The 60,948-nt window shown below is 46.1% G+C and overlaps 1 protein-coding gene across 1 annotated transcript; it reads right to left on the reverse strand.

Moving 5' to 3' along the window:
• Nucleotides 1-28,065: 28,065 nt before the first annotated feature.
• Nucleotides 28,066-53,008, reverse strand: ATP6V1B2 (ATPase H+ transporting V1 subunit B2). The gene is made up of 14 exons (XM_008156342.3): nucleotides 52,831-53,008; nucleotides 46,391-46,446; nucleotides 43,205-43,303; nucleotides 42,410-42,503; nucleotides 42,208-42,285; nucleotides 41,619-41,758; nucleotides 40,393-40,494; nucleotides 39,938-40,035; nucleotides 39,180-39,303; nucleotides 37,551-37,701; nucleotides 34,133-34,215; nucleotides 32,407-32,511; nucleotides 31,166-31,295; nucleotides 28,066-29,448 (listed from the first exon to the last, which is right to left on the reverse strand). The coding sequence occupies exons 1-14, from the start codon at nucleotides 52,970-52,972 to the stop codon at nucleotides 29,309-29,311; spliced, it is 1,542 nt and encodes a 513-aa protein (XP_008154564.2). The 5' UTR covers nucleotides 52,973-53,008; the 3' UTR covers nucleotides 28,066-29,308.
• Between the last annotated feature and the right edge of the window lie 7,940 nt (nucleotides 53,009-60,948).

Genomic DNA, 60,948 nt, shown 5'->3' on the forward strand with positions numbered 1-60,948 from the left:
GCGAGCCTGTGCATTAAGCATCACTCTTCCACGTGTGCAAGTGAAAAACAACACTTTGTGAAATGGCACGATCCTTGTGTGGATGCTCAAGTTTCCATGTAACTTGCTTAGAAATGCTCAATTAATTTATCCATCTACACATATTTTTAAACGTCTGTTTGTTGGGGCGGGAGGGTCTGCTTTGCTGGGGCCTCCACAGACATTTATCCAGCTCACTGCATAACTGGAACCGTCCCCAGGATTGCTTTATTCCTCCCATCTCAGTCTCGTCTTGTAGTGGGAGCCAACCTGGGCCCTGCTTTTCCTTGATCCTCTCTTTCCAATCAGAGCCTAGATCCTGTGGCGTCTACTTCTTAAAGCCCTCGCCTCCCTCCTCTTTCCTTCCTACATCCACTGGCCCGGCTGAGGTCGGTACAGAACCACAGAATGCCCAAGACATCTTAGGCATCTAATTCCACCCACCTCACTGACAGACGTGCTAAAGAGAGACCGGAAAGGACGTCCCCAAGGTCACACAGCTAGTGCATGACAGACCCAGTCACCGTGATGACCCTGCTGACCCTGCCGGTTCCTTTGCCCCGAGCTGGTCCATCAAACACACCGGCTCACAGAGGCGGGTGTATCCCCCGCGCTGCTCCCACCACGCCCTCCTCTGCTCACACCCTTCGGGGGCTCCCCGCTGACCTCCGAATCGGGTTCAATGCCTTCAAGCCTCTCCAGTTTGTGGTTCCAACACCTACCTCGGCAAACCTGAACCTACCCGCTGATCAAAGTCTATTCACTGAAACGTCACATCTACCATCAATATGGGCTCAATAACACCAAGACAGTCCTCTTGTCGGTCATGATCTTTGTGGGAAAACCCTCTCTGCTGCCCCGTCCTGTTCCACCTGAGGCCCAGGTGCCTGGATGGGAGGCCCAGGTGCCTGGATGGGAGGCCCAGGTGTCTGGATGGAAGGCCCAGGTGTCTGGATGGGAGGCCCAGGTGTCTGGATGGGAGGCCCAGGTGCCTGGATGGGAGGCCCAGGTGCCTGGATGGAAGGCCCAGGTGTCTGGATGGGAGGCCCAGGTGCCTGGATGGGAGGCCCAGGTGCCTGGATGGGAGGCCCAGGTGCCTGGATGGGAGGCCCAGGTGTCTGGATGGAAGGCCCAGGTGTCTGGATGGGAGGCCCAGGTGCCTGGATGGGAGGCCCAGGTGCCTGGATGGGAGGCCCAGGTGTCTGGATGGGAGGCCCAGGTGCCTGGATGGGAGGCCCAGGTGCCTGGATGGGAGGCCCAGGTGCCTGGATGGGAGGCCCAGGTGCCTGGATGGGAGGCCCAGGTGTCTGGATGGGAGGCCCAGGTGTCTGGATGGGAGGCCCAGGTGCCTGGATGGGAGGCCCAGGTGTCTGGATGGGAGGCCCAGGTGCCTGCATGGGAGGCCCAGGTGTCTGGATGGGAGGCCCAGGTGTCTGGATGGGAGGCCCAGGTGCCTGGCTGGGAGGCCCAGGTGCCTGGATGGGAGGCCCAGGTGTCTGGATGGGGGCCCAGGTGCCTGGATGGGAGGCCCAGGTGCCAGGATGGGAGGCCCAGGTGCCAGGATGGGAGGCCCAGGTGTCTGGATGGGAGGCCCAGGTGCCTGGATGGCAGGCCCAGGTGTCTGGATGGGAGGCCCAGGTGCCTGGATGGCAGGCCCAGGTGCCTGGCTGGGAGGCCCAGGTGCCTGGAAGGGAGGCCCAGGTGCCTGGATGGGAGGCCCAGGTGCCTGGCTGGGAGGCCCAGGTGTCTGGATGGGAGGCCCAGGTGTCTGGATGGGGGCCCAGGTGTCTGGATGGGAGGCCCAGGTGTCTGGATGGGAGGCCCAGGTGCCTGGATGGGAGGCCCAGGTGCCTGGATGGGAGGCCCAGGTGCCTGGATGGGGGCCCAGGTGTCTGGATGGGAGGCCCAGGTGCCTGGATGAGAGGCCCAGGTGCCTGGATGGGAGGCCCAGGTGTCTGGATGGGGGCCCAGGTGTCTGCATGGGAAGCAGCATGGCCAGGGGTCACGGGCTCCATCTGCGGATTCTGAGCTGGCTGCACCGCCGCTGCCCCGTGACCTTGGATAAGTTACGTAACCCTGTGCTTCAGAAGGTTGTTTGGACGATCAAATGAGATAATGCCCAATAAAATAAGCTGGTGTTGCCACTATTATTACTACCGTCATTTGTCCACCATGCTTATTATTGTTTGTGAGTGCAATGCCACGGCTTCGATCTGTGGTGAACTACAGCGGCAGCCAGGCTCCAGCCGCCCCAGCAAAGCTGCAGCCCTGGGGGTGCAGCTGACTGATTCTGATCAGCTGTCTCCCCCACCCTTCTGCCCCGTCTCAACTCCAGAAGGCTGGCTTGTGGGGAAAGCCCTGGGGGAGAGGGCGCAGCTGGGGAAGAAAGGAACAAAGAGGAGTTTGCGAGGGGGTGTGCGCGGAACAGGCCTGGGCCTGAGCCAGCCTGTGACCCACCAAAACCCCAGCCAAAGGGAGCAGTTAGCACCCCGCTCCCCACCCCAGTGCAGCCTCTCCTCGCACAGGGCCCCTCCCCCGCTCAGCCCTGCCTCTCAGCGCCAGGCTGAGCGCACACACTCACAACCACACAGGCACACGCACATGCTCACACGTGCACACACAGGCACACGCACATGCTCACACGTGCACACACAGGCACAGATTGCCCCCTCCCTTCTCCCTCCTGCTCCCCGCCCCCACTGCCTCAATTAGGGCTAATTGAACAGTAAGTAGCTCCAGACAGCGTTTATGGTCAGTGGCAGGTGAGGCAAATGAAATCCTTTCCCCAGAAGTAACAGGCCGGTTTGCCTGCCGTGATCCATCACCGGTGGCGCCTTCTTGGGCTTTGGGCCCCGCGAGGCCCGTGCTCACAGCCTGTGGGTGCAAAGCCAAGGCTCCCTTTGCTCGGCTGGTTTTTCCAGGCAGGAAGCTGGGGCGCAGCAGAGCAGGCCGGGGGGGGGGGGGGGGGGGGTGCTGGCCAGGCCCAGGGAAGGGAAATTGGGGGCACTGGCTGGGCTGCATGACTTCCCAAACCTGCACTTGCACCCACCCCCATAGGCCCTGCATTTCACACGGGAAGACGCTGTGACTCGGGGAGCCTAGGTCCCTGGCCACGAGGCCTGGCGGAGGCCATCACACGGACACCAGGCTGCCTCTCCTTCCACCCTGGCTACAGCCCAGGTCCCCTGTCCCTGGCAGGCCACAGAGTTGTGTCCGAGCTCCTCTTGCCCACCTGCCCACAGACAAAGGGAGCCCCGACCCCCCCCCCCCAACCACACACACACACACAACTCACCATGGCCCTTCCCATCCCAGAATCCTGAAATTTCATGTTAGAAAGGCGTGTCTTTGGGTGAACGTTCAGAAGTATGAATATCCCAGGAGAGATGACCCCCCGATAAGTGAATGGGGTTCTGAAGCATTTCCCAATCTAGAGGAGAAGGGGGTCGGGGAGATTGCGGGGCTCCAGGCGGGGAGCTGGGCACAGGCACAGCAAGGGGGCAGTGGTGAGTGGCCAGTGTCAGCCGGTCCAAGGTCACCGAGCTTTTCCCCTCCGCTGCCCATCAGAGCGGCCCCAGCCCTCCAGCGCCACTCTTCCTCCAGCCCCTGAAAACGCCAGACTGAGCTTGGTCTGCCCTGGCTCCAGCTTTGCCCGCGATCAGACCGGGGGGCGAGGACCACCCTCTCAGGCCTCAGGCCCATCTGTACAGACAGGGACCCCAGCGAACCAGGCCCTCCAGGCGGCTGAGCACCTTGGCCCACCCTCCAGCCCGCCAGCCTCCTGCCCAGCTTCCCGCCAGGCCCCTGTGAAAGCAAATGCTTTCCAGGGAAATTCTGGCTCCGGCTCCCAGCTGGCTGGGCCTCAGAGGCTATACTTAGAAAGCAGGAGGGGCCCCGACGAGGCCCGTTGGCAGCTCCAAGGCAGAGCTGGCATCCCAGAAAGGCACAGCCAGGAGCAAACCGAAGGACCCCAGCCCAAAGCCCGGCTTTCCCAGTCGGTTACCAGCTCCTCCTGCTTCCAGCGCCCGAGAAAAGCAGGCCGTCGCAGGCTCCCTTTCACTTTCTGCCATCTTGCAATACCTTCCTTTAGCAGGCATGTTCCTCCTGACGATTCCCAGAGGGCACGCACACACATGCCCTCAGGGTAAACCAGCAAAAAGACAATGCTGCTTTCCTCTGGACCACATGTTTTTAAGTGGATGTTGAAAATTAGGGCTTGCAATGTGTGTGTGTGTGTCTGTGTGAGTGTCTGTCTGTGTGTGGGAGTGTGTGTGTGGGAGTGTATAGTGGGTGTGAGTGTAGTGGGTGTATGTGTGTGTGTGTGTGTGGTGGGTGTGAGTGTGTGGTGGGTGTGAGTGTGTAGTGGGTGTGAGCATGTGTGTCTGTGTGTGGTGTGTGTGAGAGTGTGTGTGTGAGTGTGTAGTGGGTGTGAGCATGTGTGTCTGTGTGTGGTGTGTGTGAGAGTGTGTGTGTGAGTGTGTAGTGGGTGTGAGTGTGTGTGTCTGTATGTGTGAGTGTGTGTGGGTGTGAGTATGTGGTGTGTGTGTGGGTGTGAGTGTGTGGTGGGTGTGTGTGTGGTGGGTGTGAGTGTGTGGTGGGTGTGAGTGTGTGGTGTGTGTGTGTGAATGTGTGGTGTGTGTGTGTGGTGTGTGTGTGGGTATGAGTGTGTGGTGGGTGTGAGTGTGTGGTGGGTGTGAATGTGTAGTGTGTATGAGTGTGTGGTGGGTGTGAGTGTGTGGTGGGTGTGAATGTGTAGTGTGTATGAGTGTGTGGTAGGTGTGAATGTGTGGTAGGTGTGAGTGTGTGTGTGGGTGTGAGTGTGTGTGTGTGTGTGTGTGTGTGGGTGTGAGTGTGTGGTGGGTGTGAGTGTGTGGTGGGTGTGAGTGTGTGGTAGGTGTGAGTGTGTGGTGTGTGTGTGTGTGGTGTGTGTGTGGGTGTGAGTGTGTGGTGGGTGTGTGGGTGTGAGTGTGTGGTGGGTGTGAATGTGTAGTGTGTGTGAGTGTGTGGTAGGTGTGAGTGTGTGGTGTGTGTGTGTGTGGTGTGTGTGTGGGTGTGAGTGTGTGGTGGGTGTGAGTGTGTGGTAGGTGTGAGTGTGTGGTGGGTGTGAATGTGTAGTGTGTGTGAGTGTGTGGTAGGTGTGAGTGTGTGGGGTGTGTGGGGGGTGTGTGTGGGTGTGAGTGTGTGGTGGGTGTGAGTGTGTGGTGGGTGTGAGTGTGTGGTGGGTGTGAATGTGTAGTGTGTGTGAGTGTGTGGTAGGTGTGAGTGTGTGGTGTGTGTGTGTGGTGTGTGTGTGGGTGTGAGTGTGTGGTGGGTGTGAGTGTGTGGTAGGTGTGAATGTGTGGTGGGTGTGAATGTGTAGTGTGTGTGAGTGTGTGGTAGGTGTGTGTGGTAGGTGTGAGTGTGTGGTAGGTGTGAGTGTGTGTGTGTGTGGTGTGTGTGGGTGTGAGTGTGTGGTGGGTGTGAGTGTGTGGTGGGTGTGAGTGTGTGGTAGGTGTGAGTGTGTGGTGGGTGTGAGTGTGTGGTAGGTGTGAGTGTGTGTGTGTGGTGTGTGTGTGGGTGTGAGTGTGTGGTGGGTGTGAATGTGTGGTAGGTGTGAATGTGTAGTGTGTGTGAGTGTGTGGTGGGTGTGAGTGTGTGGTAGGTGTGAGTGTGTGGTAGGTGTGAGTGTGTGTGTGTGTGTGTGTGTGTGTGTGTGGTGTGTGTGGGTGTGAGTGTGTGGTGGGTGTGAGTGTGTGGTGGGTGTGAGTGTGTGGTAGGTGTGAGTGTGTGGTAGGTGTGAGTGTGTGTGTGTGGTGTGTGTGTGGGTGTGAGTGTGTGGTGGCTGTGAGTGTGTGGTGGGTGTGAGTGTGTGGTGGGTGTGAATGTGTGGCGGGTGTGAATGTGTAGTGTGTGTGAGTGTGTGGTAGGTGTGAGTGTGTGGTGTGTGTGTGTGTGGTGTGTGTGTGGGTGTGAGTGTGTGGTGGGTGTGAGTGTGTGGTAGGTGTGAGTGTGTGGTGGGTGTGAATGTGTAGTGTGTGTGAGTGTGTGGTAGGTGTGAGTGTGTGGTAGGTGTGAGTGTGTGGTAGGTGTGAGTGTGTGTGTGTGGTGTGTGTGGGTGTGAGTGTGTGGTGGGTGTGAGTGTGTGGTGGGTGTGAGTGTGTGGTAGGTGTGAGTGTGTGGTGGGTGTGAGTGTGTGGTAGGTGTGAGTGTGTGGTAGGTATGAGTGTGTGTGTGTGTGTGTGTGTGTGGTGTGTGTGGGTGTGAGTGTGTGGTGGGTGTGAGTGTGTGGTGGGTGTGAGTGTGTGGTGGGTGTGAGTGTGTGGTAGGTGTGAGTGTGTGGTGGGTGTGAGTGTGTGGTAGGTGTGTGTGTGTGTGTGTGTGGTGTGTGTGTGTGTGTGTGTGGTGGGTGTGAATGTGTGGTAGGTGTGAATGTGTAGTGTGTGTGAGTGTGTGGTAGGTGTGAGTGTGTGGTGGGTGTGAGTGTGTGGTAGGTGTGAGTGTGTGTGTGTGTGGTGTGTGTGTGGGTGTGAGTGTGTGGTGGCTGTGAGTGTGTGGTGGGTGTGAGTGTGTGGTGGGTGTGAATGTGTGGTAGGTGTGAATGTGTAGTGTGTGTGAGTGTGTGGTAGGTGTGAATGTGTGGTGGGTGTGAGCATGTGTGTACGTGGGTGTGGGTGGGAAGGGGCTGGGAGGCGCTCCCATGTGGGGAAGGGCACTACCTTTCTTTATTTCATCCCTGCCCCTCTCCAGGGAACAGGTCAACCTCAGAAAGTGCCTCTGACATTGGGAGGCTCCCCAGGAGGCAGGTCTAGGACGGATGCAGCGCACAGCCTCCTGGGAAACCTGTCCTGGCATCCCCTCAGGGACAGGAAGCCGGGGAACTGCTTAGAGGGGAGACGCACCCTGAGTGCCCAGCTGATCCTCACACAGCTGGGTGAGAGCGAGGACCTCTCCACCCTCCCTGTCCCCACACCCTTCGTGTGGCCCCCTGAGGAGAGGTGTGGCTGTTGGGCTCAGGGTGAGTCTCAGGGAACCTCAGCTGAGAGCTGCAGCCACTACTCTCCCTCAGCTAGGGAATGAGTCTCCTCCAGGAGGGGCCCATCCCCCCCCCCACCCATCTCCCCTCCCCACTCCTCTCTACACCCTCATTGTCGCCTGCCCCCACCTCTGAACCATGCACCACAAACCAAAGCCGAATGGGTGGGGTCTCCATCCTAGCCCTCACCTCCCACCTCCAAGCCCTCACAGGATGGCACCCAGACCAACCAAGAGTCCTGGCAAAGCTGAAGTCCTGGACCCCGCCCCATGCTAGTCTCCTCCCAGCCTCCGCCCGGGAGGCTGAAGCAGCTAATGATCTCCTCTGGCCTCCTTAGGCAGCTGAATGCCGAGCCCTCTGCCCTCCCAGGCCACCTCCCCATCCTGCAGCCTGCTCTCTCTCCTCTTTGTAGAGCACAGTAGCCTGGAAATGGATTATGGAAGTGTCCCGTCACTTACTGTATTTTTCTGTGTATAAGACGCTGTTTTTTCCTAAAATCATTAGACTGAAAAATCGATGGGCGTCTTATACATGGAAGTCAGCAGAGGAGGGAGCTGCGTGGGTGCCTAGCTGCCCATACCTTGTCAAACAGGCTTCCTCCAATCACGAGCCTTATTGTTACTGACCTCAGCTGATGCCGTAATTGGAGGTGGAGGTGGAGAGTGCTCAGATGCAACAGGGATTGGAGCGTTCTGAGCCCATAAAGATGTCAAAAAATAAAAAGATACTAAATACTGGTAAGCGATTGTCTTACTCTGCAAAATTCAAACTGAATGTAATCAGCTATGCAAAAGAGCATAGAAATAGGGCTGCAGAGAGACAATTTGGACCTCCTCCCACTGCGTGTATGATCAGACAGTGGAGAAAACAGGAAGAACAACTCCTTAAGATGCTAAAAAAGAAGAAGGCCTTAAGAGGAAAACTAGAAAAATGGACAAACTTGGAGCAGAGGCTTAAGACTTGGGTTATGGAGCAGCGCCAGAGTGGCTTATGTGTGTCAACCAAGCTTATTCAATGTCAGGCAAGAATGTTTGCAAGTGAAATGAACATTGTTGATTTTACAGGAAAGGCAAAATGGTGCTTCAATTTCATGAGGATAGAAGGGTTGGCCATGAGAACATGAACAAAGTTAGCTCAGAAAATGCCACCAGTTTACGAGGATGATCTCACATGTATAGACAGTGACTCAGAAGACAGCAGTGATACAATAGAAGTTGTAGAAATTGATATGTCTGGAACTGATGGTGATGAAGAACAGGGCAGTGATGCAACAGAGGCTGAATAAAGTGATATGCTGCATAATGTCATAGTACTGGTGTGCGAACATTACCTGTGGTAATCCTATATAATAGAAGGCTAATATGCAAATTGACCAAATGGCGGAACCACCAGTCGCTATGGTGCACACTGACCACCAGGGGGCAGACGCTCAATGCAGGAGCTGCCCCCAGCCTGCAGGCCCTGATTGCCTGATCGAGGCCTGCAAGCCAACCTCTCGGTCCCTTCCCCCAGCAGGCAGGCGTCAATCACCCAATGGGGAGTGGGGAACCGGGGGTGGGTGGTGGCAGATGGCAGATGTGGGCAGTTCCAGGCCAAGGCCCCTGCCCCACCAGTTGCCCCCCACATAGAGGGTGATTGGCGGCAGGGAGCGGTGCCGGCAAGCGGGTGGGAACAGCCAACCTCTCAGTCCCTCCCCCAAGCTGAAAGGCTCCGATGGCCTGATGGCAAACGGGGAAACCGGGGTGGGTGGTGGCGGAGGGTGGGGCCGGCTGCCGGCAGCCAGGGAAGATGGCCCTGATCCCAGGCCAGGCCTAGGGACCATACCCGTGCATGAATTTCTGTGCCGGGCCTCTAGTTACTAAATAAAAATGTGTTCTGTTTTATGCTTAAAATATTGATCTCTTAATTTTGGGTTGGAAAAGTGGGGGGCATCTTATACATGGGGGTGTCTTACACACGGAAAAATACGGTACAGCCTGATATGGCCTCGCCAGCACCTGGAGGGGAGGAGCCTTCACCAGGGACCCTCAGACGTGGATTAGAGAAGCTGGACCTCAGAGGTTTGGGGTTTGCTCGAGGTCACTTGGGGGAACTGGCAGTGAGCCTGTGGGAAGTCACACTCAGAGACCTCTCCAAGGACCGAGCACCCACTGTGGCCAAGGATGAGCTGGGCTGGCTTCTGGCCGCTGCTCGGGGGTTACAACAGCTGAACCAGTGGGCTGGCTTTTGGGTGACTCACAGATCTGCACCACACAGCACAGCAGCCCCAGGCCCCTTTCCTTGCCAGCCCAGGTCTGGGGGAGCCAGCTGCCCTGCACATGCGTGGGTGGGGTCTCCCCATGGGAGATTTGCTGGGGCATCGGAGAAGTCCTTAACAGTGCCTGTCACCTAGCACGTAGAAGAGGTTCAATGAATTCAATGAATGTCCCTTCTCTCTCTGCAACTTGCCCAAGTTCATAATGCGCTTGGTTCCTGGTGTGAGAATAAACAAGTCATCTTTTCTGTCAAAGAACAGTTTAGACAGCTGCCATTTTGGACCACGTGACTTGGCAGCCGCCATGTTGGCCTCATGGCTTGCAGCTCCCCTGGAGGCTGCCATCTTGAAACAGCAAAGGCCAACCCCTCCCTTTGAATTAGCCAATGGCAAAAGACTGTGCACCTGAGCTCCAATCAAGAGCAAGGGACAGGTCACGTGCGTAAGGGATTATAAACCCAAGCAGCCCACCTGCTTGGTGTGCATGTGCTTCCAGACCATGTGTGTGCACCCTTCTACGTAGAAGTAAATATGTTTGCCTTGCTGTCTGGCTCCCGAGTGTTTTGTATTCTACCAGAACCCCTGACTTGGGGGGCTCACCTTATTTCTAACACTGGCAGTGAGCAGTGCTGAGCATCTGCACAGTAGTCTTGGGGACAGGAAGAGCGTCTGTGCTCGGGGCCAGGCCGGGCCTTGGTACCTGCTGCCCCCCAGGAGGGCTGCCGGCTGCCCCACAGCACTGTCTTGGAAGGATTTGAAACACCTATCTTCCGGTTTCCTCCAGCCGATGAGCTCCATGAGGGTGCTCATTTCTTTCAAATCCCCACCCGGTACGCAGAGCCAGAGGCATCTGGTTCCATCAACACGTGCTGAGTAGAGTGGGGGAGTGGGGAGAGGGCTGAACCCCAGCTGCGCTCAGGACTGGCTTTCTGGTCCTGGAGACACAAGCATGAGTAAATGACAGGGTGCACTGTGCAAACAGCGGGGGAGCCCGGGTCTGGGTGGAGGAGGGTGCTCAGTCTTCCACCCATTTCATTCGGAGCTTTAGGCCCCCGCTGGTCACACCTGATTACGTGGGGTGGGGGGTGGGAAGTACTAGGGCTGGCCCCCGCTGGTCACACCTGATTACATGGGGTGGGGGTGGGAAGTACTAGGGCTGGCCCCCGCTGGTCACACCTGATTACGTGGGGTGGGGGGTGGGAAGTACTAGGGCTGGCCCCCGCTGGTCACACCTGATTACATGGGGTGGGGGTGGGAAGTACTAGGGCTGGCCTCCCCAACCGTAGGCACCACAAGCCACCTGGTGTCAGAGCCAGGAGGGTGGCCGAGGACAGAGGGCCCCCCCCCCCCCACCTTTAGCCTCCTGCCCTGGGAGTGGGGAGCGCTCAGTCTGCTCCCCGTCCTCCTCTTTGAGTAAATTGGGATACCACCTCCTACCTTCCAGGGCTCTGTTAGTGCCCTAGGGCTGCCTAGCAAGTGCCAGACGGGGTGGCCTGAAACAACCGAAATTTATCGCCTCCCATTCTGGGGACCAGGAGCCAGACAGCACGGTGTGGGCAGGGCCCGGCCCCCCCTGCAGGCTCTGGGAGGTCCTTGGTTTCTCCCAGCTCCTGGTGGCCTGGGCGTCCCTGGCTTAACCTCAGCAGCGTCCTCCCAGCCTCCGCCCCAGCTCCCCGCTGCCTGCGCGCTGTCTGCACTCGGCCTCACTCTCTCGGTCTCTCCCCTTTGGGTAAGGACACCAGTCATATTGGATTAGGGGCCACCTCATCTTAACTAATGTTGTCTGCAAGGATCCCATCTCCAAATAAGGACCTGGGGGTTCGGACGTTAGCACAACGGGGCCCATCGCCAGCGTTGAGAGGCCTGAGCCTGAAAGGCCACCGCTCAGTCCGGTGCCCGCGCTGACCGGGCAGGCCCCGGGGAGAGGAGCTGCAGACGGGGCAGCGGCCTGGGCGGGGCTGCAGGCCGGCTTTAACTCCCGGGTTGTTTAAAGCCGCCCCCTGTTAAGAAGGGGGTGGATAACTCACTCTAGGCAACTTGATTTTCCTTAGAATAGACCCAGGTCCCCAGAGTGGGGAACTGGGGCCCGACCCCTTTGAAGTGCAAATGCCGGCCCCGGCGCAGCCCTCCCTGAATAATCTGGCCTGGCATCTGCCGCCGCCGCCGGGAAGTGCGCCCGCCAGCTGCTCCCGCTCTCCGCCACCGGCTGCGGTCAGGTGGCTGGGGGGTCAGGCCCGGGGGTCCCCAGCCCCGCAATCAGCACTTGGCGGAGGAGGATTAAGGGAATGAGTGTGCACTGCGCGGCGCAGCTGCCCTGCCTTCCCATCCCGCAGGCTGGGTGATGACGGAGGGGCGGGCAAGAGGCGCTTTGTTCAGCAGGCAGCCCTGGGGGCATGGGGCTCGGTCACACCGGGCAATGATAAGGTGGCATTAGTGGTTTAATAAGAATCAGTGATGAACTTGGGGAGGAGGAGGTAAGAGGGCCTCTGTGGCAGAGGGTCCCAGCTGGCTGCTCCATGACCCTGGCTTCCCTCAAACCCAGGGCCCGGCCAGCCCCCAGACCCCGGGTGCTCTGCTCCAAAAGCCAGCGGGGCTGGCGACTCAGGGTGTGGGGCCGGCTCCGGGCTCTCGGCCTCTGTGGGGGAGTTGGCTACAGGAGCCTCCTCCCTTTTCTTATCTGCAAAGTAGGGACCAGGATGCCTACTCATCAGTCACCTGGAGCAGCAGGAGAAAGCCAAGGTCAAGCGCCATCAACCCCGCCCCAGGTGGGCTAGGTGAGGGTGAGGAACACTGCAGCATCCTCTCAGGTGAGCCATGGTGCTGAACTGAGCCCCGGCGGAGAAACCATTGTTCCTCTTCCTCCCGCCACCCCATGTAGCTGCTCCTTCTCGGCCCTGGTCACTTCACCCCTGCACAGGGTCACTTGCCTGTTTCAGGGCCCCTTAGGGAGACAGGCCAGGCCACCCCCTGTTTCTGGGCTGAGGTTAACAGACCCTGGTCCTCACACAGCTCCCGGGTCGACAGGCATCAGCTGAAATGCAGGGCCCACCCAACACGATCATCAGTGGCCGAGCCAGGGGTGGTGGCCGCTGAGCTGAGGCTCTAAGGACCCTCTTGGGCATGCACTGCTGCTGCCTGGAAGTGGGCCAAGGCTCCTCCCCCTTCCCAGAGCCTCTCTTTGGGGAAGGGCACCCTCTCTTAGAGGGGACAGGGCAGTGCCACTGAGACTCTGAGCCTGTGGGGTAAAGGAGCTGACGCCTGACTGTGCCTTCCTAGGCCCCACAGCAGCCGAAGGCCTGACCCACAGCAGACGGAAGGGAGGGTATTGGAATTGGGTCTGTATCTTGTTCTGTGGCTGCCGTAACAACGTTCCACTGGCCGAGTGTCTTATTAAACAACAGAAATGTGTTGCCTCATAATTCTGGGGGTCCAAAAACTGAGATGTCAAATCCGGCCCCAAATCAAGGTATGGGCAGGGTTGGTTCCCTCTGAGGGGTCGGGGAGAACCAGGTCTCTCCAAGCATCCGGTGCTCGGCTGCTCAGCTGGCTCGGCCTGTCGCTGCCCCATCTCACATGGCACTCTCCCGGGGTCGCCAGGTTCACGCAGCCCCTTTAAAGGGACACCAGTCCTATGGGATGGGACACCAGTCATATAGGGCCCCACTCCAGTATGACCTCATCTTAATCTCACTAATTATTTCTGTAACAACCCTGTCTCCAAATATGGTCACATTCTGAGGTACTGGGGGCTAGGACTTCAGTATAGGAGTCTGGGGTACACCATCCGTCCCGTAACAGGACTTGAGGGTAGAAGATTTTGAGCAGAGAAGGAGCACCCCCTTGTAGGATACCAGAGCCAAGATGAGAGCTGGAGGGGTGACACATGTAGGACAAGGCCGAGACCCCAGTGGGCCTGGGCGCCAGGACTTGGAGGCGGGGAGGAGGCTGCTGTTGCAGAATGACCACTGAGGCGCACCTGTCTGCCTGCCACCCGGGAGACAGGACAGGCCAGCCCCAGTCCCGGCTTTTCCACCTGGTGACGGGGAGTCTGCCGTGAGTGGCCTGAGAGGACAGGGAGGGAGAGGTGGCTCAGCAGGCGGCTGGGCTCTGCCTCGGGGGAACCACCAGGTAAAGCCCTGGCTGGGGTTTTGATCCAGGTTGCTGTTACCCTCTATTCCTCCACTCCCTCGTCTGTCAAACAGGTATCCAGTAGTGCCCGCATCTAGTGTTGTTTCAGTAATTAAATCAAGGGGTTCTGTGTTTCCGTCTCAGCCTGGCACGTAGTACATCCCAGCCATCGGTGTGCAGTGGGGAGTGATGTCCTGAAGAGCTGAAGAGGACACAGGCCTCTTTGGGTGTAGATGCACTGGGACCACAGAGAGAGCCCAGGGGGAGGAGGGCCAGCGGGGAAAGGAGGCGCTCGGACCACTCCCACTCGGGCTTCTGACAGGACTTCAGAAGTAGGGCCCCTCGTCCTGGGCCCTGGGTTGGCACACCGGGACTCAAGTGCCATCTGCTCATAGGAACACCCTCTTCTCCCATGCAGTCCACTGACACCTTGTGGCGAATAGTGGAAGCGCAGTGAGAATCCTGATTTTTGTGAGGGAGAGAAAGAGTTCAAAGCACTGCCACCTGCAGACAGACACAGAGGGCCCTGCTAATAGCATATGGCCCTTCGCTGAATGACCAACAGGGATCCCCAACTGATGAGGTGTTCAAGCCAGGGTTTGTGATGGCTTTGCCGCCGGGGGCGCCTGTCCTCCTTCCTGAGGGCCAGGCTGACCCTGACCGCAGAGCAGGCGGCAGCACAGTCAGTCCTCTCTGTGCCCTTAACAATTCCCTCATGTGGAATTCCCTTGTGCGGAGGCCTGCCTGGAGGGACCCTCCCCACCCACAGCCTTCAGCTGGTAAAAGCAACCCTGGGTGAACCTGCGTCCCCAGGGCTGCGGCGTGGGTAACCAGGCCAGCTTGACTGAGAAAGTGAGTCTGTGAATTGAGGAGAAGGAGCAAGAGGGGAATTGAAAATAGCTTGAGAAGGCCACATCTGACCCTTTCTAGAAATCCATGAACCAATTAGTATTCCCTGGAGATGCATGATGTCAGTCACTCATCTAGGAATTAAGATCCAGGCCCTTGTTTGGCCGAGGTGGCACAGTGGATGAGCATCGACCTATGAACCAAGAGATCACTGGTTCGATTCCTGGTCAGGGCTCGATCCCTAGTACGGGACATACAGGAGGCAGCCGATCAATGATTCTCTCTCACCAATGTTTTTATTCTTCTTTCCCTCTCCTTTCGTCTCTCAAATCAGTAACACACACACACACACACACACACACACACACACACATATATATATATCTTACCTTATAATAGAGAAACATGCAAATTGACCGCACCTCCGCTATGCCCATGATTGGGCCTGCCAGAGGCTGGGGGCGGGACTACGGGTGGCCCATCCGGCCGTTGGGAAGACCAAGATGGCTGTGCGCAATCCTGTAAGTTCCGGGGGTCCGCAGGGCGATGGCCACCAGGGGGGGCGTGTCCGGGCGAGCCTGGCGCTCTGCGGGTGTCCCGGGGGCCATCGCCGCCCGGGGGGCGTGTCCGGGCAGAGCCCGGCGCTCCGCGGGTGTCCCGGGGGCCATCGCCACCTGGGGGGGCGTGTCCGGGCGGAGCCCGGCGCTCCCCGGGTGTCCGCGTGGCGATCGCCACCCGGGGGGGCGGGTCCGGGCCGAGCCCGGCGCTCCGCGGGTGTCCCGGGGGCCATCGCCACCGGGGAGGGGGCGTGTCCGGGCCAAGCCCGGCGCTCCGCAGGTGTCCCGGGGGCGATCACCACCCTGGCCTAAATGGCTGGTGCTGAGAGGGATCAATGGGGCCCGTGGAAGGATCCGGAGGTAGTTGACCAATGAGGGCATCTGCAGCAGCTGGATGCAGAGCTCCGGTCTGAGTTCTCCAGGTTGGCCTCCGTGGGGTCCGCGTTGCACCCATAGTGGCCGAGTGGGGATGCTGCATGAGGCCAGTTTCCCAAGCCAGGCTGCCGAGGGAGGGAGGGCCTCTGGGCTAGGAGCACTCCCCCACTCCAGTGGACAGGACACAGAGAGCGAGCAGCAGAGAGCTACTAGGGGTGGTGGGTGTGGTGGCCTGGCTTCCAAGAGGCTAGCTTCAGCTGCTGTGGCCTGCGCTGAGGTGGCTGGTGGTGGGGGCAACTGCGGGGGCGCATCCGAGGCTGGGGCACTGGGAGACATGGGACTGCAGTCCAGAAAGCGAGGCTCCGGAGGATCTGGTCACCGACCCCCGGCATTGAAGCCGCCTCCTACAAGATGTATCCTAGCCTAGGTGTGTGGGAAGCAGGTTCAGGAACCTCTCCCTTTGCGGCGCCAGAGCCCAGGCCTGCCAGCGCCCCAGAGGAGACCCCCGCCAGGATCGGGGGCTTGACCAGTCTCTAAACCAGGGCGGCCATTAGCCCAGGCCTACCAGCACCCCAGAGGAGACCACCAACAGGATCGGGGGCGTGACCAGCCTCCAAACCGCCCCCAGACCTAGCCCAGGCCTGCCAGCACCCCAGAGGAGACCCCTGCCAGGATTGGGGTCATGGCCAGCCTTCAAACTGTGGCGGCCCCTAGCCCAAGGAGGCCTCCTGGCCGAGGACGCCGGAGTCTGTTCTTGACCTAGGGCCGGGCTCTCCCCGCAAGGGACTCAGAAGCCACCAGAGTCTAACTGCCAGTCTCTGGGAGTGCATCCACTGTCCACCAAAAAGTAGGGCCATCAAACCATTCAGTCTCAGTGCAGACACAGGTCCGTGGCTGACGGGGTGGAGGCCAGACCAAAACAAAAGAGCAGAAACACCCTGCCCACCTAGGCGGGTACTGCTGTAGTCCACGTGGCCTGGGCAGTGTAGAAAGCGCTACCTTCTCCCAGGTCCTGTGCTGGCACCACCGCCTCGCTCACCCTCAAGCCCCCCTGAGTCCTGACAGCAAAGTGTGTGGGGCATTCTGCAGGAGTTGTGCCGTTCTGGGTGCTTTTGCCCAAAGACACACTTTGGGATGAATTCAGAGCCACATCTCATTTCCCATGAGACTGGAAGAACCATGTAAAAGGATTTTGACAAAAGCTTTCCACATCTCTGTTTATTCTTTTGAATCCATAAAACGACCTTAAAAAAAGCATCCGGGCCACCTAAGAAAGAATGCACTTTCTGGCCAGAGCACGCAGGATTCTTTTGCCCAACAGGTTAAAGGGAGCAGAGCTGGCACAGTGGGAATGGCCCTGATGCCCTATGAGGAGACCGGGGGAATGGGGTTGCCAAAATTCCATAAGCCTCTTGCCACCTTCTCCTTTGCAAACCACACCATCCAGATCCACCAGGACTGGAGGCAACTGGGAATCACAGCCGTGATTTGGGACATGGTAAGCAAATCTTGAGGGGCCTCTGAAAACATCTGCAACTGATTATAAGACTGGTCTTTATTTAAAAAGAAATAAAAGAACAGCTTTGTTGAGATATAACCCATATACTGTACATGTCACCTAAAGTGTACAATGAACTGGTTTTTTAAAGTAAATTCAGAGTGGTACAACCATCACCATGCTCAATTTTTAAATATCTTCATGACCCATCCCCTCCAAAAAAAACTTCTACCCACTGGAATCACTTTCCTGATCATCTTCCCCAAAATAGATTGCACTTTAAAGGTGGGTAAAGGAAAGTTGAGGGAAGTTAAAACACTGCACAAAGGATATTGTAAGATGACAAAGCCCAAAGTGAAGATCATGTTTTCTTTAAAATATATATATATTTTTAAAATTTCAGAAAGGGAGAGGGAGAGAGAGATAGAAACATCAATGATAAGAATCACTGATCAGCCAAAACCGGTTTGGCTCAGTGGATAAAGCGTCGGTCTGTGGACTGGAAGGTCCCAGGTTCGATTCCGGTTAAGGGCATGTACATTGGTTGAGGGCACATACCCCGGTGGGGGGTGTGCAGGAAGCAGCTGGTCGATGTTTCTCTCTCATCGATGTTTCTAGCTCTCTATCCCTCTCCCTTCCTCTCTGTGAAAAATCAATAAAATATATATTTTTTTTAAAAAAAAGAATCACTGATCAGCTGCCGCCCACAGGCCCCTTACTGGGGATTGAGCCCGAAACCCAGGCATGTGTGCCCCTGATCAGAATCAAACCTGGACTCTTCAGTCCACAGGCCGATGCTCTCTCCATTAAGCCAAACTGACCAGGGCCATGTGTTTTCTTCAAGTTCTGCGTGGTTGTAATGGTCCCCAAATTTATACTAATAAAAGGGTAATATGCTAATTAGAGTGGTTGTCTTCCGGACATCTTTCCAGACAAAGCCGCAGTGGCTACAAAGGCCAAGGCACAGGCAGCCATAACCAGCTGCAGTGGCAGCAGCATTGGGGTTATGGGGGTGGTGCCTCCAGAGGGAGGCCAGACGGGGGGCCAAGGCACAGGCAGTTTGGGGTGATCAGGCTGATAGGGGAGGGCAAGGTAGGGGCAATCAGGCTGGCAGGAGATCAAGGTAGGGGTGAGCAGGCAGGCAGGCAGTGGGGTTAGGGACAATCAGGCAGGCAGGCAGGTGAGTGGTTAGGAGCCAGCGGTTCCGGATTGTGAGAGGGATGTCCGACTGCTGGAAGTTGGACATCCCCTGAGGGGTCCCAGATTGAAGAGGGTGCAGATTGGGCTGAGGGGCACACCCCCCCTACCCCCCCTACCACCAGTGCACGAATTTCGTGCACCGGGCCCCTAGTATATATATAAAGATCCAGGAAAAATATCCTCGGGTGAGGATTAACAAAAAACAAAGATCCTTTTCAACAGCATAGATGGTTCGTGAAATCAGTTATACAGAGAAAGACAAATGCTGTGTGGTCTGACTGATAGGTGGAATCTAAAAATACTGAACCCACAGACACAGAGATCAGATTGATGGCTGCCAGAGGCAGGGGGTGGGGTGAAAGAACTGGGAGAAGGGGGTCAAAAGGTAAAAACTTCCACTCCAGCTGATTTGGCTCAATAGAGCGTGGGCCCACAGACTAAAGGGTCCTGGGTTTGATTCCAGTCAAGGGCATGTATCTCGGTTGCAGACGAAATCCCCAGCACTGGTTGGGGCACATGTGGGAGGCAACCAATTGATGTGTCTCTCTCACATCAATGCTGCTCTCTCTCTGTCTCCCTCTCCCTTCCATCCTAAAAATCAATGGAAAAATATCCTTGGGTGAGGATTAACAAAAAATTTTAAAAAGGTACAAACTTCCATTTATGAGATAATTAAGTCCTGGGATGTTATGTACAACATCATGACTATAGTTTATAATACCGTGTTGTATATTTGAAAGTTACTAAGAGAGTAGATCTCAAGAGCTCTCCTCACAAGGAAAAAAAATCATAACTGTGAGGTGATGAATGCTAATTAATCCTATTATGGCAATCATTTTGTAATGTATGCATATATTAAATCATTATGCTGTACACCTTAAACTTATACAATGTTATACATCAACTAGAAGCCTGGTGCACGAATTCATGCACGGGAGGGGTCCCTCGGCCTGGCTGGCAATTTGGGCCAATCGGGGCCCTCTTGCCCAGTCCTGATTGGGCCAATGAGGGCTGGCCAGCAGGGGAGAGACTGCGGGAGGTTGGCCAGCCAGCCAGGGAGGCACCATGGGAGGGCTCCAGGGCGTGTTCAGCCCTCTTGCCCAGTCCCAATTGGTCGGACCCCAGCAGCAAGCTAACTTACCAGTAGGAGCGTCTGCCCCCTGGTGGTCAGTGTGCGTCATAGCAACTGGTTGAACAGTTGAACGATTGGTGGGACACTTAGCATATTTCACTTTTATTGTATAGTTATATGCATCAATTATATCTCAAAAAACTGGGGGCAGAAAAAAGCCTTTTGTTGCCTAAACAACATGGTAAGAAAGAAGTCCCACCATACTCCCAAGAGGGAGACTGAGCACAAGCATGCACACTACCCAGGGCAAACCTGGGATCCTGGAATTTAGAAATCACATGGGTTCCCTCTTTTCCCACCCAGCTGGGGACCCTGAAATAAAGAAACCTATCTTTGCAAAATATAGGCCCTGGATTCCCAAAACAAACACAAATGGCTAAGGGGTTAGAAATGTGGATACATTTTAATGCACTAAGTGAGCAAGGCCTTTCCCCTTCTGGGATTACCCGGGGAGGGCGTGGGAGCAGTTGGTCCCTGGAAGGGGGTGTGATGGTAACTTCTGAGGGGGCTGAAGATGTCCTGTCTAATGAGCTGGGTCTGGTTCCATAGGCGTGTTCACTTTAAGAAAATCCATCAAGCTGTGCATGAATGACTTGTGCAATTTTCTATATGTTACTGTAATAGAAAGGTTTTCTTAAAATTAAGGTTTTGTTTATTTTATTTTATTTTTTTTTAACAAGAAAGAACACCCAGTGCTAATGAGGACACAATGAAATGAACACTCATACATTGATGGTGGGACCATAAGTGTCAAAAGTATTTTTTAAAAGCAGTTTGCCATGTGGCTCAGCAGTTGAACATTGACCTATGAACCAGAAGGTCATGGTTCAATTCCTGGACAGGGCACTGCCCGGGTTGAGGCTCACTCCTGCAGAAAGCAGCCAATCAATGATTCTCTCTCATCCTTGATGTTTCTCTCTCTCTCCCTTCCTCTCTGAAATCAACAAAAACATACTTTAAACAATCCTACCTAATAAAAGGGTAATATGCAAATTGACCGCACCTTCGCTACGCCTAAGTCATGCCCACCAGCCACGCCCACCAGCCAATCAGGGCGAGTATGCAAATAAACTCAACCAAGATGGCTGCAGCCACAGACAGTAAGGTTTCCCAGGCAACGGAGGAAGCCAAGCTTTCCACCTGCCCTTGCTAGGCCTAAGCCTCCACTCAAGCTACAAAGTTTCAATTATAGAAGGTAAACAAATCTTAACAGAAATGGCAGCAGCCACGGAGCTGGAGAGAGCAGGCCAGGGTTGCCCCCGGCAATGGAGAAAGCAAAGCTTTCCCCACACCCTGGCCAGGCCCAGGCCTCCACTTAAGGCTACAAAGTTTCAATTATAGAAGGTGAATTAACCCCAAAAGAAATGGTTGCCAGCCATGGAGCGAGCAGGAGGCTTGGCTCCGCTCCAGGCTACAAAGTTTCAATTGTAGAAGGTAATTAAATTCCAGATACCAGGGCCTCCTCTTGGGTTGCCAGGGGGCATGGCTGGCCTGAAAACCACCACAGGCCCCTTGCTCAGGCCGCCCCACACCCCAAGGGAACCCACATCCTGATCCTGGACACCCTTCAGGGCAAACCAGCTGGCTCCCACCCCTGCACCAGGCCTCTATCCTATCTAATAAAAGAGTAATATGCAGATTGACCATCACTCCAAAACACAATATGGATGCCCCCATGTGGTCAAAGATCCTGCCCCCATGTGGACACAAGATGGCCACCACAAGATGGCCAGCAGGGGAGGGCAGTTGGGAGGCACCAGGCCTGCAAGGGAGGGCAGTTGAGAGGGACCCAGGCCTGCAAGGGAAGGAAGTTGGAGGCAATCAACCCTGCAGGGGAGGGCAGTTAGGGGTGATCAGGCTGGCAGAGGAGGGAAGTTGGGGGCAAACAGGCTGGCAGGGGAGCAGTTAGGCATCAATCAGGCTGGCAGCGGAGTGGTTAGGGGGTGATCAGGCTGGCAGGCAGAAGCGGTTAGGGGCAATCAGGAAGGCAGGCAGGCGAGCAGTTGGGAGCCAGCAGTCCTGGATTGTGAGAGGGATCCCAGATTGGAGAGGGTACAGGCTAGGATGAGGGACAGCCCCCCTCTCCGTGCACGAATTTCGTGCAATGGGCCTCTAGTAAATAAATAAAAGCAGTTTGCCAATATAAGTCAAGAGTGTTGGTAGTGTTCATGTTATCCGTTTATACTTTTGGGAATCTCTTAAGTATCTCGAAATATAGAAAAATATTTATATGTCAACAATATATATCTCTTCACAGAATAAGTGAACAGTTGGAAATACCCTAAATGTTAAGCAATAGAGGAAATATGGTATATTTATAAAGTACTGTATAGTCACTAAATTGTTTGAATGCTTAAGTGCAGCTTCCTATTCAATTAAGTAAAAAGGCAGGGTGCAAAATTTATGTATCTTTAGTTTCAACTGTATCAAAGCACTTAGTCTCATAATAAATACATGTCTAGTGTTTTGTTTGTTTTTTTAAAGGCATTAAGTATATCTTTAAAAGCACAGTTAATAAAAGTTCTATAAGTCAGTCATTGCCCAAGCAAACCAAATTCTTTGGCATTAAGCAACCTACCCTCACACGCCGCTGGTGGGAATGAAAAAGGATGCAGCTGCTTTGGTAGCTTGGTGGTTCCTCAAAAGGTTAACCATAGAGGTACCATGTGTCCCAGCAATTCCACCACTCGGTGTATACTCAGGAGAAGTGAAACATAAAAACTTGTACATAAATGCTCATAGAAGTATTATTTGCAATAGCCCCAAAGTGAAAACAACCCAAATGTCCATCAACCAAATTAAAGGATAAAATAAATGTAGTATCGCCATACACTGGAATATTACTCAGTGACAAGAAGATATGAAACACGACACATGATTTGACATAGACGAGCCTTGAAAACACTAGGCTAAATAAAAGCAGCAGTCATGCCCTGGCTGGTTTGGCTAAGTGGTTAGAGTGCCGGCCCTGGGACCAAAGTGTTTGGGTTCGAGTCCTGGTCAAGGGCATGTACCTGGGTTGCAGGTTCAATCCCCAGCCCCGGTCAGGAGGCAACCAATCGAAACCAATTGATGTCTCTCACATCAATGTTTCTCTCTCTCTCTCTCTCTCTTACTCCCTCCCTTCCACTCTCAAAAAATATATATATCAATGGAAAAAATATCCTCAGGTGCAGTTTAACAAAAACAAAAACAAAAAAAGAAGCAGTCACAAAGACAGAGGACCATATATTATAATTCCATTTATATGAAATGTTCAGAATAGGCAAATCCATAGAGACAGATAGGCTAGTGGTTTCATAGGACTGATAGGGTTGGGGGAAATGGGGTACAGGATTTTGGCAGGGGGGAGGGAATATCAAAATGTTATAAAACTGATTGTGGTGATGGTTGCACAACTGTGACTATACAAACACGTTAAATAGCACATTTTAAATTGGTGACTTGTATGTTTGGTGAACTATGTCTCAATAAAGCTGCTAGTGAGAACAAAACCCACACGGTAGTAGCCATGCTCCTGCACGACCTGCACTGGTCCAGGGCACCTTGGGGCTTCAGGTCCCGACCTGTCAAAGCAGACTCTCCTGCAAACTGTGGCGTGCAGCCCGAGCCTGTGAGGCAGTTTCTTCAGGCCAGCCCTCGCTGGCTTAAAACATCTTTCACACTCATGCCTTTGTAGCTTTCAGAACCCTTGGCAAACGCACAAGTAACTGCCTGGTATTTTCACAAGCTGTCAAAGCATTTAGGGCTCTATTTCCTGAGCTGGCCCAGAAATAAGCACACGTGTTTCAGCCTTTACCCTGCCCCTCCCTTCCAGTGAGGGTGAGGGGTAGGCTTCTAGCTTGGCTCACACAGCAGCCTGGTCTCCTTCTCACACTTCCTCAGGGCTCAGCCTCCCCGCTCCAGTCCTGAGGTCTCATGATGGGAAGGGGAGGAAGAGCAGAAAAAGGCATGATGGAGAATGGATTCCTCCACGCTTGTGAAGGCTGTGAGCCAGGCAGCTGAGATGAGAGTAGTGGACTGATGGGAAGAAAGGGCCTTTAAAGTTCTTCCAGGGGACCATGGCGCCCTTCATTGCAGTTTAAGAAATCCAAACAAAAGAACTTTATATTGAAATTACTTTTATCACATGAGCTGTGTTAACTCTGACACCACTCAGACTGAACCACATAGTTCACAGTTTTCTAAGTGTATGTACTAAGAGTTTATAGCTTACACATCTCTCTTCTAGACATGACTCCCGTTAACATCTATACATGGTCTATGGGAGAAAGAAGCCATAATTGCTTTGGGCTTTGGCTTAATAAGATAGGTGGGCAAAGCCATGACTGCTAAGGGATTCTATACAACAAAATGTTACGTTTCCTCTGAGTGGTAGGGCTATGGAATCCTTATTTCTTTGTACTTATCTGTACTTCCTGAGTCTCATCGGGAACAATGAGTATCTACTAAGTAAACCATTAGTGAAACTTCTCTGGTGCTAGGTTACACATGAGTGCTACTGAACAGTAGGTCCCGGGGAAAGTACAACAGAACCGGAGAACAGAATGTCTCAGCTCAGAGCATGCTGAGGTTCCCAGTACCCAAGCTGGACTCAGAGGCCTGGCATCCATGAAAGTTGGTCCTAAAGACCACGTTCAAGGTTTTCATGACCTCAGTTCCAGAGAACTTGATTCTAAGAAGAAAAATATAAAGACACCTGTTCTACAAGGATGGATCTGGGTCCTATAATCCTATTCACTTATTGAAGGGGTGAATCATTTCACCAATGAGGGATGGTTAAGGGAACTAGAGATCATTAGACTGAAGTCTCAGAAAAGCTGGCAACTATCATCAAAGCAGTGGAGGGTTATTGCATGGAGGAGCCCTGGGAAACAGGCCAAGGACAGCACTGTGTGAAGTCACAGAGGCAAGACTTAACCTTGACTTAGGAAGAACATTCCAAGCACCAGAGGCCCATCCCTGGAGTGGACGCCTCCTGAGGCAGCTCCATATGCACCGGAAGCTGGGTATCACTGTTTCAAATCATAAAAGGGCTTTTAGTTATCAGGAGCGTTTGACCAAAGGATCTGTTTGATCATTCTAACCCAGATCTCCTGATTCCACAGGGCTCTTTGCACCAGTTTTGGCTTGCTTTGGTGTATTTTTATTAGAGCATGTTTCCTTATAGATCCCAAGCTAATGTAGCTCAAAAAGACAAAACAAGAACAAAACCCCGCCACTGTTGGATTCCGTGAACTGTTGACCTCCCTGCTGCTGCCGCCAGTGAAAATTGCCTATCACCATTACTGAGCTGTGTACAGCCTATGCAAGGCTGCCCAGGAGCTGCTGCCCCCTCGTGGAAATGAAGAATACAACTGCTTAGAAAGCAATCAAGATGATTCTGAGGCTATTGTCTACACACAACCCTATCTTTCCTTGCCCCATCTTCACTTTTTGGTGAGATCCCTGCAATTCTTGACCCTAGCCCACCAGGGTCTTTTGTTTACATTCACAACATCATTATGTCCCATAAAAGCCTGGACTTTTAGCCATAACATAAAGTCTTGGTTTCCACAGTGGTCGGAATTTGCGCCTGCCTGTTTCGAGTTACGGAATGAACTTGGATATTAACACAATGCTATAGAAAGAGCACCAGACCAGGCTTAAAGGCCTAGGTTCTAGCTCAAGTTCTGCCATTCCTCATGACACTTTGAACAAGTCACAAATTTCTTACACATATGCAAACTCTGGAGTTTGGAGATGAGATCCTTCAATGAAAAGTGTGTAGTACTTGCAGCGGCCATTCACAGCAAAAGGCTGTGGGACCCTCACTGGCCTAGCGACCCTCACTCACCCACAGAGGAGACTGGCAAGCCCAGATCTTACTTATCTGTGCCTTCCACCTCAAGGACTGCCACAGGCAGAGGTTTTTCTTTTCTCGTAAAAAGGAACTGTGCAGGTCTGATCTGGGAGGGACCAACAATTCCTAGGTTGCTCAGGTGCCTGAAAACATTTACTGAGTTTTCCAGACAGGTCTTGCCATTCTTTTTTTTTTTAAAACATATTTTATTGATTTTTTTACAGAGAGGAAGGGAGAGAGAGAGTCAGAAACATCGATGGGAGAGAAACATCTATCAGCCACTTCCCGCACACCTCCCACTGGGGATGTGCCCGCAACCAAGGTACATGCCCTTGGCCAGAATCAAACCGGGGACCCTTCAGTCCGCAGACCGACACTCCATCCACTGAGCCAAACCGGTCAGGGCGGTCTTGCCATTCTTGCTGACAATATAAAGCCCTGTGACTTAGATGAGTCACTGGCAGAGATGTCTCATTGTTTCTCATCATCGGTCACCAGCTCACTGTTGCCATAGCAGGGTTTCATATGAGGAGGGGGCAGCTGAGGACACCACCTGGTTTGAGTGCTAGGCAGGTAGGTGTTCAACAGCAAACTGGAAAATGGTTTGGAATAAAGTCACGGTAACTGAGTGAGGAACATGACTTTCATTTTGTGTGTTATGAATTTTCAAGACACTTTAATGAAGAGTCAAGGAAACAGAGGATAAAGATTAACTTCTTTCTCAAGATTGCTGTCTCTATTCAGAATCATTTATGGTTCCAAAATGTTACAGGATTATTTGTTCTAGTTCTGTGAAAAATGCCATTGGTATTTTGATAGGGATTGCTTTGAATCTATATGTTACTTTGGGTAGTACAGACATTTTAACGTTAATTCTTCCTATCTATGAGCATGGTAATATGCTTCCATTTACTTTTATCTTCAATTTCTTCCTTCAATGTCTTATAATTTTCCGAGTACGGGTCTTTTACCTCCTTGGTTAAATGTATTCCTAGGTATTTTATTGTTTTTTTGATGCAGTTACAAATGGGATTTTTAATTTATCTGCTAGTTTGTTATTGGCAGATAAAAATGCAACTGATTTCTAAATATTTATTTTGTATTCTGCTACTTTACTAAATTCATTGATCAGTTCTAGTTTTTTTTGGTGGAATCTTTACAGTTTTCTATATATAGTATCATATAACTTTCATATTTAAAACCCATTTCTTTGTACTTAGGTTTTCCACAAAAGATAATATTCCTTCAGGAACTGGCTTGCTAAGTTTTTGTTGTCTCTAAATGGTATTTTTAGTTTAGTAGGGGGAACTATTCTCTGTTGGCCCCTAATACTGGATTAAGCTAACTTCCCCTTATCAGTATAACAGAAAATTCCAAAAGCAGACAATGTTTTGTTGACCTCAGACACCTTGTACTATCCACACTTGCTAAAAATAAAACATCCTAGTGAGGCATTTACTACATTAGTCTTAAAACATTTTTTTATTTACAGGGAATCTCACAAACTGAAGTGACAGTCAACTGCCAGCAATACATGGTTCATGAGTCATGCTGTTAGCCTGAACTTTGAAGATACTTTTTCTCCTCCCAAATACTTTAAGCCAACTGAAATGAAATTCTTAAAAAAAAAATTTGATCACAGTGAAGGTTCATATATATATAAAAGCCTAAGTGACCAAACGACCGGTCCACCGGTTGCTATGATATGCACTGACCACCAGGGGGCAGATACTCAACACAGGAGCTGCTCCCTGGTGTTCAGCGTGTTCCCACAACCAACCTCCCATGGCTGGCCAACCTCCCGCAGTCCCTTCCCCCAGCTGGCCACTCCCCCCACCTAGTTGGCCCAGATCAACAGCCTGGCCGAGGGACCCCACCGGGCCTCTAGTTACAGCGTAATTTAATGGGTCCTTTAATTAGCTTTAATCACTGGTTATAAAAAAGTACACTAAGAAAATGTTTTCACTAAAACATAACAAATTATTTAGTACACTACTTAACCAACTAATCCTAAATACTATGTAAGAGTAATAAGTCAATCTTCCTTAATAAAGGTTTGTTAATAGGGACCAGATGCTGTTCTATTGTTTCACAGACAAAATCTCTAGTCCTTGGAAAAACCCTATAAGGAACATAAGCAAACAGATGCAAACTTGTCAAATTACTAAGCAAGGCCATACAGTTTAGTGGCAGCACCAGGATTAGAACATGGGCCTGGCCAGTTTTTGCCTTGACTGAGCCCTTTCCTCTCCATCTCCTACAACTGCCTTGCTGAAGACAAGAAACAGGATGCCCCCATGATGCCACACCCTGGTGCTTCAACCAGCGTTTTTTTCTTTCTTTTTTTTTTTTCAATATATTTTATTGATTTTTTTACAGAGAGGAAGGGAGAGGGATAGAGAGTTAGAAGAGTTAGAAACATCGATGAGAGGGAAACATCGATCAGCTGCCTCCTGCACACCCCACACTGGGGATGTGCCCGCAACCAAGGTACATGCCCTTGACCGGAATCGAACCTGGGACCCTTGAGTCCGCAGGCCAACGCTCTATCCACTGAGCCAAACCGGTTTCGGCAACCAGCGTGTTTTCTTGATATAGTAGACCCGTGGTTGGCAAACTGTGGCTTGCGAGCCACATGCGGCTCTTTGGCCCCTCGAGTGTGGCTCTTCCACAAAATACCACGGCCTGGGCGAGACTATTTTGAAGAAGTGGCGTTAGAAGAAGTTTAAGTTTAAAAAATTTGGCTCTCAAAAGAAATTTCAATCATTGTACTATTGATATTTGGCTCTGTTGACTAATGAGTTTGCCAACCATTGTACTAGACATCTACTTAAGATTTTATTTGAAGCAAGCTTTGACTTGTTTCAATATGTATATCATTTTCTATTTATCACCCACTTTCATTTATGGCAGATAGGTTCTAGAGGTCCTGAAATGTCTGAAACAAAGAACTCTAAAGAACACCTGTAGCAACTCTCAGCATTAGATCAAACTACAGCATGTTGGAAGGGATATTACTGAAAAGAGCTTGAACAGGGCAGCCTGAAAAATAGAGGGTACAAAACCTGGGCCATGCTCCTTATAACTCCAAGGGTTGGGTATGATGTTCTAAACTGTGAATCCAAGAGGTGTATTATTATATATATTTGCTTATTTACACCATTTTTCTGATTTGAAGACACAAAGTCACTTTCAGTCACTTCCATTTAATTTAATATTTATTGTCATTTTATATCCAGATGTCACATTTTCTACATTAAAATATAATCATGCTGACTCTCCCACATACATCCTCTGAGAAAAAAGTGAACTTTACACAACTTGAAAGATGGAATGCAGAGAAGTTGCTATTGCACCCAACTAACAAAGAACACAGAGACCACACAGTGGACAAGGCGGAGTGCATAGAAGACAGCTCAGGGCTCACAGCAGGAAGGAGCAGGAGTTAAAAGGCTAAAGCTTTTAAATGCTATCACTTGTGCCACAAGATTACCCTGAAGAGGCAGAGATAGGTCAGAAAGCAGGACCAAATAGGGGTTTTCCAAAGGCTGTTCTCTAACTATTTAACATGTCCACAGGAGAGCTTTCTCCCACACCGTGTCCTCAGCTTCTGGCAAACACTTTAGAAAAGTACACCACTGTTAGCATGTCCGAATGTAGCATGGGTGTAGGTTTTTCTTTTCTTTATTTTTGCTGTACCTCCAACTCTTTCCAAGCAACAATTATACTGGTTATTTTAATTATGATTCCTCTGCATGACAACCCAGTAAGGATCAAGACAAGGCATCTCACTACTATCCGATTGATGCCAGCTGTGCAAAAGCTGCAAGATTGTGTGCTACTCAGAGGGAGAGAGCACATGAACACACAGGAGTCCCAACTCCTTTTCTAATCTACTCATTAAATAGGAAAGCGCAGGTGGACAGTAAAAACCATCTGCTTAGAACAGCAGCACAGACCTAGAGGTACACCACCATCCAAACACAAATGCTCAGGAGAGAGCTCTGGGCTCTTCTAAGCAGACGCTTCTTTTAGTCCTGATCCTGCCCGATTTGGAGATCAAAGCATTATAGCTTCAGATAGTGATACTCTCAAGAGGGTGGAGAAGGAAGGTCTGAGAGACTCAAATAATGAGGACATTATTAGGTAACTAACTATCCCACTATTTACAAATACACATGAGTAAGAAAACTTCGCCTCCATCCCTGCAGCTACTTTAAACAAAGCATTGAAGATCCCAGTTTTCTGAGCAGGGAATATGTTAAAGTCTGTTAGCAGTTTAAGACATTGCAACACTGGCACAATACGTCACCTATTCTTTGTTTTTAATTACAGGGTAACATGGTAAACTCCAACACAAAAGTGGGGATGGGCAAGTGCGAAAGGAATCAATAAACGGAACCAGTATTACACAAGGGTATTGAGCCAACGATGAGACGGCAGCTAGTGCTTTGCGGAGTCCCGAGGGTAGAACTCGCTCAGGGTGCTCTGAGGGATTCTCTTCAGCATTTCTTTGGGGAAAATTCGGAGCAGCTGCCAGCCAATGTCCAAAGTCTCATAGACAGTGCGGTTTTCATAAGGACCTTATAAAAAATTGAGATTGGATGAATAAAGGCAAACTACTTCCAACTTACCAGGTTATTCAGGATGTATTCTGTTATATGACCGCACTGGAAGCATGAAGTGTAAAAAAGAAGAGACACAGAGCATTTAGGTCTCCCCAGACTGGATGTGACTGAATGTGGAAATGAGGCCACAGACAATAAGCACCATCTTGAATCAGAGGAAAGAGAGGGGCCCATGGGCTAGAGACAGCAGGCAGGCAGTCTAGTGTGTGTGTGTGTGGGGGGGGGGTGAGGGGGGGTGGGGCGCGGATGGAGGGGGAGGGGAGGAGAGGCGTGGGGGGGTGGTGAAGAAGGGGAGCTTTCTTGACAATTGGGTGGGGATCTAAATACTTGGGGCAATGGAAACCAAACTCAGTGTTGTGTCCAGAGGAGTGAGAAAAAGTTTCCCAGGAACAGAGGCTGAATTTGACAGATACTTAGAAAGGCCTATTGAGTACTTGAATAGGTCAGTGGTTTTCAAAGTTGTTATTATTCTTTTTAATAGCAGAAATCAACCTTATGCAAATAAATCTCATTTCTTAACGAAGAAACCAGAGTGGCTGAAGTTCTGGATTCTTTTCTCTAGCAGAAGAATTTCATCTCTAACTTTTAAGGTATTAAGGTATGCATTAAAAAACTCATATATTTTGGGTATTTTAATGTCAATAAAAACTTACCACATAAATAGAAAAGTGTACAAATCCTAGTGCGTAGCTTTATGCATTATTCCAAAATGAACACATCTGTTCTAAGTACCTCTGAGGTCAGGAAGAGTATTAGCAGCATTAGCAGGACTGGCAGGAGAAACCAAGCCAAGCAGCGTGAAACCCTACACTACATAGGCTATGAAATGAAAACCATTCTGGACTTTTTAGTAGAGGGACAATGAATAAAATTTACTCTGGCAATTATATATAAGGGCTCGGGGAAACTGAAAAAGCTGGCATTCTGCGACCAGGGGTGATGAAACCAAAGGTGTGGACTAGGTTTTAAGACTCAAAGAGTGGTCAGAGATCAGTAGCTTCAACATCACCCAGGACAATGCCCAATTACTGAGCTTGAGTAACCAGGACAATAGTCATGCCGAGATAGAAACTGAAGAGGGAATTGCTAGCCAGGTGGTCAGTTGGGTAAAAACTTTGGTTCTGACCGTGCTGAGCCTCAGGGATGGTGGCATAAACAAAGTGTCCCAGTTGAAGATGTGGGATTAGGGCTTCAGAAAGAGGGTAAGGATCATACATAGCAATTCAGTCAATGCATAGGGGACCAGCCAAAGCTTGGGGGGGGCGGGGAGAGGAGAGGGAAGCACAGGCAACTACGCCTCTGGGAACAAACAATTAAGAAGCAGAAAGATATATCAAAAAAAGGAGATGAAAACAGATGGATCAGAAAAGTCCCAAACCCCCAAAGCTAGCGAAGATGGCTGCGGAGAGGGTAGGAGGAAGGAGGCGTGCAATAGAAAGCAGTTGTAAGGAAGGGGATAATAAGGGGGGAGCTAAATAACTGGATAATAGAGTTGAAGGCAGAGGGGAAGGAACCAGAGCACTAAGTACAAAGACACAACAGAGTTGAAAGACCCTCTTCTCTAATCAGAAGGAACATTAGGTAGATACCAATGTAGAATCTCTCAGATTGGGAAAGAGGTCTTCAAAACTATTTATGAGGCTGTTTATATTTGTAAGAAGAGTCATCTTACCCTGAGCAATGAAGTTCCTCTCAAACTTCTGCAGAAATTCCAAGTAAAGAAGATCATCTGAGGTAAGGGCTTCTTCTCCCACCACGGCTTTCATGGCTTGTACATCTTTACCAATAGCATAGCACGCATACTAAAGAGAGAAAAGGTTCACACGCACAGACCTAAGATTGTATAAATGTTAACAATAATCTGGGCTATGTAAGTGTATCGCTTTAGGTGTCTTCATAAGAAAATACAGAAGGAATTTCACGTTACTTACAAACACAATTCACGTTAAGTAAAACTCATGAAAGTATCAGATGACTTTATTAGGAAGCAGTCTCACCCGGAAAGGAATCGTCAGGCATGCAATAGACACTGCTACAAAAATACACTTCCTCAATGTGTCAATGAGCTTACACTTTATAAAATATTTGAAAATCAGAACTCATACCATGGAGTAATCCATCTTGAAGTTCTATTCAAGAAAAACATTTGTGCTATTAGGTGTATCATTTCTACTTTAAGGAAAGTTAAAGAATCCTTTCAGGAATACTCCACAATTATTATTATGATTACTAATAAAAACTTAAAACGGCCTTATGGCTTGGTTTTTTATTTAGAAGCTACTTTACATAGCATAAAACAAGTATTTCAAGCATATGATTTTTAATCTTCATTATCAGCATCCATCCTTATGAAAAAAAGACTGCTTGGTTCTAATGAATGTTTTTATATTATACTAGAGGCCCGGTGCATAAAAATTCATGCACTGGACAAGGGGCGGGGGGCCTCTCAGCCCGGCCTGCCTCCTCTCACAGTCTGGGAGCCCTCAGGGGTGGGAGGCGACCCAGTGATCAGGCAAAGGCAACACCCTCATCACACCTCTCCTGCTGCCACTGCCAGCAGTGCAAGCCTTGGCCCAACTCTGGTTCCCTGTGCCTTGGGCGGCCCTGGGCGGCTGAGGGAACTGGGAACCGCCATCTTGTGGCTGTGGGTGCCGCCATCTTTGAGGACATGACAGTCAATTAGCATATTCCCTCCTTATTGGCTGTGGGCACCGCCATCTTTGTGAGGGTGTGATGGTCAATTAGCATAGTCCCTCTTTATTAGATAGGATATGAAGACTATACTAAAATTCTATGTGGATGAGGAAAAGAAAAGTGATATGGGATAAAGACAAGAGGTATAAGATAGCAGAAAGAATAGATTAAGAAAGGCATTTACTTTTTTAAGCGCCATCATTAAGAAGATATACATACCAGCTGGTTAGACACATCAGCATGATCCTTCCTGGTCATACCTTCCCCAATAGCAGACTTCATTAACCGTGACAATGAGGGCAGCACATTAATAGGTGGATAAATCTTGGGTAGAATGGGAGGGGGAAAATAAGTACAAAATTCAAGCTGTACTGGTAGTAAAGAAGCATTTGGAAACTCGTTATTATCCCTTAAATTATATAAAACTGCTGCAGTTGTTTCCTAGGTGAGTTTTAACATGTTTTCCTGATATGAAACTCTTTATGGCATAATATTTCTTTTGAGAATCAAATCTAAAAACCTATACAACAGTACAAGATTATATTGAAAAACTGAATTTTCAATATTTGCCTACAGTATCAAATCTAAGTGGTCTTCTGAACTCTGACTCAAAATCACATACAAAATAATAAGACTAACAATAATTCCACCTAAAAGTTGATCTAGTACAGAACCATCAAAAATTTGTTTTTGATTATTCAGCCATAAAAATAGAATGAAATCTTGTCTTTTTGACAACAAGAATTGATCTTGAGGGGTAATTATGCTAAATGAAATAAATCAAACAGAAAAAGATAAGTACCATATGATCTGATTTATATGTGGAATCTAAAAACAAACAAAAAAACCCCACAAGTGCATGGATATAGAGAACAGACTGGTGGTTGCCTGAGGCTGGGAGTGGGGGTGGGTGGACAAAATGGATGAAGGGGGTCAAAAGATACAAATCTCCAGTTATAAAATGAACAAGTCAGAGGGATGTAATGTACAGCATAGCAAATATAATTAGTAAAACTGCACTGTAGCCCTAGCCAGTTTGGCTCAGTGGCTAAAGTACCAGCCTACAGACCAAAGGGTCCTGGGTTTGATTCCGGTCAAGGGAACATACCTCGGTTGCAGGCTCCTCCCCGGCCTGGGCCCTGCTTAGTGCACATGCAGGAGGCAACCAATCGATGTGTTTCTCTCACATTAATATTTCTGTCTTTCCCTCTCTCTTCCACTCTCTCTAAAAATCAATGGAAAAATATTTTCGGGTGAGGATTAAAAAAACACAAACAAAAAACTGCACTGTATTATATTTGAAAGTAGCTAGGCGAGTGGATCTTCAAAATTCTCATCAGAAGAAAAATAATTTTTAACTATGATGATGGATGGTAACTGGACTTATTTTGGTGATCATTTTGCAATATGTACAAATATTGGATCATTATGTTGTACACTTGAAACTAATAAATTATACTTCAATAAAAAAACAGAAAAAAATCTGTTTTTGTATTATTAATATAATTAGTAGATTATACATTATGGAATAGACTACCCAAAAACATTCTTTAAGACAACTGACTCCATTGTAAGGCACAATAAAGAAAAAGTGGAAATTAGCGACACCAGGATACTGTAGTCAATCCTCATAATGTCATTGAAGGGTTCTTTGACTTTAAGTAAAATGACATATAATAAAACTAGTTTTCACATAGGCTGATGGATACAAACAAGAGTTAAGTTCCTATGGCATCTCATCAACTTTAAAACAAAATGGCATTGAACAAATGCTATTCGAGAATTTGTTGTACATAGAAATGACAAGTTTACAACCATGTCAAAATCAATTTAAGATATTTTCTAAAAAAAAAAAAAAAAATTTCTAAGAGCAAAGTCCAAGTCACTAAAGAATAACTGAAGAGTAGATTTGTAAGCTTTACTGTGCCACTCAAATGTCAAATACCTGTCTGTTGTGTAGCTGTCTGTCCACATAGATCTGCCCCTCTGTGATATATCCAGTCAAATCAGGGATGGGGTGAGTGATATCTACCAGAAGAAGACATCTGATGTTAGTTGTCATCTCATATAAACAAATGCACAGCATGTCAATCTGCATTACCTACAGCACTACCTAAAACTGTTCTTTCTATCTATCTATCTATCTATCTATCTATCTATCTATCTATCTACACTAATAAAAGAGAAACATGCAAATTGACTATCACTCTGCTACGCCCACCAGCCAATCAGAGCGAATATGCAAATTAACCCAACAAAGATGGCAGTTAATCTGCACATGCAGACTGAAGACAGCGTAGAAGGAAGAGGGAGGGAAAGCGGAAAGTGGGGAGGTGGCGGGAGGGAAAGCACGGGGGGAGGCAGTGGCAGGAGGGAAAGCGGGGTTGGGGGGGGTGGGGTGGCGGCAGGAGGGAAGCCTGTCTCGGTGGGCTTTGCTCTCTTCTCTGCTTCGCTCAGGCCGCAGGAAGCCCTATTCTTGCAGGAAAAGGCCCGAGAAAGCCCTATTCTTGCAGGAATCTTCCTGCAACGGGCCTCTATATACATATACATATATACATATATACATATACATATACTAGAGGCCCGGTGCATGAAATTTGTGCATGGGGGGGGGGGTGTCCCTCAGCCCAGCCTGCACCGTCTCCAATCTGAGACCCCTCGAGGGATGTCCGACTGCCCGTTTAGGCCCGATCATGGTAGGATTGGGCCTAAACGGGCAGTCAGACATCCCTCTCACAATCCAGGACTGCTGGCTCCCAACTGCTCACCTACCTGCCTTCCTGATTGCCCCTAAACGCTTCTGCCTGCCAGCCTGATCACCCCCTAACCACTCCCCTGCCAGCCTGACTGATGCCTAACTGCTCCCCTGCCAGCCTGTTTGCCCCCAACTGCCCTCCCTTGCAGGCCTGGTCCCTCCCAACTGCCCTCCCCTGCTGGCCTGATCGCCCACAACTGCCCTCCCTTGCAGGCCTGGTCCCTCCTAACTGCCCTCCCCTGCTGGCCATCTTGTGGTGGCCATCTTGTGTCCACATGAGGGCAGGATCCTTGACCACATGGGGGCAGCCATCTTGTGTGTTGGAGTGATGGTCAATCTGCATATTACTCTTTTATTAGGTAGGATAGAGGCCTGGTGCATGGGTGGGGGCCAGCTGGTTTGCTCTGAAGGGTGTCCCGGATCAGGGTGGGGGTTCCCTTGGGGCGTGGGGCGGCCTAGGCGAGGGGCCTGTGGTGGTTTGCAGGCCGGCCACGCCCCCCCGGCGACCCAAGCCGAGGCCCTGGTATCTGGAATTTATTTATCTTCTACAATTGAAACTTTGTAGCCATCAGCGGAGCCAAGCCTTCTGCTCGCTCGGTGGTGGCAGCCGTTTCTGTTGGAATTTATTTATCTTCTATAATTGAAACTTTGTAGCCTTAAGCGGAGGCCTGAGCCAGCCAGGGTGTGTGGAAAGCTTGGCTTCCTCCATCACCGGGGAAACCCAAGTCTCCCTCCTGCTCTCTCTGTGGCCAAAGCCATCTTGGTTGGGTTAATTTGCATACTCGCTCCTGATTGGCTTGTGGGTGTAGTGGAGTGATGGTTAATTTGCATATTATTCTTTTATTAGATAGGATATGTGTGTATATATATACACACATACATATATAAAAGCATAATATGCAAATTGACCAGTGAAACAACCAGTGGGCTATGACGCACACTGACCACCAGGGGGCAGACGCTCAACACAGGAGCTGCCCCCAGCCCGCAGGTCCTTATCGCCCGATGGGGGTCTGCTGGCCAACCTTTTGGTCCCTCCCCGCGGCCGACAGGCTCCATTTGCTGGATGGGGAACCAGAAACTGAAGATGGATGGTGGGGGACGTGGGCGAAGACAGGTCCCTGATCACCCCACAGAGGACAACCGGCGGCGGGGGGCGGAGCCGGCTTCCGGCAGCCGGGGAAGATCAGCCCTGATTGCAGGCCAGGCCTAGGGACCCTACCCATGCATGAATTTTGTAATTTTGTGCACCTGACCTCTAGTATAAAATAATTTTCTGTGATGATTGGTAAGTTCTGTATGTATGCTGTACCATATGATAGCCACTAGCCAAATGCAGCTATTGAGCACTAAAAAAATGTGGCTAATATAACTGAAAAACTTTATGGTTTTTCAAATTTATCTAACTTCAAACTTTAGAATTTAAATAGCCAAATGTGGCTAGAGGTTACCATAATGGACAGTTTAATTTATTTGGTTGCAGCATAGTTAATTATGTGTTGGCACATGAGGTAAATTAGCTGCATTCATAAAAAGTACTATTTCTCCTAGTTATGTGATCTCTCCCCAAAATATATTTTTAAAAATTCCATTTGAACACAAAGTTCCCTTTCAGAGATTGCCAATGGGATGTATACTGAGAGATTATTCCTAGCTCATAAGCTACTTCAACATGGGAAATATAGAAATGCTAGACAAGTAAAGCGACACAATGCAGGCAGCACCAAAAAGGTCACACAAGTCAAGACATTTCTAAGTCTGCTAAAGGACATAAAGTAATTTGTAGCTTCTTTCTTGGAACAAATAATTTTCATGGCAGAAGCAGTGTGGTGTACCAGTCAGTGTGAATTGTGAATTCAGACTGCTTGGGTTCTAAGGCTATCACTTCCCAACTCTGACAGATCACTTCACCTCCCTGTGCCTCAGATTAGAGAATCTATCTCAAAGTTGCTCTGAGAATCAAATTAGTCAACATTTATAAAGCACTCAGAACAGTCCTCAATATAGTGAGTTATCACTGTTTCTGAAAATATCTTCCAAAAGTGCCTTTTAAAAACAGAGAAAAGGACAAAAGGCGCAAAGTCTTTGCCCCAGGAGCCACCCTGAGCACACACTAGAAAGGCACTGCACCGTGTGCTTTCACACGTAATAAAGGAAACCAAGTTTTAATCAGCCTCTGGTGGTGATCAACTTGTCTCTAAAGTCTTGTGGCATTTACTATTTGTGCTTTTGACACTTAAGCCACCTTAAATTATTTGTGTGCACACATAAGAAAATATCTAATTAGACTGAACAACTTACATTAGGTAAAGACACAGTGCTTTTTTAAATTACTTATATCCAGACCAGTGTCCTACAAATAGCAGGCACTCAATAGTACTCAGTAAATAAACATTTAAAATTCTAATTATAATTATTACTTTTTCTTCCACAAAAGGATAATAATTATGAGCAGTTTTCAAATGAAAAATTTTATTTATGTACAAATTACTAGGTGATGTAAACCCCTGGAGGATAAACACTCTCAAAAAAGTAGATCGTTTTCTCTCTTAGAATCAAAGCCCTTACAAGGATTAGGCCTGCTATAATCCAAAAACCAAAAACTTACCATCATTAGGCATGGTGAGAATAGGGATTTGAGTAATCGAGCCATTTCTACCTTCCACTCGACCAGCACGTTCATATATTGTGGCTAAATCCGTATACATGTAACCTGGGAAACCTCGTCGACCAGGAACCTCTTCCCTGGCTGCTGAAACCTGACGTAAGCCAAGGAGAAGAATATCACACAACATGGGATATGGAAAGCAAAGCTTTGTTTGTTTGAACATGCCAACTTAGAAAGTTGGAATATTATCTTTTTCATTTTAAATAGTCTCTAAGAGATCATTTAGAAAAATCTAGTAACACAATTTCAAGTCTTTTGCAACGAAAATGCTGACAACTGGGACCAGACGTTTTTTGCTAAAATCCTCTGTTGCCAAATCTCCAAATAGCTTGCTAGAAGGAAATAGCTTGCAATTTTATAAACCAAAGGAAGTTAATTTTAAAACTAAGAGAACTGATTAGTTCACAAGATTTATTTTATGCTACGGGTCTTGCCATATATATGTACGCTAAACCCGAAAAGGTAAAAAGGGAAGGAAATCTATACCAGGAGTCATTTGATGTACTTTACATTCATTATTTAATCCTCACAACAACCCTATGAGGAAGGTAATGTTGTTAATGTCAATTTGTAGTTAGAACCAAAGGTTAGATAAATAATTTCCCAAAATCACAGAGCCAGGAGTCCATTCACTGCACAAAATAAGATTAGTAACAAATGGTCTTTCTCTTAGAGACATGCATACTAGAATATAGGTATACCTATTAATCTACAACCACTAAAAACCAAAACATTAAGGACAAGTTTAAGTGCTTCCTTCAAAAGAGTGTGCTATAGCAGCGTCACTCAAAGTATGGTCTGCAGATCAGCTCTTATAAATGTGCAATGAGAAAATAAGGTAAGCATTTAGAAAACTTCAATAGCAATTTAACAGAATAAATTTGTCTGCTGAATCTAATAAAATAAATCTAGGCTTATAATTTATGTATTTTTTAATTTCACTTTTCTAATAGTTCATTTTAGAAAAGGTATTGGTCTACGATGGGTATGGGGGGAGGGGAGTCCTCCACTTAAAAAACTTGGTAGCAGAGTGAGATTTGGTGATGGATCTCAGGGAATTTTAAGAAACTTTTTACATGCTTAAAAGAATACCTTACTCAACATTTCAGTAACTTTCATTAGAACAAACACCCTAAACTTCTGGTGATAACGCAAGAATCTTAATATTGTCCTAATTAAACACTGAGTTTTCTGAAGGAAAAGGTTCTGAGAACGGTGCTGCCAGAATATGGGCTTTTTTACTATATCTATTCAAATAGTAACATCATTAAGAATAAAATTCTGGAAAAGGTTAAAAATTGACAGTCTGGACAGAGACAGAATTCCTGGGAGAGTAACTGAATAAAGAGCTTGCATCATTTATCATTTACTCTCTCTTAGAATCAAGTCTTAATTCATGGAGACAGTGACAGAATGATAAATAGGCTAATAATTTAAATGTTATCATCTAATCATTTCAACTAAAGTGACAGATATAAGTTTTAAAAACATGATGAAAGAAAAATGAAAACTTGCAAAGGGACAAGATAACCCTGGAAATGAAGCCATTTTAATTAAGAAAAAAGTTACCTCTCGAAGTGCTTCAGCATAAGAACTCATGTCTGTTAGGATAACCAACACATGTTTCTCACACTGATAGGCCAGAAATTCAGCTGTGGTTAGAGCCAAGCGAGGAGTGATAATTCGTTCAATACTGAAATGGAACATTAAGTCCTATGTCACTCAAACAAAAAGGCTAAAAACAAAAGAAAATGAGATTCTGGAAATCGTACAATCTCCCTCTAAACGTTTTAAATAAATTGAGGAGGGTAAAGCAATTATTACTTTAAGTTAAGTAAAGCAGCTACTTTATGTATTAACATAATAATAATTACTTACTTCTACAAAGTTAAATTGGTTATTTTATAATTTCTCAGAACTATATAGTTCTCAAAACAGAGAGAAGGGGGGGTGGGGGGGTAAGAGGGAGAGAAGAGAGGGAGGGAAGGGAGAAATAGGGTCCAGATTTCTCAGTTAAGAGGAAAAGATCATTCACTGAGTACAAATTGTGTACTAGGTAATTTATACATATTATCTCATTTAATATACACAATAACCCTGTGAAACAAGTATTATTTGTCACATTTTCTGGAAGAGGAAACTGAGCTTCAGAGCCTACATGATTTGCCCAAAGCCAAATAACTACCAAGAAGCACAACTGGAATTTAGATATAGTTATCTCCTTCTTAAGCCCATGTTGCTTTCATAACATTTTTTCTCCCTAGTCTTAGGTAGCATTTTGGACCTGAAGCCTGGATGAACAGAAAGAAATAGCTCTATTTACTTACGTAGGGTCATTAGCCAAGTTCAAAAAGAGGCAGACGTTGTCCATGGAGCCATTTTCTTCAAAGTCAGATTTGAAGAACCGGGCAGTTTCCATGTTTACCTAAATAGCAATGACTTCATCAGTGCTGGAAGAAGAAACATTCTCAATACTATGTATTTCTGATGAAGGCTAAGCTATAGATCTGCACTGTTCCTTCCTTTAAAGTTGTTAAGTACTCACACAAATTTTTCACAAAAGCCAACAGAGTAAACAGCCTACTTTGGGCACAAGGAGAATTATTCTTACATTTCATAGTCAAATGCCAAATTTTAATCCTTAGTTTGCCCAAAATGCTAACTTGCAACTTCTTTACCTAGAGGTAAACTCAATGATACATGTGTAATTTCCTACACTATTCTAATAACATAAGCAATTAATTTTATATTTCATACTAAACCAGCAAATATTTATACTTACACCCATAGCAGCAAATACAATTGCAAAATTTTCCTCACTGTAGTCCACTACATCTTTGGATTTCTTTACCAAACCAGCCTGGCGACAGATCTGAGCTGCAATCTGATGAGGAGTACAAAAGCACTGAGTTGAAATCTAAAACAACATTTCTACAACAAAGTGTAACTTTCATCCTAAACTTTTTGAAATTTTAATTATAAGTGAAATTGGAATGTTTTAAAGCAGCAGTCGCCAACCTTTCAGACCTCACAGACCACCAGTGGTTTGCGGACCACTGGTTGGGGACCGCTGTTTTAAAGGACTGTATCCAATAAAACTATTTTGCAATTTGCATGCAAAAATTCCTAAGAGTAAGTAAAAAGAGAGCTATCATCCTATCTAATAAAGGAGAAACATGCAAATTGACCATACCTCTGCCACGCCCACCAACCAATCAGGAGCGAGTATGCAAATTAACCCAACAAATATGGCCGTGGCCACGGAGCTGGAGCAAGCAGGAGGCTTGGGTTGCCCCCAACGATGGAGAAAGCCAAGCTTCCCACTCGCCCTGGCCAGCCCTGGCCTCCGCTCAAGACTACAAGGTTTCAATTATAGAAGATAAATATATCTCAACAAAGATGGCGGTGGCTACAGAGCTGGACAGAGGAGGAGGCTTGGGTTGCCCCCGGCGATGGAGGAAGCCAAGCTTCCCGCCCGCCCTGGCCGGCCCTGGCCTCCGCTCAAGGCTACAAAGTTTCAATTATAGAAGATAAATAGATTGGAGAGGGTGCAGGCTGGGCTGAGGGACATACACCCCCGTGCACGAATTTCATGCACCGGGCCTCTAGTCCTATATAATAAATGGCTAATATGCAAATTGTCCCCTCAACCGGGAGTTCGACCAGCCCACGGCCCCTCCCCCTGGCCAGCCCCACCCCCAGTCAGCCCCCCCACCCCGATCGGGGCAGGCTAGCCAGACTCCACTCGTACACAAATTCATGCACCGGACCTCTAGCGTATGGATAAAGATCCACTGTAACTGGATTATATAAACAGTAACACTGGGGATTAACACGTTAAGCGCCCAGCCTGTTTTGCCTTCTGGACAGATAGTATAGTGTCAGTCACTGGTGACTGACTGGGCGCTTAACGTGTTAATGTTGAAACTCCTTTGGTTTCTCACTAATGTCAAGCATTTAGGAATTCTTCCTTGTTAAATTTCATACCAAACAGACCCTAGTTCTCACCTCATTGTGTGGTAAGCCAGCAGCAGAGAAGATAGGAATTTTCTGCCCCCTAGCAATACTGTTCATGCCATCTATGGCCGAGATGCCGGTCTGAATCATCTCCTCTGGGTAGATTCGACACTGAGGATTGATTGGCTGGCCTAAGGAATTTCCAAAAGGGAAAATTTTAATATGTCTGTACAAGAAGACTAAAACATATAAAGCATTTCTTTCTGCTCTTAAAATATTAGTTATTTTCTGAAATCTGAAACTGTTTAGATAATTTTTTCCATTAGTCTTGCTTAGACTCATGAAATATTGATAGTGGAACTCAAGTTCCTAAAGTGAAATAGAGGTATAGCAAATAAGAGAGCAATCCTCAAAGCCATGGCTTTATTATTTACATTCCTAATATACCCTAATGATATATTAAGATATTTATATAAAATTTTAAGATTATCTCTAGGAAAAAATAAATTTGTTAAATAATAAGTAATTAATTATGGAGCAAGTTGGTTATCAACTTAAAGTATCACAAAAAATCACTATCCGGCAAAGATATAAGCTAGACATATAGGCCATTTTCCACAAAACCATTTACTGTCCTTACCCATGATGTCAAGGAAGTCTTCAGCCAGTACAACAGGACCTCTGTCGATCGGTTTTCCTGATCCATTGAATACCCGACCTATAAAACAATAAGACGGCACAAGTGGACAATGTTAGAAATATTCATCGTTTTTCAAAAGATTTTATGTAAACGTGTCGAAAAGGAAACAGATCTCTGCTCAGAATGAATAATATCAACTTACCAAGCATATCCTCAGACACTGGTGTTCGGAGAATATCCCCAGTAAACTCACAGGATGTTTTCCTGGCATCTATACCTGAAGTCCCTTCAAATACCTACCAAGAAAGAGAAGTAATCAGGAGGGTAAAAGAAATTTAAATTTTGTCAGCCTTTATAAACTCAAATACATAAATGTACACTATTTTTAGTATCACAAATACAACCTCTTGACAAGGGTCGTGCATGAAGGACATCTAATCCTACAAGTAAGCTAAGAATTTTTTTTTACATTTTTAAATAACTGTTTAATTTAAAAAAAGAAAGAAGAATAAAAAGATGCATCAGAGACCTTAGGTGGCTCCACAAACACTAAAAACTTTACTATCTGGCCCTTTACCAAAATTTTGCTGACCCTTGCTCAAGATTACTTTTTAGGGGAAAATGTTATTTGAGAAAATGCATTTACCGTAAGCAGTAATATTAAAAACTAGGGATTAGAGGAGACAATATAAAGAAACGGACTCAGATTCTGTTTTGGTTTCATTTCATAAGCTTGAATTCTGCTTTTCTTCTCTCTCCTTCTATGTGATCATCTGCTTCATTTTATCCATTAAAAAAAAAAAAAAGCCATTTACCAGTGAAGCTATTGGGCTAGAATCTAGAATATAAGTGGCTGACATCTGATAAGAAAACATGCAAAAATATTTTTTTCCTCCACAGACATACTTATTCAATGACTAGAAAAAACATGCAGTGTTCCTTACATTTTTGTGATTAGGAAAAAGTTCAACTGGCCTGTTATTAAAATTATGCTTACCTGAACCACTGCTTTGGAACCACTAACTTCTAGAACTTGCCCACTTCTCTTCGTGCCATCTGGTAATGTCAAGTGAACAATCTCAGCATATCTGGGAAACTAAGTAGAAAAAAAATAAAGGATCGATAACTAACTACAGGGTTAGAGATTAAAGTTAAATTTAGCGGTAGGGTTAAAAACTCCAAAATACTCTATGTGCTCTATCTCCATCATAGCATGTATCCATATGCAATCCCACCACCTCCCTGACACACAAAGGTACACCTGAGAGTTGATGACATCCTCAAGTAGTTTAAGTCCTTAAAATGCCAATCACTGGTATACACATTGGCAAACCAGCATAAGGTACAGAGAGAAGGGTCTTAAATTTGTGAAAACACAGCAATTAAAATATTTTCTTCTGTGTATATTTTGAAATTTCGATACTATAGAAAGAACTTACAAATAACCATGTTCTCCCTACTCAGAAGCGATGTTTGTTGTGTGTATGTATGTGTAATCTCCTGCATGCATTGGAGGCAGGGGGATAAAATGCAATTAAATAATAATCCTATATAATCAAAGTGTAATATTCAAATTGACTCTTAAGGCAGAACAACTGGAAATGACCAGTGGCTATGACATGCACTGACTACCAGGGGGCAGGCACTCAACGCAGGAGCTGCCCCCTGGTGGTCAGTGCGCTTCCACAGGGGAAGCGCTGCTCAGCCAGAAGCCGGCTCATGGCTGGTCAGTGCAGTGGCGGTGGCGGGAGCCTCTCCCGCCTCCGCAGCAGCGCTAAGCTGTTAGTCAGACATCCCCCAAGGTCTCCCGGGCTGCCAGAGGAATGTCTGCCTGCCAGCTTAGGCCCGATCCCCTGGAGAGCGGGCCTAAGCCGGCAGGTGGACATCCCCCGAGGGGTCCCGGACTGCAAGAGGGCACAGGCCAGGCTGAGGGACCTCCCCCCAACCCCCCCGCGAGTGCACTGGGCCTCTAGTGGCTATTATAATATGGTAACATTAACGTTCCCTCCTCAATCTAATTCTCCTAACCAGATATGTATCTCTTCTATCTGTTCTTAATATTTTAAATGCATGTTTCTAAAAATATAGCGTGGTTTCATTTATATAAATGGCAACATACTAAATATATCACCTTCTACCATTTTTTTCATTTGACATTGTGTTTTGAGTCTGTCATGGTAATACTGACCTTATTTTGTCAACATATTCTATTGAAAGATGTACCACTATTTTGTGTGAAGTGAAGAAAAACATCTGCTAATTAAACTATGACAGACCATTGATTTTAACTTGATTTTGGAAAGGCTAACGTGAATATATGGTCAGCTTAGAATTGATGTTAAAACAGATATAGTGAAAATAAAATCAAATGACACAAAAAGGAGGACCTATGTAATACTTTCAACAATAAAGATTTTTAAAAAAATCAAATGACACCATATTTTATTCAGTTGTTCTACCAATGGAGTTCAAGGATGAACATTCTCCCATGTGCTCTTCATGCAAGTGTGCCTGAGTTCCCCTAAGGCAGTGGTCGGCAAACTCATTAGTCAACAGAGCCAAATATCAACAGTACAACGATTGAAATTTCTTTTGAGAGCCAAATTTTTTAAACTTAAACTTTTTCTGCCGAAACCGGTTTGGCTCAGTGGATAGAGCGTCGGCCTGCGGACTTGAGAGGTCCCAGGTTCGATTCCAGTCAAGGGCATGTACCTTGGTTGTGGGCACATCCCCGGTAGGGGGTGTGCAGGAGGCAGCTGATCGATGTTTCTCTCTCATCGATTTTTCTAACTATCTCCCTTCCTCTCTGTAAAAAATCAATAAAATATGTTTAAAAAAAAAACTAAAAAAAAAAAAAACCTTCTTCTAACGCCACTTCTTCAAAATAGACTCGCCCAGGCCGTGGTATTTTGTGGAAGAGCCACACTCAAGGGGCCAAAGAGCCGCATGTGGCTCGTGAGCTGCAGTTTGCTGACCATAGCCCTAAGGGATTTGATTACTTAGTGGTGGGCTACACAGGCTGAGCCCATTTTCTGCCAAATTACTCTGCAAAGAACTGTATTAATTTACAATCTCCCTAGCAGTATACAAAAGTATATTTTCCCTACATCTCTGTTAGCTTACATAATTACTATTAAACATTAACTTTTGCCATTTAGAAAAGTAAAAAATAGCATCTTTTCAAACTGCATTTTCCTGATTCTACTAATATTGAGCATCTTTTCATGTTTACTGACAATTCAGACTTTATTTCCGATGACTGGCTTATTACTATTTTTTCCTCACTTTTCAACTGGATCTGCTTTTTCTTATTTATTTTTACGCATTTATAGATTCTGGACACTAACCTTTTTGCAAATATCTGTTCCAAGTCAGTCTCTTATCTTTTAATTTTGTTTATGGTACCTTATCACATGAAGTTTTAAAACTTTTTATGGAATAAAATAATTTGTTTTCCTTTATAATGTATACCTTTTGTGTACTGTTGAGAAGTCATTAAAATGGTCTTATGTACTGTCTTCTAAAATAGGTTTTTCATGTCAGGCCTTTAATCCATCTGGATTTATTTTTGCTATGTAATTTTACCTTTCTCATTTTTATTCTTTTGCATATAAGAAGCCAAATGCCCTAAGAATATTTACTGAGTAGCACAAAATGTCTCCCACTGGCTTGTAATGTAGCCTTTGCTATTTACCAAGTCCAATTTTCTTGTGTGAGGCAACTTCTTAATTTTGCTCCACTGATATACTTGCTCACTCCTGCACCAAATTTCTATTCCTGATTACTCTATCTCTAATTGATTGTTACCTGGAGAAAATCAACATCTTTGCTATTCTGTCATTCATGAACATGGAATCTACACTTAAGGTTTTCTTTTATGTCTTTCAACAGTTTTATAATTTTCTATAAAACATATCTATGAGGTAGCAGCGACGAAAAAATATATTTTTTTTAATTCTGCAGACAAAGGACCCTCAGTCACAAACAGAATCCACAGTAGACCCAGTACTAGAATACTGTCTTCTTATTTTTTATCTAAAACTCTTGGCTCCTATATAGCACTGACATTCAGACCCAAGGAATGGCTTAAAAATCATAACATAAAACTTAAAGTATTCTTAACAGGACTTAATGCCAGGTTTTAAACTTCATAAATGATTAAACAATGATGGTGGTATATTACCTTAACATGATCCAAGATCACTAGTGGACCATTGACTCCTGATACTGTCTTGTATGCTGGAAAGAAAAACAGAAGAGCCCATTTTAGTCAAATAGAACAACAGCCTAAATTATCTCTCTGGGATTACAGGAAAACATCTCCCCACTTTACCACACCTATGACAATATGGAGCAAACAGGTACAAATTTTTTTTGAATTTAAAATTAAATATGCCTGTGCCTGTACAACTTCACATAATCTACCCACATCCAACCAAAAACATTTTGAATCCTTACTATAAATCACAGTATTTTAAGAACCCAGGACACAAAAACAAAAAAGGCACAGCGGAACAAATTTCCCTCAAGCGTTCAGTTTTATATGGAGAAGGGGGAGTTAAGAACCCTAACAGATGTGCAGAGGGCTGTGGAAGCACAGGAAAAACCTAGCTGGCGTTCTCACCTTGAAGAGAAAAGGAAAACTTTGTAGAGGAGGTGGCACTTACCAAAGTAGACAAGGAAGGGGAGGGGAATACTTAACAAGTGACGAAACTCACAACAGAAATCTGAGAAAATGTAGTGTTGAGGTAAAAAGCTATCATTAAATGGTATCTTAGAAACTATGGGAAAATTGCTTTATTAAGGAGGGAGTGGGCAATGGAATGAAAGGCCAGAGGGTCAAATAAGGTAAGTATCCTTAAAAAAAAAAAAAAAAAGTCAAATGTTACTGTCAGTTTAGAGGCTTATATTTTCCACTGGAAATTATGCCCTTGGAATAAAGTGCCAGTCTGTAAGGTAGCTAATCCCAGGGTAGCTATCCTTCAACCATATCACACCTCACATAACTTTCCAAGTGTAATTGGAATTAGGTGTAAAATAGAACACTCCAGAGTAAGTCTTATATCAGAATTAACTAAATTTATAGTCAGAACAGCTGAAAACAAATAAAATAAAATAAAATAAATGTATGAAGAAGACTTAGTACAAGGCCTAAAATAATTTCTAAGAAGCTGTCAACCAACTGGGAACTTTTCACTTGCTTGATTTCTTATCGAGTCTCGCAGAGATTTCTGGCACAGATGGAGACTCCCAAGAACGAGGAAACCATTTAATAACCAGTCTGTTCACCCAAGGGGCTCCAGAACTCAGAAACACAACGTCTTCCGCCAGGAAGCAGTACCCAGGTAGAAACATGGCAAGCAATCAGGCCCCTTGGCTTTCATACTCACAGGACATTTAAATCCTGACACCAAATATTGCTTGAGTACATCTGTAATTGTAATTATCTCATCAGGGCTCCAAAATGACTTTTTTTTAAAAACTGTAGACAAAAGGCAAGTCACAAATTTAAAAAGTTAAGTTACTTGAGTGGATGATAATGTAAAAGAATAAGTCATTCCTCAAAAATTATTAGAAAGACCCCAAGTGTCTTATTTTCTGCTACTTTTATAAAAATCCACTCCATCATTTTAAAATAATCTAATACCCTTAAAAATAATTCCTAACCCTGAAAAATTACCCATTGTTCTCATTTTAAGAGTTCAAACATTCTATTATATCAATGACTTCTACAATTGCTATGCGGAAAAGCAAAGTGAGCTACGTTAGAAACAGGTTATCTTAGAACCTAGTTTTAAAAAATACAGAAACAGAGACCTTTTCAAAACTTTTACCTAAACAGTTGGGGATGAAAGGAGTGGGCTGGTTAGGAGGCATGATCTAGTTTTGAGATTTATAGGCAAATGTAACAGCAACAAAACCCTTCAGGTTCTAAGTCTCTTTACCTTTTGAACAAGACTTGCATCTCCTTTGAACTTCTAACCTCTACAAGAACGTTTCAGAATTTCATGTTTAAATTCAAGCTCATTCAAAATTATGAAGTTTTGCCAGTCACGAGCAAAAGCATGACCAAAAAAAAAAAAAAGAAAGAAACACTAGTCATTGCTTTTCCTGGAAACAGTGAACAAAGCTGACTTCTACACAAGACAAGGTTCTACTTCATCAAGAATCTCTAAATTTGCAACAATTTTTTAATTTTATTTTTTAATTATAGTTTACATCAATATTATTATTAGTTTCAGGTGTACAGCACAGTACAGAATCATGTATTTTGCAGAGACCTTTTCAAAACTTTTTCAGTATCCACCATACAATAGTTATTACAACATTAGTATTGACTATATTCCCTATGCTGTACTTTACATACTATGTAGCCTTTTAAAAAGCCAGTAACCATTCGAATTCATTAACACCAACAATAATAACTACTTATAAGAAATTCTTATTTAATCTCCATAACAGGGCTATGAGTTAACTATTATTCCAAGTTTTAGAAGAGAAAAATGACTCTCAGAAATTAAGTAATTTGCCCAAGCATCTGAACTTATATGGTCTGGCTCCAGAGTCATTTGTTCTTTAACTCTGACCTGCAGTTCAAATTATAAAACTGAACTGCTCTTTTGTTTTTGTTGCTGTTGTTTTTTTGTGGTCTGGTAGACTCATAATTATCTGCAAGACTTATGTAGCTATAGCACTCAAAATAATTTCATGAGTCTGCATCTTTAGCTATTAAAAAATAAGTTATTTTTACTATTTAACGCACTGGCCAATGATTCCCTTTGTGTTCATATTTTGTCATTACTGGAAAACAATCTGTCTTCAATGGAGTGTAGCCACTGGAGAGTTTAAGCAGAGGAAAGAATCTAATGGAGGCGCTTCAGCGTTTTCCCTCACTGGAAAACATGAAAAACAAGAGGAGACTACTTCAGATACAAAGCAGAGGTTAAGCAACCTGCTTGGTTTAAATTAAACTGACATAACAAAGTAAACTAGTAAGTGTTATAACCCAAACTAAATAAAAAACATTACCAAACAAAAACGTGGAAAGTACATCAGACTTTTACAGAGCCTCTTTAGAAAAGTTACCTTATTTCAGCTCCCCAAAATGCTGGGAGGTAGGCAAGACTGAAACACCCACTCTACATGAGAAATTTGTTACTAAATTGGAAAGCTGGGATTAGAAGTGGTTTTTTGTTTTGTATGTTGTTGTTTTCCTAATTCTAAAGTTGGTACCCTATAAGATTTCTGAACTCAGTCTCTAGTATAATTAAAAAATATGGAGATGACACAGTTCCAATCACTTGGACTACAAATAAATACTAGAAGACAGTTTATATAAAAAATATAGTTCTTTCCTATAATATTAAAACTATTTCCCAAAAAAAGGGAGGAAAAAAAAAAAAGCAGAAAAAATGCTATCAAGCACTACCTTTTATCTCTCAAAATATTTCTAGCTTTTCTCACCATTATCATTAACAGTCCAAAGCAGAGATAACTGTTTAGAGTAGGGCTGCCAAAGTCATTACCTGCTCTTCAAAAAAGTAAAAACCCATTCACAGATTACATGGACATTTCTATTTACCAAAATAATGGCCATTCTTCTCTTGAAAATGTCCAAATGAACAAGAATTTGGGTCTGTAGAAGATGATCAGAACTCCTGACAACACAGCAGATATATGTTTACATTATACTAGAGGCCTAGTACACAAATTCCTGCACCGGTGGGGTCCGTCCTCCCCCAACCCCCACCATCAGGGCCCATCGGACCAGGCCAGGAGGGGGAGGGACCAAGGGTGGTTGGCCTGCCAGCCCTGCCCCCTGGTGGAACTCCCAGTTGAACTGGTTGAGGGGACAATTTGCTATTAGCCTTTTCTTATATAGGAGGATACCAAACACATTTTACAACCAACAAGTCACATCTCTGATTTGGAACTATCAAGCAGGCAATATATATTTATGGGTAACATTTAAAACCAAAGTCTACAAAGGTTTTTAAGAAGCAGGTTTTGTCAAATGACATCCTCTTTCTCCTGCAGGATATGAGATTATTCAACACTACTAACACCACTTAATGATTGTGAAATTTGTAAAGAGAAAATTCACAGCCATTGCACAAGAGACCTAGTCCTTCAGCCTCCACCTTATTACCAAATCAAAAACCCATCTTCCATTGTGCAAGGGTCTATACCCACACCCTGAGCAATGGGTATTGAGGGAGCGGTTCCAGAAAAAAGCAGGCCAATGATTCCTTTATTTGACCTGCCTGGGGCTAGCTCTGCTATATGATGTAAGAAACATAAGGTAAATTAACCTAGCTAGGGTCTTAAGAACAGTAGAGATTATCTAAAAATGTTCACTTCCAAAAGCTCTATGTTATTAAACCTCGCTCAAAGTTTAAAAGAAAATCAGGTTTCCTTTCCCTGACTTTAGAAATTCAACTGAAGTGCCCAAGATTATATCAATCCTGCACATCTCGTTTTCCATTTCTTGTTAACAGCCCCATAATCCTGAAGTTGTTTTAAAACAGGACCCAATTTGCACAGTGTAATTGCTAATATTACTCCATTCCTTCCTTTAAAAAGCACATTAAATTACTATACCATATCACTGAACATGGTATCATCATTAATTAGAAAAAATTAATCGATATTCACAAGCAATTAAAATTATTAACTAGAATCAAGAATGTGGTAATACAGGAAAAAAGATATTTTGCAAATGTGATTAGCTGTTACCCTAAGTATGATATCATTTATGTTTTTTAGAACAAACCAGACCCAGAGGGAAATTCAACTCAACCAAGTATCCCAACTCCTTACTCTACCTAATTCCATCCAGGCGAAGAATCTATCCACCAAACTATTAGAACAAGGGGTTTAAATGCAAGTTATACAACAAAGTACAAGACAGGATAAGTACTTATATGTATCAAGCACTGTGCTAGGCACTGAGGATACAAAAAGGATTCCTGACCTCTAAATCTAAAGATTGAGTTTCAAGAATTAAGTTGCAACACTTTTGTCAGGAGAACTCTCATCTGCAGTTCTTCAGTCACTGACTGGGCACAGAGATAACTAGTCATTCTCCCCTTAAGGGCTTACAACCTTCATCATGAACTCTCTAAACAACATTATTTCAGTTGCTACTCTCTGAATTGATATTAAATGAATAATTATATGTAAACTGACTATTGCTCCCTTATAATTTTTTCCTAGAAGCATCATTAATGCCTCTCTCTTCTACCCAAAGCAAAACACACAAATGCAATTCCTAAGGGAATTCGCAATTGTTAGGTATAAACTTATGGTTAAAGTCCACATAAGAACGCAACATCTGTCAATTTCCTGAAACATTTATATCAGCTCCTATAAACCCCCAATAAGCATTCAGATCATTCCCAGTGTAAAAAGCACATCTCGGCAAACCAGAGAATCAAGTGTTTTCCTTCCCTCACACTGCAGTGCTGTCACATGACCCAGTGACAGATCAGGATGGGATTAGTCAGGCAGGAGAAAAACCCTCCATCTGCAATTCTTTTCAACCAATGAGCCACCCACAAACAGGAACTCTGGCAATTAACCAGTGCAAATATGGTACTGCCACCTGGGGAAACATCAGGTGCTTTCCCAAGTTTTGAGTCTATTTCCAGGGCTCATCCCCAGTTCCTAAGAAAGCTGTGAAGAGGTCTGAGGCGACACAACTGTATTGCTTAGTAATCAAGAGGCAGTTCTTGAGCAGTTCACTGAAACCTGGTTTACTAAGGCCTTTTCACACTCAACAACGCTTAAACATGCCTATGCACATGTGTTATATAATATGAGCAAAGATGTTTGGTTTCCCCAAGGCAGCCTTACACTAAACCAAGTTAGCTTAACTGGTCAGTAGCGGCAAAGGTATAAAAAGGCCTTGCTGGAATTAAGAAACCTGGAATTTTTAGTTCCTGCTCTGCCAATAATTAGGTGTCTTAAAGCCTGGCAAGTCCTGTCCCTCCAGGAACCTCCGGCTTCTCACTGTAAAATGAGAGGGTTAGGCTAGATAAGCTGCAGGGTACTTTTCAGCTCTCGCGTTCTGCGATACGGAGGTGTCCTGCGGTGGAACAGCCCCCTCCACCGAGCATCTCCCTCCGGCAACGGACCGACCTCCATCCATGAAAGGCCTGACCACGTCAGCGACGGCAACTACATCTTCGCCCGCGGCAGGAGCGGCCCCGAGGTCCCCGCCACTGAGCGCTGATGGGGAGGGGTGTTCCCTCGACCCCTAAAGGTCCAAAGCGAAGGTCAAGCGAAGATTAAGCCTGAGTGACAAGGGGCGGCCTTCCCACAGAGACAAGAAGCAAGTGCCTAGAACGCCCCAGCCCAGGGGAGCTGGGGAGGGCGGAGCGACCGCCAGGAGCCCACCGACCCCAGGAGGAAGTTCCCGCAGCAGTGCTTTCCCGCACGGAAATGTGAAGTACACTCACGTCTTCTTCTAGAGAGAGACGTGCGGGCGAGAGTAGGGGGGGACGCGAGAAGGAAAAATAAATCCTCCCCCCGCTCCCCGCCCCCCCCAGGCGCTGGCTAAGCAGGTGAGTAGGAGCAAGGGGCTGGGCTAAGGCAGGATCCATCTTGCTCTCTGATACTCACTGAGGCGAGGCTGGGACAGGTAGTTCCGACTCGCTGCCATCGCCTGCTCCCAAGATCCCGCTCCCGCCCCCGCCCCACTGGTGGGCACGGGCAGCTCGGGTGCGGCCCCGTTCACGATCCCCCGCATCACACGCAGCGCCATCTTGTCTCCTCCGTCCCGACTGGCCCCGCAGCTGTGCCGCGCAGGCGTAGATATAGCAGCGGCAGCCCGCGCCCCCCGGCCCCGCCCATGCGCGCTGCGGCGCCACGGCCTCGCCCCGCCCCCTTCGCAGGCGCGCTGCCTGCGGCCTCGTGACTCGGGATCCGCGTGGGCGGGACTGAGCCTGCGCGCCGGCTGGAGGGAGCTGACCAGCGTGCTGGGAGGAGGGCGCCTGGCCAGGGAGAGGGAAGCAGATGCGAAAGAGGGACCCAGTGAGAAAGGCAAGCTTTCTGGGAGAAAGAGAGAAATGAGGAAAAGGGACGCATGTAAGGGAGGAAGGGGGAAGAAAGGCAAGCATGTACAAGAAAAGGTCAAGTAACGTCCACTTCATAATGGCATCTCATGATGTTGAATGAAGAGACCGCAAGTTCTAAAAACACTTTGAAACATTAAACACTATTAAAATAGGATGCCATGTGCCATCGTATCTTTTACTTTACTATCTTCCTGTTCAATTCATTCACTCATCTATCACTCACAAACCATATATTCGACTGTTCTAGGGTGATGGTAGCGATGTGAAAAAACAAAGTGGGATGAATTTGGAAACTAAGAGACAGAACTAACACAAGAAGAACGAGCTGGCTGCGGAAGGGGACAGCCCAGGATTGGAGCCTGAGTGATTGAATGGATTGTGGGGGAGAAGGAAGTGAGGAACTTTGCTGGTGGTGAAGCAGGAAAAGGGGAAAGCTAATTATTTGGGGACCTGTTTAGTTGTTTCCCGTGGAATATTCAGAATGAGATTTCTATTGGACTATATAGGTAAAGATTCCAGGAGAAGATATCTGGGCTGAGCTGAGATCAAAACCTGTGACTTACCATCATGCTGGTGGCATATAAATAAAAGAGATAAAACAGTGTGTTGTGGGAAGATGCTAATGATCAACTTTTAAGGAACCACTAAGACTAGGGGATGTACAAAAAAAGGATATTGCAACCAAATTTGGACTGATATTAGTGTTATAGAGAACCCACAGCACAAGTCCTATAAGCAAAAAAAAAAAAAGAAAGAAAAAGAAAGAAAAGAAAAGAAATCTCGAAGCGTTATTGTATAATGCCAAAAACCAAAGAGAAAGCAAGTAACAGGAGCACAACAAGTATTCACTGTATTTGGCCTTTAGAACACCTTTATGTTACAATGGGAAGACAGATGCTAAATGAAGAACAAAAACTATTTTGCATAGGTGAAAATTTTAGTGTTGGAACTGTATAGAATGTTGGTATGTTACAAATGAAGTGAGAATTAGTTATATAAAGTTTACTTTAGGGGCATCTCATTTCTATGCTCTTTGGTATAAATGCCCACAACCCTTTTGAACAACACCACCGAAGCGTATTAAGAAACTTATTCCTTAATTTTGAGTGAAACTGAACATCATTTTAGTATCTATAACAATCCTATCTAATAAAGAGGGAATATGCTAATTGACCCTCATGCCATCGCAAAGATGGCGGCACCCACAGCCAATAAGGAGGGAATATGCTAATTGACTGCCTCGCCCTCAAAGATGGTGGCACCCACAGCCACAAGATGGCAGTGCCCAGTCCCCTTAGCTCCACTAGGTGCAGCAGGCACACGGCAAGGCTGGGCCCGCCCCTGCACGCCTGCCTCTGGAGTCCCCCAGTCCCCTCAGCCCCCCAGCCACCCAGGGCCAGCCAGAGGTGCAGGCAAGCCTCGGATGGCGGCTGCCCAGCCACCCAGGACTGCCCGAGGCTCAGGTAACCAGGGCTGGCCGAGGCTTGCGCTGCTGGCAGTGGCAACAGCGGAAGTGTGATGGGGCGTCACCTTCCCCTGATTGCCGGGTCGCCTCCTGTCCCTGAGGGCTCCCGTACTGTGAGAGGAGGCAGGCTGGGCTGAGGGACCCCCCTTCCAGTGCATGAATTTTCATGCACCGGGCCTCTAGTAATCTATAACAATAAAAGGGTAATATGCTAATTAGACTTCTGGACGTCCTTCCTGACGAAGCTGGGGCCAGAGGGAAGCCAGCCCAGGTCCCGGGTGCCTGCCAACAGCTGGAGGAGGGAAGCAGCCCGGGTCCCAGAGGGAAGCTGGTGCCAGCAGCGGGGGGAAGGAAAGCCTACCTTACATGAATTTCATGCATCGGGCCTCTAGTATCTTATAATTAAAAGGCAAAACAATACGAAATACCACTTTGTTCTATTTCATGAGACTGACTCAAGAGATTTAGGAAACAAGAATTTCCCATTTTATTGCTAAAAGTATAATAGGTATGATATCTAGAAGAGCAATTGGGTGGCAAATATTTCATTTTTAGAAACTTAACCTATCCTTAGGAAAATTATATATATTATATGAGTGTATATGACAAATATTTCTACTTTTAATTTAATAACCTATTGTTTCAATCCTTTAATATGTTTTCTATTGATACTTTTCAAGTACAGTGCATGATACCTTTTTAATAAAAGTTATAAATCTGCTCTTCTCATGCTAATTTTTCACAACAATAGATAACTTTCAGATATGACTATCAGACTGTTAGCTGTCATTACAAAACTCATCCTTTTCTTTTAGGAGTAGTTCAAGATGTTTTTAAAATTTTTTCTTTAACTTTTCACTCTGTGAGCAGGAATTAGTTATAGTCTATATTACATAAGCAAAGTACTAACCCTAACGTTTATTGAACAAATACTTGGACAATTTATTATGTGTACTGGATACTGTTCTAAGTCCTAGAGATATACAAAGTCCCCGTCCTCATGGCACTCACAGAGGGGAAAAGTCAGAAGAAAAACAACATGGATAAAATGTCTGGTAGAGACAAGTGTGATGAAAAATAATAAAACAGGGGTGACGGGTAAGAATGATCAGGATAGATTTTAGATGGTATGGTCAGGGAAGGCCCCTATCAGCTGTCTGAGATCTAAAATGAAGACAGAAAGAACGTCATGAGAAGCTCCAGGAGATGTGTGATCCACGTAGAGGGAAATATAAGTGGAAAAGCCCTGAGTCGGAAAGAAAGTGGGGCTGGAAAGGATTACGCTAAGCAGAGAGCCATACGTAGAAGAGGGGCCTGGGCCAGGTCAATAGGACCTTGGAAGCAATGGATAGAGGTTTGAATTTTATTCTGAGTATGATTAGAGAGTTTTACAAAGGGATAATGTGACCTGATTAGGCTTTTAAAAGAAAACTGAAACACCAATCAGAAAGAACGTCTGTACCCCTATGTTCATAGCAGCACAATTTCCAATAGCTAAGATCTGGAAACAGCCTGAGTGCCCATCAGTAGATGAGTGGATAAAAACTGTGGTACATTTATACCACAGAATGCTATGCAGCAGTAAAAAAGAATCTCTTACCCTTTGAGACAGCATGGAGGTACCTGGAGAGTATCATGCTGGGTGAAATAAGTCAGTCAGAGAAAGACAAGTATCACATGATCTCACTCATATGTGGAATCTAATGAACAAAATAAACTAATGAACAGAGTGGATCCAGAGACATGGAAACATGGAACAGAGTGCAGAATCTCGGAGGGAAGACGGGAGAGGGTGGGTGGGTTGGTGGATGGGAAATATTCAACCAAGAACCTTGTGTGAATATATGCATGGCCCATGGCCACAGACAATGGGGCTGTGAGGGCCTGGGGCGGGAGGTGGGGGCGGTCAATGGGGGAAAAAGGGGTCATATTCAATGCTTTCCACAATAAAGAATTACTTTTTAAGTATTTTATTAATAGGTAAGAAAGACAAAGGATAAAACAAATGTTTTGCACATTAAAATATAGGCAGGAAATTATGGAAAATGTTAGTTTTCCCAATAAAAAGAAATTGAAACTGAAACAACCATGAGGTTCTACTGTATCTGTTAAATTAGCAAAACCAGCCAAGTGATTCTTTTTTTTTTTTAAGTGCTGGCAGAGTTAGGGACTAAGAGGTGAGCCAACACATTTCTCCTGGCTTGTAAATTGGCCAGTGCTTCTGGAGAGGAATCTGGTATGGGCCAGGGATCATAAAGTTGTTCATCATGTTTGATCCAATAATTTGATTTGAGAATCTCAAAATGGGATTATTAACCAAAGGAATATGTTTATAGCTTGTATGGCAATACTATTGCTCATCATAGTAAAAATGAAGTAGTAATCTGAATATCTAACAATAGTGAACTGGACAAAGATTCTATGTTTATGGATACTGGCATGCATATGATATGTAGCTGGTAGAATTTAAGTATATGGAATTATTTATACAAAATAATACTGAGTGAAAAGAGCTAAACTTATATAGACCAATTACAATAGTGCAAAAACACTTTTATACGCTGATAAAAATCAGAAGACACTGTGCAGTGATATAAATAATTGAGAATGCAGTTGGGAGCGTGTCTTTTTTCCTTCTAAAATAGACATTAACTATCCAGAGTCACATCCACTTACACAGAGAGCATGGCCTGGGGAAGAGGGGTGGAATACAGTACTAAGGTTATGGGGGCGCTGGAGCCCAACAGTTTAAGTCCTGCTTTTATGAGTTATTCTTGAACAAAATTTGTTTGTTGGCTTATTCTCTCTAGCTCTCATTTGCAAGCTGAGGATCATAATAGAACCTTCTTCATAAATGTGTTATAAGCATTAAAAGAGATCAATGCAAAGTGTTTGGCCTGGCAAAGGCTAATTATGTTTTAACTAACATTATTATTATATAGTTTGACTGATGGATTGCTTGATCAAATATTTATAGTTTAATAACTAAGTGTCAGGCTCTTTTCTAAGAGCTTTTATAAATGACACATCTTCCTGACTATTAAGCAGGGACTATATCTTATCATTTTCCTGTGTCTTCTATCTATAATACCCTGCAAGGTAACCTGCACATAGCACTTAATAAATACCTATTAGATGAATGAAAATGTGTTACTCCTTTCTTAAGGATGAACATTTCTCCACCAATCTTATTGATACAAAGTTTTGTGTGTTTTTTCCTAAGGAATACTAACCCTATTCAGATACTATGCTGGTTATTGTCCTATTACTATTTATTGAAATCCTGTTCTTACTTTACCCCCAAGGAACGCAAGACTGACTGGCCCCAGCAGTAGGAAATGTGGTCAGAACATGAGACTCCGAGTCACCAGCCCCAGTGACCTTGGGCCAATCCTCAATTCCTTCTGTCTCTGAGTCTTCATTTGACAGTGGGAAGATTTTATGTCATAGTTCTCAAGGATTTAAAAGAAGGCTTCCATAAATCAACATCTCAGACAGAAATGCAAACACTTATTCTTTTATTACAAATGATTAATGCGGAAGAAAATTAGAGAAGGGAACAGGAAGGAAAGCTCATGCCAATGACCTAATTTCCCCCACATAATGTGCATCTCTCTTCATTTGCTGGAAAATCCTGATCAGGGAAAACACAGTGAAGACAAACCATAGCAGATTAAATAAATAGGCCCCTACATTTCCATGTAACAAGTATGATATCATCAATATAAATTTTCAGCATCGGATGGGAGAAGAAACTAATTAATTCATTTGTATTTCTCTCTTTGTTGTTGTTGTTAGCTATTTTCTAATTCAGAGTGAACTTTATAGCCTGGAAACTGTACTTTGACCTCCTGAGAGCTGAGATCTCTGGTTCGATTCCATATTGCTTTCTTTATGACTAGGGTCACTGATGTGTTGTGGAAAGAAAGGGAACAGCAGAGGGCCCCCTAAGATCAGAACAGTGGTTACGTAAGAGCAGGCCTTGCAAATGTTTAAACCTGTGAACCCAAGAAGAAGCCAATGGCTGGAAGTTCCCATTCCAGGTGCTGGCTGTATCATTGTCTCATAGTGGAAAGTGGGGAAAGGGCCCTTGAAACTCCAGCTGCGCTTTGTCAAAGACATTCTTTTGTTGCCAGGTTGAAAGTCCTTTCTCATTCCAAATGTTCCAAACAAAATGGAATCATTTATATAAATGCTGTGTGAGCAGCTATTTGATGGCATATTATTCAGACACTGAGACAGAAAAAATATTTTAAGCACAGGAAAAGTTTTACAATACATACAGTATAGAATAAAAACTTCTATATGAAATTGCACCCCCTGTATAATCTCTGTTATCTGTATGTGTACACCTACCTTCAAAGACAATATTGGAAAGGAATATATAGAGATGTTAACAGTGACTACCTCTGACTTATTGGATGTTTTGTACTCTTTATATTTGTCAAAATGTATTTTGCATGAGCATCTTTTACATTTTTTTAATCAGACATAAAATTGGGGCAATTGAGGTGCTTCTGTTTAAGATGGTACCGTTTTTATTTTAACAGGCAACTGGTTAAACTAGTGGGAAAATAAACATGTAATCAGACAGATGAAATGTTCTGTATTCCAGAGACCTGGAAGGAATCTGAGCCAGAGAAAGTAATGACAGATGACACAGAGTCAACATTCAAAGAGAACTCATTGTTTTGCGTCTAAGACTAGTTTGTGATTGTTAGACCTGGAATCGAACTTGGGGATTAACTAGACTTAACTCTCCAATTTACTGATGAAGAAACTGAAGCTCTGAGAAGTAGAGTGATTCCCCCAAGTCCCAGAAGCAAAATAGTATCAGGGCTAGGAAGACAATGTTACCCATCCAGACTTTAAACCATGTGGTGATGATTCTTTTCTCCATTACTCTTTTCTGCCCAGTTCTGGCTCTGTGGCCTGTGAACACAATAAATAAGTCTGGTAGATTTCCTCTGATGCAGGGTAACTATAGATGATCTATTCTATCTCCATCTATGGGAACTTTGGAAGAAGAAACTAATTCTAAGACAGGCAGGGGCTTCCGATCCTCTGAAATGAGAATGCAAGGTCCCGGCTCTGACCAGGTCTCTGCCTGAAGCCCCTTCCCTGGTGTCAGAGAGGATATGGAGACAAGCTGGGCTCAGAAATCTGAGATTCTCAGGGAAAATTCCGGGTATTTATTCTAATTTGGATCATCTCCACTTTCCCACTAGTTACCATGGCAATGTGCCTACACTGTCTAGATGTCTGAATCTGACCAATGCCAGAAAAGGCCTCATTTTCTGGCCTGCTTTTGATGTACAAATTAGAGCATGTAGTGAAAGCCTGAATAACATCTTCTGTTGAGTGAACATTGATGATGAACTCAACGTGGTAGGTGGCACTGAAAAGCCGTGAAGGACTTGAGCCATGTTTCTGCTCTCAAGTGGTAAGTGCATTGGACGGAGCTGTGTCCTTTGGCAGTTTCTCTCTGAGCCTGTGTCACGTTTTTAAAGCAAAGGTGACATTACAGTAAAGGCTATATGTGGAGACAAGATTAATACACATAATACGATAGAGAAGATATGCCAAGTAGCATAGCCTGACATAGCGGATTGCCAGCTGGTGGAGAAAGGTCAGTTAAGATTGGCTTTGGTCAGGTTGGTCTCCCTGGAAAGGTGGATCTTTTCAGTAGGGAGACTGTGCAGGGTATTTGGATTCAAGGGACACGATTGGGTGTCCTATGTGAGTCTTGAGCAAGGCATGTAAATTCTCTGAAGCAGTTCATGGTGGCGGCTGCATTTAGAAGAGGAATTTATTTTAAGGAACTTAGTGTTTGGAAAGTCCCCCAACAAGTAAAGCCATGTTTTACTGTTTTTATAATATTTAAGTGCATAGAATCCCATATTATGTGCCTACTGTGTGCCACTCTTCTAAGTATTTATTGTTAGTTTACTCATTGAATCCTCACAAGAACTCTGTAAGTTAGCAAACAGAAGCACAGATAAATCAAGTAGTTTGTCCAAATTCTCACAGCTAATGAACAGCAGAACCAGGACCCAAACCCTGTTAATTCAGGTGCTTCTTTTCCATTTCCTGGGTTTATAGAAAAATACTTTAAAATAAATCAAAATATGGCCTTTGTTTCTAAAAGACTTTACCACCAATCTTTCATACCCCACTGAAAACCATGGCCATCTCCAC

The sequence above is a fragment of the Eptesicus fuscus genome, chromosome 6, assembly GCF_027574615.1.
Source record: "Eptesicus fuscus isolate TK198812 chromosome 6, DD_ASM_mEF_20220401, whole genome shotgun sequence".
NCBI classification, from domain to species: Eukaryota; Metazoa; Chordata; class Mammalia; order Chiroptera; family Vespertilionidae; genus Eptesicus; species Eptesicus fuscus.

Coding starts and splice junctions, on each gene's coding strand:
- ATP6V1B2 (XM_008156342.3), bottom strand. CDS start 52,972: ATGGCGCTGCGTGTGATGCGGGGGATCGTGAACGGGGCCGCACCCGAG. Junction 42,504..43,204: donor GTTCCAAAGCAGTGGTTCAG/GTAAGCATAATT, acceptor CTTTCTTGGTAG/GTATTTGAAGGGACTTCAGG. Junction 41,759..42,207: donor AGACTTCCTTGACATCATGG/GTAAGGACAGTA, acceptor GAAATTCCTTAG/GCCAGCCAATCAATCCTCAG.